The 72089-nt window shown below is 33.6% G+C and overlaps 4 protein-coding genes and 1 non-coding gene across 8 annotated transcripts; 3 read left to right on the forward strand and 2 right to left on the reverse strand.

The window, feature by feature from the left end:
• Window positions 1-12932: 12932 nt before the first annotated feature.
• LOC112749758 (uncharacterized) lies at window positions 12933-15665 on the forward strand. Of its 2 annotated transcripts, none has more exons than XM_025798124.3 (3): window positions 12933-13205; window positions 14600-14822; window positions 14962-15665. In XM_025798124.3, exons 1-3 carry the CDS (start codon window positions 13035-13037, stop codon window positions 15342-15344), a joined length of 777 nt encoding a protein of 258 aa, XP_025653909.1. In that variant the 5' UTR covers window positions 12933-13034; the 3' UTR covers window positions 15345-15665. The 2 variants fall into 2 exon arrangements, with proteins under 2 accessions (XP_025653909.1, XP_025653910.1); XM_025798125.3 differs by lacking the exon at window positions 12933-13205 and adding an exon at window positions 14327-14485.
• LOC112749757 (light-mediated development protein DET1) lies at window positions 15510-20859 on the reverse strand. Of its 2 annotated transcripts, none has more exons than XM_025798123.3 (12): window positions 20556-20859; window positions 19704-19812; window positions 18890-19317; window positions 18523-18751; window positions 18127-18300; window positions 17445-17513; window positions 17270-17326; window positions 16850-16930; window positions 16600-16764; window positions 16375-16470; window positions 16132-16231; window positions 15510-15987 (listed from the first exon to the last, which is right to left on the reverse strand). In XM_025798123.3, the coding sequence occupies exons 2-12, from the start codon at window positions 19776-19778 to the stop codon at window positions 15833-15835; spliced, it is 1629 nt and encodes a 542-aa protein (XP_025653908.1). In that variant the 5' UTR covers window positions 19779-19812; window positions 20556-20859; the 3' UTR covers window positions 15510-15832. The 2 variants fall into 2 exon arrangements, with proteins under 2 accessions (XP_025653908.1, XP_025653907.1); XM_025798122.3 differs by having other exon boundaries at window positions 16850-16936.
• A 707-nt stretch (window positions 20860-21566) lies between these two features.
• Window positions 21567-27426, reverse strand: LOC112749759 (uncharacterized). Its single transcript, XM_025798127.3, has 13 exons — window positions 27003-27426; window positions 26564-26698; window positions 26219-26245; window positions 25619-25709; window positions 25214-25257; window positions 24794-24892; window positions 24329-24386; window positions 24148-24200; window positions 23771-23872; window positions 23462-23527; window positions 23164-23285; window positions 22693-22864; window positions 21567-22012 (listed from the first exon to the last, which is right to left on the reverse strand). Exons 1-13 carry the CDS (start codon window positions 27144-27146, stop codon window positions 21956-21958), a joined length of 1170 nt encoding a protein of 389 aa, XP_025653912.1. The 5' UTR covers window positions 27147-27426; the 3' UTR covers window positions 21567-21955.
• A 2092-nt stretch (window positions 27427-29518) lies between these two features.
• LOC112749760 (pentatricopeptide repeat-containing protein At1g71490) lies at window positions 29519-33401 on the forward strand. 2 transcript variants are annotated; one of them, XM_025798128.3, is made up of 2 exons: window positions 29519-30306; window positions 30865-33401. In XM_025798128.3, exon 2 carries the CDS (start codon window positions 31034-31036, stop codon window positions 33221-33223), a length of 2190 nt encoding a protein of 729 aa, XP_025653913.1. In that variant the 5' UTR covers window positions 29519-30306; window positions 30865-31033; the 3' UTR covers window positions 33224-33401. The 2 variants fall into 2 exon arrangements, with proteins under 2 accessions (XP_025653913.1, XP_025653914.1); XM_025798129.3 differs by having other exon boundaries at window positions 30097-30291.
• Window positions 33402-61915: 28514 nt separating this feature from the next.
• LOC112753557 (small nucleolar RNA R71) lies at window positions 61916-62021 on the forward strand. Its single transcript, XR_003177940.1, has one exon. It is a non-coding gene; the product is annotated as a small nucleolar RNA R71 (small nucleolar RNA).
• The last annotated feature ends 10068 nt before the right edge of the window (window positions 62022-72089 follow it).

Here is a 72089-nt window from a genome sequence, read left to right on the forward strand (position 1 = left end):
TCACACTAAGTTTAGTGTTGCCATTTATTTTTCATGCTATGTACCATGCACACACCACTTATTAATGCAATCACATTGTCTTTGTTTTTCCTTCTTGTGCCTTTATTGTTATTCTTAATTTTGCTTGCTTAAACACATGCATTACTCACATCTCTTCTTTAAGACATTCATGATCCATCATAAACTCCATCACCACTCTTCTTACTTGTTATTTGAGGACAATCACTCATTCTAAGTTGGTGTGGGAGGGAGAAGATATGAGAAAAATGACAACAAGAATGAAGATGAACTACAAGGTGGTAAATTTCATTTTTCTCTTATTTGCTCCCAGTACATTCAATTGCAATCATGATTGTCTCTTGTTTTGTTGTTTTGATTGGAAGATCAGGCTATACCCCTGTTGTGTTTAGTTTCCTCTAGCCTAATAATAAGCATGATTTACTCCCTCTCATTGCACCTTACTCTTAAAATTGCTTGCACCTAATATACTTAAAAATATAACAAAGAAATCATTCTTTTGAAAGAAAAATGTTGAAGAATTTTATAAATTTTGGGGCAAGCAAAAGATTAAGAGAAGTGGAAGTTCTGATTGTATGATTGTGTATTGAGATTTCATGTTTGTGAAAACTTGCATGGGAACTCATAGACAGGAAATGAAGTTTAGAGAAGTATTATGGAATTTCTCAAAAATCTATTGATCCAAGAAGCAGCAACAAAAGAAAACAAAAGAAAAAGAAAAAAAAAACAAAGAACAAGCCCAAGGCTCTGAGCATCAATTACTAGGAAGAAAAAGAAAGAAACAAGAACTCAAAGAGTTATTATCCTAGTTAAATGCTTGTGGTAGATTTGTGTCAAAGAGAGAGGCTTGAGCAAGTAAGTACTAAAGGGTGCTTCAACACCTAATATCTTAGACCAACTGGTTTGGGAGTATTGATTGAAAGCTTATCTTAAGAGCCGCTTTAGACATGACACTTAGAGTCGAGGCCAAAATACAAAAAGAAGAAAAATGCAAGAAAATAAGTGCTACTTCAAGGTGACAATCTATAAAGAAACTTCCATAATATCATTTGAATGACATTCCTAAGATCTAAGACTTCCAAAATATAAGGACTAATGAGTACTGAAATCATTGCATAAGCATACAAATTGGAGTCCACCCCACTTTCACTTAGTCATTTCACTCACTAAGGCATCTTAAGCAATTCTTCAACCCATTCCAATTAAGAGAATTCTTTGTGCATAATTCTTTTCTTACTTAGGGACAAGCAAGGTTTAATGTATTAAATTAACAAATTCATTAACGCAAACTTCTTGAAGCGTTCCTCAAGACGAAATCAAATGTATTTAAAACATTCAGATAAAATCCAAAATTGTTTGTGCAGACCATTCTTTCCATACAGAGGAAGTCAGTAAAGACGGTGCACATGATTATGAGACCAACTCCAGCGCCGGTTCCACTTTCAGCCAACATCAAAATCCAAGAGAAGCTCCTTCGGTAACAAAGTTGCACAATGTTTCGATATATCATTATCTAGCGCAGCAACATATGGGTTGATAGGCACATGATTCATAGAATCTTTTAAATTTAGTAGAATTACAACTGACAACTGAGCATACAGAGTCAGCCATAACACCGATTTAAGCATCGAACAAGATTTTCATCAACGATGTCAATCCAGGTTTGTGCTTTACTTATCAATTTTGCCACCGCCATCCTTTTGATTCTTACAGTGTCTACCCTAAGATCTTTCATAATCTAATTTTTAATGGGAGAGGCTTATGAATATATCTTTTCGTCAATGTATATTTGAATGGATATACTGTATATACTCCTTATGGTTATAGTATAAATAAGAATAATTGATCCTAACCATAGTTATTATCCGGTTGAATTCACAAATTAATGATTTAGATATGTGCAGTACGGTTCATGATCAGTTATTTGTACTGTATACTGTATCTTAATAACTGTTATAATATCCTTTGGAGATCAAATTTATTAACTAATGTCTTAACTCATTTTAAACTGAACTCTTTTGTACTTAAAAAGGCTTAGAAAACGTTGCTTTCAATTTGTTTGGTTCCATTACATATACTTATTATTTGAATTTGTAATATACCTTGAAATTCACTTTTGTCATATATATATTAGGAGATATATCTGATGAGAATGAGATTTTTATATGAGAATATAAAAATACATTTATAGTCATTAGATTAATTTAATTGGCTAAAATTAAATTTAACTAATTAATGGTATAAAAGTAATGTATTTATTATAATCATTAAATTTATGTGTGAATGCATTTATAGCCATTACATGTATAGCTTTCTATTAAACTATATCTAATAAATAAATTAAAATAATTAGATTTTTTTATCCAAATAAAATTAAAAGTATTTTTGATAACTGAATCTATATTTTAAAAATTTATACAAATATGAAATAGAACTTTTAAAAAATATATTTTTTTTAAAATAATAAAAACATAATTCACCCGCACTTACAAATAATTCAATCTTTAGATAAAAGTACGTTTTAGATAAAAGTACGCTTTGAATTTATTAACGATAAAATATTTTTTAAATGTTTTAAAATATAATAAAAATAACAATAATAAATATATTTTTTACAAATAGTAAATGACTTATATAACTAACAAATATAGTAAATGCACAACATAATTTTGGTCTCTAACGTTGAGGGTTAGAATCGAAACCGTCTCCAACGTAATTTTTGATTTAGAATCATCCTTAACATTTTTTTTGTATGAAAATCGTCCTTTTAATTTTTTCGGACAAAAATACCCTCACCACTACCAACAGATTTACCTCCTCTACCAGCACCACCACCAACACCAACACCAATACTAATACCAACACCAACAGAAGCAGAAAAAATCAAAGAAACAGAAAGTAGAAAAAATCAAAGAAACAGAAAGCTGAAACAGAAAGAAGCCAAAGCAAAAACCAAGAAGCAAAAGCAGAAACAGATGCAAAAGTTCAAACACAAAACCAAGAAGTAGAAGCAGAAGAGGCCAAAGCAGAAGCAGAATCGAAAATCCGGAAGCAAGAAGCAAGAAGTAGAAGCAGCAGAAGCAAAAAGCAAGAAGCAAGATGCAGAAGCAGAAAGCGAGGTGCAGATGAAGCGGCAAGGTGGCGAGGGGGCGAGGCGGCGGCAGTGGCCCACGTCTCCTCTCTTCCTCACGATTCCCAACGGCGACGGCAGCTCCAAGCTTTGCCGCCGCCGTCCCCCTCCCCTCTTTCCCCTTTCCCCTTCCCCCACCCCCACCCCCACGCCCGCGTCCTTTCCCCCCACCCCCACCCCCGCGTTCTTTCCCCTTTCTCCCCCCCCCACCCACACGCGTTCTTTTATTTTATTTTTTAAAAATTTTATAATTTTTTATTAAAGTAGGGGTAGTTTAGGAATAAAGATAAAAATTTTATTAAAAGGGACGATTTTAATACGAAAAAAAACGTTAAGGATGATTCTAAATCAAAAATTACGTTGGGGACGATTTTGATTTTGACCCTCAACGTTAGGAATCAAAACAATACTTACCCCTAATTTGTTAGTTCCATAATTCATTTACTATTTGTAAACAATATATTTATTTTTGTTATTTATATTATTAATAAATTCAAAAAATATTTTTATCAAAAGATTAAACACCTCAAAATATTTTTTATGCTTTTTTAAATTAATTTTGATATATTAATAATATAAAAAATTTTATATAATTATTCAATTGGATTTATATATTTAAATAATTTTTAATAATAAATCTAAAGATAAGTTATTTGGTACAATTCTTGTTTATTTACAATTCATAAAAAAGTAATTCTTTTTAATAATTATTAATAAGTTATTTAATACGGAAACAAAACAAAAGGGGATCGAAAATATGGTGTTGTAAGCGTGGTTGAATTATTTTTTTATTTTTTTAAAAAATATATATTTTAAGAAGTTCTATTTTATGTTTGTATAAATTTTTATAAATTCACTTATCAAAAATACTTTTAATTTTATTTGGATAAAGAAATCTAATCATTTTAATTTATTTATTAGGTAATAATAGAAATTAAAAATAATGGCTATAGATGTAATGTTTATAAATGCATTCACACATTAATTTAATGGCTATAATAAAAGCATTTTTACTATACCATTAATTAAGTAGATTTAATTTTAGCCATTTAAATTAATCTAATGGCTATAAATATATTCTCATATAAAAATTAATCTAGATACATCCCCTATATATATGAGACAAGTTGTTTAAGTTACAGTTATTCAATCCCTATCTTCATTTTCCTTTGCATCTCCACATTTTCTAATTTTAAACCTATGCGAAGTTTAAAATTACTTACAAACATTTTGTACCACAATATGATACTTAGTGGTATACCGTAAGATTTTAATAGTAATTACAGTCTTATGCAACCTAAATTCGTATGACAAAAACTTATTTATCAAAAGCCTTAACATGTATATATTGTATAATTTGAATATCTACCAATGATACATTAAATGAACATATTCTCAACAATTACCAGTAAATTTGGTATGTTGAACTTTACTATATTTAATTTCACTGTGGTCTTTTTTTCGAGCGTAACACACATTGTCCAATATTTATTTCCTTTCCATAGATTATTGGGATATTAGAAATCCGATCTTTATATGCCAACACTGCAAAACTATATTCTAGTATGAAGAGAGCATAAAAAAGCACTACAAGCCTAAATGTCCAAAGTTTAGCCTATGCTGCTGACAAGGTCAAGTCTAACTTTCTATGCTGCAAGAACCTCCTGATTCATTAAGGAAGCTTTACTTCAACAACACTAAAAAAGCGGAACACTTTTGATCGAACATTAAGAGCTATAATAGTATGTTTGCTTTCACATCATTCGGAGATAAGATACAAAGGACGATTAACCAAAGCCATGGATCCCGAACCTTTATTCTGCATGGCCAAAATTACCATTTAATGGGGAGCTTGCTTCCACCAAAAGGTGGAGTAGCAAAATTTACACAATTATACATATACAACACTGAAAATGAGATTCGAAATAGAATCACTGCTATCAGGTCATTTTCTATACAATTTTATTAAAGGTTCGAACATAGCAATCTCATTTGATTCATAAGGATTGTAGACATCATATTTACATGCTTTCTGCCATTTTTTGTAGCTTTAATGATAAGTTGAACAAGCTTCATGTAGATATTGTCTCTACCATTAAAACTACACTGGACGATCACAACGTCCTTGCAAAGTCTTTCCGACTTGCTCGCGATGCACCCGTAGCAAACGCCAATAATTCTGTTTGCCTTCGACTCATAGGAAAAAAAAGAAAAGATGGAAGGAGTATAATTTTCCTTCAGTGTCTGAGGTTGCTGCTTTAATTGTCGGTGATTTCGATGGATCCATGAAAGAACAAGATATTAATGTTGAGACCAAATCACGGTCACTTCAAAGAATAACAAAGCTCTACCCGTCTTATCTAGGCTTGCAATATCCCTTTTTATTCCATTATGGTGAAGATGGATAGATAAAAGATATTGTGTTGAACAAAGTTAAGAAAAAACCAATAAATGAAGACAAGCATGTCACAATGCGTGACTTTTTCGCATTTCGAATCCAAGACCGACCTTCACACAACGGTGTCCTTTTATATTCCCACTGCTTATTCCAACAATTCTTAGTTGATGCATTCTCAATGGTTGAAAGTGTTAGATTGAAATTTATTTACACCCACCAAACCGACTTTAGAGCTGAGATCTACAATGGGCTTTGGGATGCGATTTTCAATGGCGAGAACAATGCTGCCTCAAAAGGTAAGAGAATTATATTGTCAGTAACGTTTACTGGTGGGCCAAGATACATGATTCAAAATTATCAAGATGCCATGGCAATAGATGCGTTGGTTATCCATATTTATTCATCACTTTTACTTGCAATCCGCAATGGGATGAAATACAACGGTACTGTAGAATGCATAATGTAAAATTCGGTTAATTAATAAATAATTAACTCATAAATTAATATTTATTCTAAAAAATTAGAAAACTTAATTTTATAGTTTAATGTGATAGAGCTAATTAAAACGAGAATTTTGACACTAATTTAAAAAAATTTGGCCAAAAATTGAGTTGAATGAGCCGAACCGGACGAACTGGGTCCGTATTGAGCCCAAGGCCCAACCCACTCACCTAAATGTCAACTCATTTCTCCCTCCTTCTTCATGCATGCTGCGCTGAAACACTCAAGGGGAGAGAAGGGAAAAACAAACCCTTGGTTTAATTCAATTCAACATAACTTTTGATCCGGAGCTTCGATCGCTGCACCATTTGCAGCCACGCGATCGCAGCAGAAAGCTCTATAAATTCCAGTCAATGATTAGGTAAGAAAACCATTTTTGTGTTCCAGTTTTTTCTTTCCTAAATTTCAATTTTAATGAACAATTATGTTAAAAATTGTTTAATTTCGGTGTTTAGGTTCGAATTAGCTTGAGAAAAATGCTTAATCTTGTCTCTTTGATGCTTGGGTAAGGTGAGAATCCTTAAACTCTAGTGGAATTATTGATTTATTATATTTGGTTATTAAGTTGTTATATTTTAATGTGGTAATGTGGTTTAGGTAGTGTATATATGTAACTTGGAGCTGGATAGTGAACATTGGAGACTTGGTGGAACTTTGGGTGGCATTGCTTTAGAGATTTTGGATCCTCGGGACTGAGTTTTGTGCCTTTCGGTGGTGTCTTTGGGTTATACATGGAAATCGGCCAAAGTATAGTTTCGGTTTCTCGTATCTAAGATATAATGTATTGTGAAGACTTAGGCTAGTGACCCTAAGATAGGAATTGAATTGTTGATGTGGTTGAATAGTTGAGAGGGATCGTATTATTATGTATGTGATTAGTGATTTTGGAGATTTTGACATAAGCTTGTATGTTTGATGTGATTAACTTGGTTTGTGTATAATGGTTATTGAGATTGAATTTGATGTTGGTACCATGTTGGAGGTTAAGTTGATGTTGCAATTGACATAAGTAATTGATACTGTATATTGTGTATTGTTGAACTTGAATTATTGACTTAAGAATGATAAAAATAGAGAATTGATATGTTTTGGATTATATGAGGAAGTTGGAATGTGGTTGATACTGAATTGGTGAGGTTTTGGTTGGTTTTAAAAGGTTGAGAATTGGTAGGTTTTGAAAATAGGGGTTTGAGGATTTTTGTGTAAACTTGATTTTTGGCCGAACTTCGACGAGCCATAACTCGGCTTCCGGACCCTCAAATTCTTTCAAACTTATTTCATATGAAAATTGGGTCTGTGAAGTTTACGCCATTCAAAGAATGGATGAAAAATATTTTAAAAAGAAAAAGTTATGCGCGTCGGAAGTTTGGAGTGTAAAACTGAAAATTTTGCAGCATTAAGCATTTTTGCCATTCTGGAAAGCTTGCGTACGCGACTACTACACGTGACGCGACCAACCCTTGCGGGTTTGGCATCTTGCGTACGCGAGCAGTGGTTTTTGAGGAGTTGCATACATGACCACCTGCACGTGACGTGACCAACCATTCCGGGTTGGGCATCTCGCGTACGCGAGCAAGGTCCTTGCGTACGCGAGCATGGAAAAATGCACGCCCACGCGTACGCGTGTCTCCTGTTTTCAGCAAAAATCAATTTTGTGTTTTAAAACCTAATTTCAAACCTCTAAACCTCTATTTTTATTCTTTTGACCCTAGATCTTAATAGTATGTCTAGTAATGAGATGAAGTTAGGAAAGGAGGTAACTTGTTGATGAAGAAATAGCTGAATTGATGATAAATCATGGCTGGTAACGATTATATGAGTTTACTGATGAATGATGGCGGAAGTGCTGTTTATATTCTGAGCCGGATGACTGTATTGTGATAATGAATTATGACTGATTATAATTGTATGATTATTGATTGATAATGTGGTTGTGCACTTCAAAAATATCTGAGATACGAGTTTTCTTGGGTGACAGCATTGGCTAGCCGCCACGTGCTCCAGGTTCGTTGAGACTCGATACTCTGCTGACCCTATGTCGTAAGTGTGGCCAGACATTATGAAATTTTTGAATGAGCTTGCTCCCATGGATAAACACCGGTGTTGGTGTTATATGATTATGATTGAGAATTACTCGAGTTGGGGATGCACGATAGAGAGACAGTCCAATGGTTAGCTATCAGGACTTGTCGGGTTAGCTTTATAACCGACAAATGAGACTCATCAGCCAATAGAACAAGCATACATCATATGTTGCCAACTTTATGTTGCCATCTTAAGAGTCACAAACAAAAAAAAGTTGAAAATTGTAATTGCTAATGATGAAAATACAAACAAGACAAAGAATGTTGTTTATTATTTCATAATTCCTCTATGCATTCATTTTCGTTTATCCAATCCTAACTATTTATCTATAATTTTATTACTACAATCTTATATCCTTTTCATATTTTTACCATTTTCAATTTTTCTTTGCAATTGTTAGCGACTATAACTTATTAGCTCACAACTATTTATCCTACGCTCAAACCATTATTTCTTTCATTACAGTACTTTTTGAATATTCATATTTAATACAAATCGGATCTTACTCAATCAATTTGATAGAATTATATTTTAAATGCTTTAAGCTATTATTTATATTATTACTACATCTACAAACAACACTAGAATAGTCTAATCTTCTTTATGTCTCCCTTTTTTTTAATTGAAATGCTTACAATTTATTGTAAACAAATACTTTGAAAATAATAAAGATGATCGCTTTTTTTTTTACACCAGATAAAATAATTAACAATTTTTTACATTTACGTTATTTTAATCTGCGTATGTGTTGTCCGTACATCGCGCGAATATCTTACTAGTAAAAATTATAATATTTATTAATTATTTTTGTTACATTTTAAAATTATTTAAGACTTATTTGTTAATAATATTTTTTAAAGACTTTTTTTATCAACACTTAAATCTTTTTAATATTAAATTGATAATTAATTCTTTAAAAATTATATAAATATATGAATTTAATTAGAGCACCATACAAAATTATTCGTATGGTGTGCATAAACTTAAAGTCTAATTAATATGATAAAAAATGATTTTCTATTTAAGATTTTGTGCATGACACGGAGAATTAAATAAAAAATTGTCCACCGAAGTAAAAAGTAGCCTGCAATTAGGGGTGTGCATGGCTTGGCCCGACCCGAAGATCCGGTCCGGTCCCGAGCACTTTAGGGATTAATTTGATGTGATTTCATCGGGTCTAGGGCCGGGTATGGGTCTCAAAAGTAGACCCGGTCATTATTTCGGGTCGGGTCCGGGCTATAGCTCGGGTCACCCGAAATCGGCCCGGTGGCCCGGTCATCATACACAATTAATATTTTGTGTTATTAGTGATGGATGATGGATATTATTATGTGAAATTTAAGTATTGTAAACCTTAATATTTTGTGTTATTAGTCATTATATATAAGACTATAAGTTAATGTTTTATGTTTAAAATGCATAAGACTTTAGACTAATGCATAATTTTGTGTTATTTGTATTGATTTAAATATTTGGTGTTATTAGGCAATATTAGTATTGATTATGGTTATACTTTAATTTTAGAGAAGAGTTACTTCTTATTATATTTTTCTAAGTGAATTTTACCATGTCAAATAATGGTTGGAGTCTTGAAAATTTGGATATTTTTACATGCTAACTTACAAGAAGGTATCAAGGTAATATAATGTTAACGGCCCGGTTTTCACCCGGTTTTTACCCGGTATAATCGTGGCCCGAAAGTGTATAGGTTTCATCGGATCTAGGGTCGGGTTCGGGTCTAACAAATAGGTCCGGTATATATTTCGGGCCGGATCTGGGTCACATCAAACCCGGTTTCACCCGGCCCATGCACACCCCTACCTGCAATAATAAAAGAATCTGTTTCTAACTTTTTATGCAAAACATTGTGTACTCCGTTTAGCCTTACGAGTTCAGAAATATTTGAAGGGATAAAATATATTTTTTGTCTTTTGACAAAAATTTTAAAAATATTTTTAAGTTTTATTTTGTTTTAATTTTGTTTCAAAAGTTTTTTATTTGTATCAAATATATTCCATCAAATATATTTCTGATGGCTAATTTTTCAAAAAATTTAAAATCGACTCAATAATAATTTTATAAGAACAACCCCTCAACACAAGTAAATCAAGCATAATTTTTATGCATTATTGTTATATTGGTCTTAAATTTTTTAAAAATTTAGTCTCCGAAAATATATTTGATGCAAATTAAAAACTTTTGGGACAAAATTAAAACAAAATAAAACTTAAAAATATTTTTAAAATTTTTATCAAATTTTAAAAAAAAAATATATACTTTACCCTATTTGATATTGAAGAGTGGCCTTTATTTAATTGGTTCTTAATTCGCCTCTGCTGATTCTTTTTCTTGTCCCTGCGATCAAAGAGTTTGTTCCCCTCAACTCAATTAATTAATTAATTATTCATTAATTGCATGACTGGTTGATGACAACTTCTTATATCAGCACCACCACACGTAAATAATTGTGGTCATATAATATTTTGACAAATTAAAATGGAAATCGCCAGATATTTTTCTTCAGTATCATGAGGTTTTAGCCAAAATACAAAAGTGGAATGATTTGTAGTTGAAGAATTAAACACCTCAAAAACAGTTTAAATTGCGCGTAAGGGGGGTAATAATATTCCTGGATAATAATAGGAACTTAGTAAAGTATTGTTTTCTGAGAGAAAAAAAATTATCAAAATGATATCTGAAAATTCACGTCACTAACAAAATAAATTTTAAAATATATTAATAATAAATAAATTCACAAAAAATTTAAAATATAATAAAAAAATAGATATTGAGTATATATTTTTAAAAAATAATTTTAAAAATTAAATTTTGATATAAATTTTTTAAATTATTATTAAAAAAATAAATTTTTTTATCTTTAAAATTTGATACTTTTTTATCAAGCAAATTATTTTTGTTATGAATAACTATATTTGTTTCGAATTTTTTTGTGCACCTTTTAAATATTTATTCAAACATTGTCACAAAAATTTAGATTTATCCGTTTATTAAATATAAAAAAAATTTTATTACTTATAAAAATATAATATTTATTATTTTTTCTCGTATTTTTAAATTATTAAAAAATTATTTTATTGATAATATATGTTAAAAAAAATTTTATCAGCTACTGAATTCTTCAAATATTGAATTGGTAATTAATCCAAAAAAGAGTGTACAATAGTGACATCAGGGACGGATGTATGTGTATGAGTGTGGGGCAATCGCTCCCATTACGATTTGAAATTTTTTTTAGTAGTATATGATAATAATATTTATTTGCCCCCACTAAATTATTAAATTTGACTCCATAATAATTTTTTATTCAACTTTTGGTATTTCATAGTCAATTTAAAAATTTCATATTAAATGTCATTAGATTGATCAATTTTCAATTTAAATGAGATTTGTATTTTTTCTTAGAAATCAACTCGAAAGAGTATTATTTATCTTTTTTATATTAGTTTTAATTTTTTTTTCTATAACTACATTAATTGAAAGAACTTTTTCAATTATGAATTTCAATAAGAATTGACTTCTAATTGTATAAGAAGTAAATTTTTAAATAAGTATTTACTTATATATATGTAAAAGAAATACTACATATCCAAGTCTTTTTATGAACTAAGTCTAACCAAGTTAAACAATAAAACTTAAAATAATATTAGTCATAACTGATTTTTGTTGTCTTAGACAAATTTGATTGGACTTGGTTAATAAAAAAATATGAATATGTAGCATTATCCTATATAAAAAGACAGATATTTATAAGGTAAATGATTATTTTAGTGTTTTAATTTGTAAAATTAGATATTATAAAAACTAATCATGTTATATTTATATCGAAAATAACTACCTGTGTATATATATTGAAATAAAAAATACACATTAAAAATAAATTAAACAATACATATATTTATATACGAATATATAATAATTAATAAATAATTTGATAACTAATTTTTATGTACACATAATATTTTTATTATAAAAATTATTATTATTATATATATATATATATATATATATATATATATATATATATATATTTTATCCTCACTATCAAAATTTTCTGGATCCGTCACTGGTGGCACCTATAATGATAGTTCCTATTGTTCATGAATTTAACTGTTATTATTTTAAATGGATCCTTTATATCCTAAAAGTTGATACACACTTCGTGAATGATATATTTGTCTAGTATTTTTTAAGGTTAAAGACTTAAAGTAAGGTATTAATTTGAAAAAGAATAATTTATACACATTGAATCGAGTTCCTCTGCAATGAAAAAATTAGTAAAAAAGTAAATGTGTAATAATCCTCAAATTAAAATTATAAAACTTATGTTTGATAAAAAAAAAAGTTATAAATTTAATAATAATTAATTTTTTATTTTATTATTTTATAAATCTTCTCATTTTAAAATTTTTTTTGGATTAAATTCTTTTAAAAAGATAGAATTAGTAAAGTAATAAAATAAAAAATAATTACTCTTAAATTAAGATAATAAAACTTACATATAATAAATATTACAAATTCAATAATAAATAATCTCTCACTTTATTATTTTACTAATCTCTTACTTTAGATATTTTTTTTTCTATGTTCATTACATTAACTACGAAATGCGATAATTTTTATTCGAGTTGGAGAACTAAATAAGGGTACTCTTGAAATTACAAATTGTGAAACGGTGAAGACATTTATTTATTTAAAAATTTTACCTTTAACTAATTAATTAACTAACTAACCTGACGTCCATTATTTACAAATTGTAAGCCTATAAATAGGTCCATTTGTTGTTGCTCATTTTCTTGTAAGAAGAGCGCATTTTGTTGTGTTTCTCTTCTTCCACCCTTTTTTGTTTTTATTATTTCAATTCCTTTGCAAATTCTTTCTTGCATGGAGAGCTTGGAAGAGAAAGTGTCCATGTTCATGGATGATGATGAAGAAGAAGAACAATACGAATGTGACTCTTCTATGGAGGATCTCTTGTATTCCGAAAGCCTCCGTGGCGGCGATTCGCTGGCGGAAACAACCTTGTATTGGGAATCTCAGGTGGCACTGCTTCAGGTATACATAGATTCTTCATCATCATTCATTTTGGAACTCGTTTCTTTTTTTTTTTTTTTTTTTTCTGGTTTTGTTTGTAATTAACTAAAAGCAAAATGAAAACAATTTTATTAGTATTGTTATTTTGATTAACACAGTAAATTAAGCATATCAAAATTTTATTTCAATTTGCATATACTAGCTGGTATCTTAATCAGCTATAGCCTATAGAATATAGATTATCTTCTATCTATATTTAATTATTTGATTTTAGTTGTTTTGTTTCTGAAAAAGAAAGGGGTTAAATGAGATATCGGATTCGTTAATTGATGTAAGATAAATTACCAACCCTCAGGAGGCAACAATGGTTAGATATGAATTAACAAATGTGAGAGCATAGGAAGAAATTGGTTTCCTATTCTCATATACATGCCAACAAAAATAGAAAAAGGCTATATAATTACCTATTCTAAATATTTTTTAAATGTCATAGAATATGTTCTAAATTTTAACCTTAACAATATTTTTAAAAACAAAAAATGTTATGTATGTAAAGAATAAGCCATTATGTATTTATATATATTTTTTATATATATTATTTATAATCTAATATATATTTTATACAAATAATTAATTAATAACCAATGTTTAGTGCACATGTAATATAATTTTCTTAAAATTTGATTTTATACTTATACATATTGACAATTTTGAAAAGTAATGACCAGAATCAATTTTCTTTTTAAAAAACTACACTTGAAATTTTACTAAATAAAACCAAGAGACAACTTAGTTAGTATATATATAAAAGTAAAAACTAAAATAAAATTATTTGAAATAAATATAAAATAAGAATGTTAAGAGACCATTATTTTTAGTTAAAAAAAACATAGAGAATTAACTCAAATATAAAATAAATAGATTATCTAACATTTATGATATAAAAATAATTTTTTCACTCTTTCACATGAAACTATTCGATATTTAAATATGGGAATATACCTCGTGGATATTCCGGAATATTTTTATTCCAAATGGAAGGTTGTAAGTAAAAAGCCAATCTATGAAAATGGAATCAGCATATGAACAACGTGGCTCTGTATGAATTAATCTAAAATTACACCGCAGATAGCAAAAGGACAAAGATAGTTAAAACCACAAACAACGATACACAATTCTGATTTGTCCACTAACATCTAATATCTAATTATCTATGCACTTGAATACGAAATGGATGTTTTCTTAACCACACTCCACTGTGCATGTTTGCATGTTCCATGGTCATCTTAGAGTTGACTCGGGTCAAGTCTTCGACTTCGTCTCACTTTTATTGGAGAAATCAAATTTTTGTAACACTCACTTTATTATTTTGAGTTGGATTCAATTAAGACAAGTAATTTTATTATTAATTTCAGGAAATTATGGAGAGGTATCAGCCAGCAGGGTCGAAATTGAGGCAAGAGGTAGGTCAAATAATAAAGGAGGTTAAGACTTCAGATTTTTGTAGCTGCTTCAAGCCAAACTCTTCACATTGCACCACCTGCTTCAGAAGACAAGTAGTTGCTATGCTCTGCCACAAAGGGTTCAATACAAGACTTCGCATATCCAAATGGGGAACCACAAAAAAGTTTCCTGGAGGTATATGAGTTTGATTTTGGAATAAAACCTTTTACATAATCATCTAACATAACCGTTTAACATAATTACCTTAAAAGTAATTAAAAAAGATATGTTTAATACGAAGGTTTAATTGGGTCTGTTGCTTTTGTAATTATAGGGTCTCACGAGTTTATTGAAGTGATAGCAAACACTGTAACAAGGAAGAAGCAGATCACGTTTCTAGTTGAACTTGAGTTCAGGGACCAGTTTAAGATAGCAACAGCTGGTAAAGCATACCAGAAACTTGTATCCTGTTTGCCGGAACTTTATGTCGGGAAGCCAGAATGCTTAACTGCCATCGTTCGAGTCATGTGTGAAGCTGCCAAAAAGTCATTGAAAGAGAAGAAAATGCACATTGGTCCATGGAGGAAGAGTGGATTCATGCAAATGAAGTGGTCAGGCTTCAATCAAACATTGGCTTTAGAAAATTCCGCAGGTGATATTCCAGCTAATGAACCTTACCTGAGAATTTCTGGTGCTCCTTCTGTGCTAGTCACATGAAAGTAATTGAGTTAGGTGAAGGTTGAATCCCAATGGTGGCTTTTGCAGAAGGATTTTGAATTGAGACCTTGTAGTAGTAGTAGGATTTGATCCCCCAGCGGAGCTACTTATACAACCCTAGTAGTAGCATAATTTAATGTACCAAGTTATGTAGTAGATATTCAGTTTTGTGTTGTAAATGGTTTGGTCTAATTTGACCAAGGTCAATTTACGTGTATGAGGCATAAGCTTTGCACTATTATCATGAGTGCCAACAGATACCAGAAAAAAAATTACATAAGAGAAGCCTTTGCAAAAGGGGCTTCAACATGTTTTACTTGATACATGTGTCAATGACTCATTCAAATTTTCAAAACTTAATAGTCGACCAAAATTACAAAAAAAAAATGCCACTCGTCACAGCAATCACTACAATATGAGCGAATAAACATACTCTTGATTCAGTTGAAGTCACAGGTAACTGTCAGATTAAAGCAAATGCAGTAGGCTCATCTTCGAAAGTGAATATTTACAACTGAAATATTTACAAGTGGGGGCTGCATGATCAAAGTCTGTTGAACAGAGAGAGCAAGAGGCAAAACCGGGTGAAAAAGAAACCAAGAGATCTTCTTGGCGCGACCATCCATACTACCAGCTTCAGGGCCTAAATAATAAATTTCAAACGTGAAATGAAGTTTTCAAGTTCAGGTTTAGCAGGTAGATCACAGTGGAACGGATTACATATACACATTACAGGCCAGCACACAACCAGGAGGCAATGAAGTTTTGAGCATGGGAAAATGCATACCTGGTTTGATCTTAAACCTGAGGGAATATGGATGCCTTCTTAAAATGAACTTGATTGGATGGTCAGTTGATTGCTTATGCCGATCAGTTGCAGAAATCAGCTGCAATGCAATGACGAGAAGAGTTTAAGAAGATAAACCGTAATAAGCGAAAATTGAAACTTCATCATAAAGGAGAACATTTTGCATGAGATTTGTGCATGTATGTCCATGTGTATGTTTAAATGCATGCAACAAAAGCAGACCTTATCGTCAAACCGGAAAAGAGATTGGTCAAAGTAAGGAGAAGGACTCAGTGACTGGCAGCTGAAAGGCAAAGAGGATAGCATCTTCTTCATAAACTGCATAACAGGAAACAGAATTTACAGAGAATAAGTCAGCACACCATGTACGCCTTTTGTTTTCTTTTATGTAAGGGGCAAGGAAGGGAGTAGGCTATCACAAGGTTACAACCAACAACAAAAATGTACCTGTGAAGAGCTGCTTGCCTTATCTTTTATGCTCCTTAGCTGTTCGAGGGCATGAATATTATTTGAATGAGATGATATGAAGTTCATATGCATTGAATTTCTTGATGTTGCATAGAAATGGTCACAGAACTGCTCAAACAGCATATAAAGTTCGTCTGCTGAATTCTGATAGTATATGTATAAACAAGTCAGGAATTTGAAGGAGAAACAAAGACACAACAATGAGAAAGCACATGAAAAACAAATTTACCTGATAAAAAGATACGATTTCAGTTGTATCCATGTTATACACAGCAACAAAAGCAGGGTGCGTATCAGCATGTCGGGACACCTGGCGCTTCAAACATGAAAGATCAACACATTTGTCATATTATTTCAGCAAAGGGTACATACCCCTCCACTCTACGCATTGAAAATTTCTGCAAGACTTATCAGCTACAGCCAAAACATGAGTTTGCCTCATTTTAATAGCAAGATCAAACTGTCACTTGTCAGCGATATAAGCAGTCGCACAAAAAGACTTAGGGTATTAAAAATTTAGAGTCAGTCCCTCACATTGTATGAGATACTATGATCTAGGGTTAAAGAGTTAAGTCACTGTTGCTAAAATTCTGACACTCAGCGTGAAATATGCTTTTAGTATATATATTAAAAAGAGGAGCAAACTCACCCCTCCATCTACACTGCCAAACTTGATTAGCAAGTGGTGTCGGTCCAAGAACTGCACCTGTTCAGGAGTTGAATACATAAAATTTGTTACATGCGTAACTCACTGTATGTCATTGTCTGATGATAAAGCTCTGATAAAAGAGTCATTCGAAGTGAATAAATCCCAAAGTTCATACCTTCCAGATAATCAAATCACAATAATCTTGAAAGTGGAAGTAAAATTTCTGCCTGATTTTTTGGACCCTCTGTGAATAGGGGGAAAAAATTTAAAAACAATGAATTTATACATATTGGAAAAAAAAAAAAATAGACCCAAGAAGATAGCAATATAGATAAAGATGGTAACCAAACATGTTGCGATAACAATTATTGCTGATAGAAATTAGAAGAAATGGAAATGATAAAAATTTGAGAAAGTATCAAGCTGCAGTCCTTTATACACTTATACCACCAATATCCATTTTATATAGTCTATAAAGAATGTAATACAGTATAATACGGTCCTGGTTTCAGATTTTAGAATGTTTCCATGTATATATTCATCTTAACAGTTTCTGGTAATTATAGATGAGTTAAGAGAGCAACCTAGTGAAAAGTAAAAAGGACTTCTTTGTAAAAGTGTTTTTTAGTTTACAATTATTAATTGCACAAATGGTAAAGTCAATAAGTGGTTGCTCAGCAAGCAGTTTCAGCATCAAGAAGAAAAGAAAGGGAAAAGAAACTCAGGTTTTAAAACTGGCTGTGTGTCAAGTCATCTTAAGATAGTGAAGTGCCTGAAACACAAGCAAAAGAGAAGTGCAAGAGAATACATGAAAGGAGCAGGAAGAGCAAACCAAAGTTTAACTTTAGAAAACCAACCAAGGTATCATCGGTTTCTTCATTCCATAGTCCCCGGAACATGAATGAAAGTAATCGCTGCTTTATACCACTTAGAAAAGAATTCCCTGGATTAGGCTGTGCTTGGTGTATGTTATTATCAATGTGGTTCCCAAGAAGCTGCTGCTGTTTGTTTTTGTCAGAAAGTGCCATGCCCTGTCAAAAAATGACACATGAAAGAGCTACAGCAAATAAAAATGTGCTGGCAGAATATAAAAGTTATAAAAATATTGAGCTCATATGGATTAACAATTGAGGAAGGATGTAATGACTATCAAAGATAAACATTCTTTAATCCAGTCATCAAGTTCCAAAAAGGAAGAAAACATGTAGATTTATCTAATGGCACTGCGAACAGCATAGAATGAAAGGACTGACCTGAGCATTAGAATTGAGAAAAAGTTCATCATCTTCACGGCAGAATTCCCCAATAGCACGTACATGAACAAGGTTTCCAGAGTCCCTTATTTGGAGAATGTGTATTATTTGATAGCGAAGTGATACAATTGCCAATAGGTCATCATACAAGAACACACCCATGTTATGGGCCAAATTAACAAAGTCGTTACAGAAGACTTTCTCATCGAGGACAAATCCATCTTCCAACCTATATATAATAGGAAACCAAAAAAAGAAATGAATAGAGATGTAATTAGAAAGTAACCTAAATGTGGTTTTTTATTTTATTTGAAATGTGCATGCATGTGCGTGTGTTCGTGGATACAAGAGAAAGATGAATAAACACCTCAAGAGGTGGAAAGTTATCTTTTCTATTGAAGGGACACCCTGGACAGCTCCTCCAACAGCAAGTGCATCATGAACTTGGGCCGTAGAAGTGGCAAACAGTCCAAATTTATTACTCTCCATATAAAGAAAGAAGTCTTTACATATGAGTTCATTGCAAGAAGCAAGTGGTACACAATATAATTGAGTGAAAAAACTCTCAAATCTCTTTGCTTTCAACGGCAAATCATGGTTGTCACAGTCTTCATCTTTGCATGAAAATGAAAGCCATCTAGGCCTATAAACAATCAGCTCTTGCAGATTTCTGCTAAAACTTATAAGGTATTGACCATCATCAGTGAATTTACGAAATGAATGGTCTGGGCATTCAACCTCGTATACCGTGTAACTTGGTACCAAGTTTTCATAGAACTTCCTGGCATAATGAACCTGCAAGAATTAAATGACACCTGCAAAAATTAAATTCAATTCAGGTTCCTTCAACAGAGGAACAAGAGCAATTCCAAAATTTCCCACCAAGCTAGTTGAAAAATTTCTAAGATGTAGTTCGGCATTTACCCACCCAACTCCTATCAAAACAACAAAAACAAACACAAACAATAACAAACACTAAGATCAATTCCTTCCCTGAAATGCCTACTACCTCGTGTAGCTAAGAATAAATATTGGTAATCATCCTTAATAATTGTGTTCACATTATTGATTATACTTCACCAAATAACACAGTAAACTAGAAGGAGGCGAAGAAAGATCAAAGTTGTAAGAATTCACAGAAGAAACCATCTTAAATATAATACGTAGAAAGAAGAAATTACACTGGTGCCAGGAGCAGGAGTGCAAATCTGACGATCGAAAATCCTAGCTGTAATATTACTGCTTTTGAAGAACATTAAAGCTTCTCACAAACTCGAAAACTTATTCGTACTGAAAGCAAAGCAAAGAAAATGAAATTATCATGTCAGGCAAGTCATTTATACGGAACCATTAGTTCTAATATAAATAAGTTTTCTGTAAATCGATGGCTCCAGTCAAGGAATAAGAACCCTATGTCAAGAGAGCAATGCTATTTTTACATCAAAAGTAAACATTTAGGGAGGCCACCGTGAAAAGAAAGAGAAAGATAATAACAACACCCTTGAAAGTCAAAAATCAAAACTTGAGACATATTTGTTCAGAACTTGACAGTTACTATAAAATGATCCATCAATGGTCCATACACTTCACAGTTCACATCAATAACCCTCGGCATATCACATTAATCTACATAATATGTAAAATTATATGAATAAATAAGTAAACTCAAATCCTGAGCAAAATAGTAATTTCCTCGTAGAAAAAAAAAAGAAATTGGGAAGACAAGGAAAAAAAAGGGCAGCATAATCTTCATCGTAGAAATTTGGTAAACTATACTAATTGTTACGGAAGGAAAGAGAAGAGGAAGCATTAGGAAATAGCAAGAGCATTGGGTATCAGATGACGGATGCAATTGTTAAAGGAAGACGTTGAGAATTAGTATTGAGATTCTCGGAAATGAGAGCTAAAAAATGAATATATTCAGAATAAAAGTAGGAGTATTCAGCATTAATTTAAAGGAGATACAATAAGTCACCAAAAAAAAAAAAGGAGATACAATTAGAACAAGAAAGAAGGAAGGGTTGAGAAGTTACGAGTGAAGAATGAGCAGAGAAGAAGAAGAAGAAACCACCCACTGTGCACACTGCCACTGGCGTCGCGAGAAGAGAAATGAAATTAGGGGATTGGAGAGAGAGAGAGAGTAATGATAATATAATGAGAAGGAAGAAGAGAAGGGAGTATTTGGCGTATGACATCACCACGTCCACGCGTCTTGTGAGTGAGAGAGAGCATCCAAACACCACAAACAATTTCCCTCCTTTTCTTTCCGTTCTCCATTTCCCCTCCAACCTCCTCTGGATAAGATCACACCCATTTGTTATTTAATTAAACTTATGTATGAATATATTTTTTTAGCTATATATTTAAAAACAAGTTATTTTTTATATTATTACAAATATATGCTTAGATATTCTTGTGCACTCTTTTATTCTTATATTATATATTTTGTGATGGTTTTAATGTAAATTCTTTTAATATTATTTTTTAATTATATATAAAATACTTTTATTATTTTTAAATTGAATTATTTGAGAATATGTATAAATAAAATAAAATAATCATTATTTTAATTAATCTGATATTTGAAACTTGAAAGAATCAATGCAGTGTTATGCTAGCACCCAAAAAATAATAGTTATGCTTATTAATCTGGTAATCCTTTTAAATAAATACATGCTTATACTTCTATGTACCCTCTAAATAGTTTCGCATAATTTGTTTGTGGATATACTTTTATAAAATGTTTTTTGAAAAATCCAATTTTTTTGTGTGAATCTAAATCTACTGTCTTACCCTTATGCCACTATTCCAGAAAATTTATGGATTCCCGGCTTTACAAGACCTAAAACAACCCCTCATTAACAACAATGCCCCTCTGTTGATGAAATTTTTTAACATCACTTGTATGGTCAGGAATCAATTTTCACACATAACTTAGCGAATAAATTAATTTTTAGACGAATTTAGACAGCAAAAAGAGGTTTGAATTCTCAAAAGTTCTCTTAAATAAATAAGGATAAAAAGGAATGGAAGATATTACGGAATTTAAAAAAGTCATCGAGAGCTTAATATTATCTCAAACATTACATATATAACGTTTCGTACATCAGAAACACAGATTGAAATTCTGTGTCTCTAAGACAGTTATGACCCAAAAATCATGTTCAGGTCAAACACACAACTCATTAAACAACTAAACCTTAAGTCGACACTCTACCCGTATATTTCATTATCAGAAGGAGAAATCACAATTAAAAAAATAAGGAGGAGGAGACGGAGGAGGAGGAAAAAGTATATATACAAGAGGTATTGGTGGTAAAAAAGAAAAAGGACAATAGAACATTTGATGAAATCATACTTTGAAGGCAAGTTCACCCAAGATATAAAATAAATTACTCAAGCAGTGTGCACATTTGGATATTCAAATCTTCCTTCACCAGAATGAGGATGATAGTATCCTGAAGAGCCCATCTGGGTTATCAGCATGTACCTGTTGATAAACAAAGTTAAATCCTTGAACCCAAAAAAAAATCAGATGGTCATGCAAAAGCTCCGCAAGACACAGCACATCCTCATTCATCATTAATATATACCCTAATAAACGATTACCAGTCTTGATAAAGTAATTATCTCTGTTCGCATCTTGGTAAAATAATTACCAGGTAAGAATAACTTTTTCTTCAAGTTTATTTTCACCATTATATATACCAAGCAATGACAAACTTGTAGACATGAGCACGTACTTATGATGCACAGAATTAAAGACCGAAAATAGGTCAAGGACTTTGAAGGATGATTAAAGGAAAGTGTATTAGTTTGCTAAGAATATATCCCGACCTTCAAGTTCATATTATCCAAAGTTTCACTAATATCAAACAGGTTGACAAATTGGCACTTGGCAATAAGAATATAATACATAAAGAAATAAGCATTTTCTCTCTAGCTGGGGCTGCTCATGAAGATTCATCTGTTATAATTTCACTATTGACTGTGGAACTCAACCTTTTATCTGGATTTGGGATCAATTACAATAAGCCTAAAATCACAGCGCCAACTTAGGACTAAAATCAACAATGCTATTATGTTATTCATTATTTGAGTATACACATGTAAGGTGAAAAATATGCATATAAAGAGATACACTTGAAATTATAACACCATATAACATACCCAGTGGCCAGCATCTTCAAGAACATGCATTTCAACTCCACCTCCTTCCTCAGAAGCGAGCTCCTCTGCAGCATGAATTCGTTGAAGATCCTCAAGAGCCCACCTATGTAAGCTTCTTTCTGCTTTCAAAAAGTTCATGTGAACACCTCGAGGAATATCTTCAACAATTTTCCTAGAAACAGAAGCATAAAATAGCATTGGCTCTGTATGTAATCTAGTTCAGAAAAACTAAATTTAAAATTTCCATGTGATTGAAGAAGTCACTAATCCTGGCATCTGTAAACTACACCAACCATGGAATTATAGTTTCAGTGGGACAAACTATATATTAAATGAACCGGAAGAAATACAGGAACTTTCAGTATTATACTTCATATCAAGGCAGGATGAACCCCATCCCAAATCTAGATAAGTCAGAGGCATTACAATATCTACTCAGCTATTATTGCTATGAGAAATCACAGTAAATACCACAAATTTGTTTCTTCATAGGATTGATACATTTCTGCAATTCCCCTCAGGTCAAACACCCATGAAAACCCTGATGATCGTGATCCAAAAGAGTTGGTAGGTCGTAAGTTAGTCACAACCCACTACATGCAAAACAATAAAAGTTATAAAATTAGAGGGACATAAAGTACCTGTTGAATGAACATGTATATGGTACTAAACACATTGATAAACATGAAATAATAAACTACATAAGCAAGAAATAATACATCCACAAATTGAACAGTGGTTAGTATTAAAAGTACGCATAGTACTATACCTGTGCCACGTCATTGGAAAATCCTTGCTGAGTTAGCGCTTTGACAATATCCCGCTTTGAAGAGACCTTCCTTAAAGAAAGGATCACATAACAAATAAAAACTCACTCACAATATAGAACCAAGAAATATAAATTCTGTCAAATTATTAACATTAAATAAACTAAAAAGAAGAGAAAGGAAAAGTCATTATAGGTGACTGAGAAGACAACCGAAGAACATAACATATTGGTTTATATATATAGAAAGCACCTATATAATGTAATATATAAAATTATCAATACTTCTGAAAAAATATACTGAAGATCTACCTCCCTTGGCAGTGTACTAAGTAAGGATATCAGTTCTGCTGGGTGGTCCTCTCCATCTCCACCTGCTCGTACTTTTCCAGGGGTAGCATCTAGAACCCAGACCTAAAAATAGCATAAAAACAAGTAAGAACCAACTCAGAGGCACTCACATAAGTACAAGCAAGAAGCTCAAATATAACTATAATAATTATTGCAAGATTATTCAATTTATTTTTTACCAAAACATTTTATGCATTCAATTTCTACATCTTTGACACAACCAATCTGATAATACACTGATGAACCAATATGCTGTTTTGATAACCACATAACACAATTATGAAAATATTGCCATATAATTAACACAGATTATGCGTCAAAAAAGGCTTTGAGCTTACTCTCACTGGTCGGGCAAGAGGTTTTGCAGCTTGGTCCACCATGCTCAAAACAACTAAAAATGGAAATGAAAAGCAGAATAAACGAAAGTTAAAAGGACATATAAAGGAGCTAAAGGAAAAAATTTTTATAAAATATGTACACAAAAATGATAAAAATTTGGTCAAACATCAAATAACTAACCTTTTCCACCAAAACTATGGCCAACTAACACACGAGGAGTAATTCTTAGCTTACGTACCTATCCAGAAGAACAAAAAGGAAGTCATTCCAAGACAACAAAACCAGATTACACTTATAAAAGCAATATAAACCAAAAAAATCTTAAATAAGATCTATTAAATACAACAGCAAAGCTTCAATACACATTCCAAGAAGGTTTTGCATTATTTATACAATGATCCATAAAGGCATAAAACATATTGAGGTTTAGTTTTAGATGTAAAGCATTTTAATCCCATAATTTGTGTCATTGGACATTTTAATGTAAAAAAGTACAATCTAGTTCAAATAAGAATCCAAGGAGCCAAAGATGTAAAGCCAATATTGGACAGAGAAACTGAACTGTAAAGGAGTGGGAAATGAGGGACTGATATATACATTCTATAGCAAAATCACTATATCAATTATATAAGCTAGAGAAGGCACCAGTTTCAAAACATCAAGAGCAGCAGAGGCAACAGTATGGGGGCCTCTCTTATTGATTGATGCTGAATCCCCATGACATCGAAGATCTACTAAAAGAAACTGCCAATAGAAACAACAAAAACAAATAGGATTCAGATTGTGTAACTCTATAATGCAATATCTGTAACCTAAAAATTAGGATACCCATGATACAAAATAATCCATAATAAAGGAGGTTAAAAACTTGATCTAATTTAATTGAATCACCAATAAACAAGAGCATTTCATTTTAGTAACTTCAATTTTCAGTTTAAGTAGATCCTTTATAATTTTTTAAATTGGTTGATATAGATGGTAAATTGATTAATTATTGCCTGGTCTTGGATATTTATATGTCAAGCAATACAATAAAGCTTAGCGAAAAAAAGTGCAGCAAAATACCTGCCATGTTGGAAACTCTCTGGCCATTCTCTTAGCAAAAGTACCTGCAATATCATTCTTTCATCAGTGAATTATTAAACTAACAGAACATGCTTTCCGTTCTTTTATTTTTTCTTTTTTGAGAACCATATATGCATCCATGTATTTTAAATAGAAAGGGATTTAATGCAAATATCCACTACATCTAGATTCTCGAATTACAAAATAATAAAAAAAATCCAGACACAAATTTAATAATTTGTTGTCATTTAGTATGGATGCCAAGGGTAAGATTGTCACTTGTCTTATTTACACACATAATACAAATTATTTGCTTGAAATAAACATACATGGAAAATGTACGCAAATGATGAACAATATCATAGATAACATAAGTTAAAGTGCAATTGAAGAAGCAGCACTTACCCCAGTTTTTTCTGCAACCAAGGATCCCATGTAGAAAAACAGCTGTCGGTGGATCAGGTATAGACTTGTCCAGAACAGAATTCCATCTAACCTGTACACCACAATTATGCTGTATATTAGTATTTTCAAAAGAAGTTGCTACTTTATCCACTTTGTAGCAATACATAAAAATCATGTTGATGAGGAAAGTGGACCATCCTCTTTTAAGGACCAGGAAAATGAAATGCTAACTTCGGTTCCTTTTTTAGAGATTAAGTTTTTTTTAGGGTTTTTTTTCTTCTCCAAAAGTCCTTTCTATTACAAAAGAGAGCATAATCTACTTCTGACATTCTTATGCAGTAAGTCATGCCAACTTCAACAACCAAACCTGATTAGGCTAAAATAAGAAGATATATGTGTGTAAATGGAGGTCAATGAGGGCGGGTCCTTTGCATTGAATGGGAAAAAATAGCTAAACAAGATACAAATTAAACGAATACAGCACTCCCTCACAGAGAGCTATGCCCTAATGAACCGAATAGAACACAACAGGACCAGATGAATTAGATACAAGCAGTTTCTATAATATGAAATGGTTAAACAAGAAACTAAAATACTTACATTTGCACCTTGAATCAACTCATATGCCTGCCAAAAAAGAAAATGTCAATACAAGTATACGACGACTTTCTATGCTGGATGGAATTAGATATATATATATATTCTCATCAGTAAAGCAGAAGTCCAAATTGTCTAATCAGCCTGTTGAGCATATATATATACTGAAGATAATTTCATTATATGAAAAAGAGATTACAAAAACAGGCCGTGAAGTGATAATTATAATAAACATATTTTCTTCTGTTGTTATGCCTTCTTATTTATTACTGTGAAGTGTTTACACAGTATAGCAAAGTAACACACGAATTAACCGTGAAAAATGCATGAAACTAAGTGGAGGATTACCAAAATACTAGAAGAGCTGGTTACATCTTCCCTTTGTCCTAAAGTGTCGCTCACTAACGCCATTGATATGGTCCGGTCTTTAACTCGCCAGCTAGTGTGGCTAACAGCTAAACGAGAGACATTGAACTTCTCATTCTGCACCAAATAAAACAGAGATAACTAGTGAGGAACCAAGTATCATCGTAAATATTAGACAACTTGCAACTGAATCTGAAGCTCAAATGTCAAAATTAGCAGCCTGATATTAGCTTCAGCTGGAATCGTTCAAGCGATGTGAAATTATGTATAGCAATAGCGTCTCTACTGGTTAAAAGTTCCAATATATTAAAAGCGAAGCTAAAATTGCAAAATCGAGTATGATATACTGCAAGATCAAAATACGCATAGATATTATCGAAGTAAGAAAAAGCTTAATCACGAAAGATCGCGAGAAATGCACCTCCGACAATCGCAGAAATGGATAGGTAGCATTGGAATTGCTCCATGCATTAGGCAGAAGCCGTGGCCTCCTCTCCGATACGGTAGCTGCGGCGGCTCTAGGAGCCGCGGCGCAGCAGGGCGAACAATTGGAGGCGAGCGGCATCTGGAAGGGAATGGAGAATGTAGATCGGAAATAGAGAATCAAAATCTAAGAAGAAAAGAGAAGGAAAAAAAGAAAGGGAAGGTAGAGACAGAGACGCCGAAAGATGCGGTGGCGTCCCCTACCTTCCCTTGGCGGAGAAATAGCAGAGACAAAAAAGGAGGGCGCGAATTTAGCGCGCTCTCTCTCTCTTCCTTTTACACTGTCCAGCTGGAGAGTAGCAACGCTTGCCTCGTGTGATGTTGGACGGGAATTTTTAGTGTGTGAAATTGTTTTTCTCTTCAAATTTATTTTTTTTGGTGACTAAACAAGGAAAGAAACAAAGCAAAAACTATTCTAAATCCGAGCGGATGATTCGTTGGAGATCAACACTAGGATCAGACCAAATAACATGATTAGAGTTACTCTTGGCACCATATTTAGCCATCCAATCCGCAGCTCTATTTGCTTCTCGGGACACCCATTCAACGTGAACAAGCCAAGGACGAGATAAAAGCTCCTGAATCTTGTGAACCAAATCTGTTACTTCAGATGGATACCCACTTGTAAGCTCATGCATGATGGGCAGAATGTCAAGGCAATCTGTTTCACATATAATATCCCTCAAACCGCAATCCCAAGCTAAAACCAGCCCCCTCCAAGCAGCAAATAATTCACATCTGATAATAGACCAAGGAGGAATGCTTCCAGAGCAGCCCGAGATCCAATCTCCCTTAGAATCTCTAATAATACACCCAAATCCCGCTAACTTTGAATCCATATACAAGCTTGCATCACAATTAACTTTAAAACTATTGCCTACCGGTGGTTCCCAACACAGGCAATTTCGGAGAGACCTAAAGGCATTGCTTCGATTCCTGTAAACCTGTAAGTCCTTGGCGGTAATTCTAGCCAAGGCAACAACCTTATGGTCTGTCCAAGGGTTGTCAGTGTTGAATATGTCATTGCACCTATGTCTCCATACCCACCAAAGCCCTGCACCAAAGGACGCCTCATTGTTAGCCAAGGCCTTCCGAAACCACTCTTCAAGAGCAGTACCAGCCGTCGAGTCCAGGATACTAGGATCCAACATATACACCAGACCGTCGAGTCCACTCTTCAAATTTATTTAAAAACAAATGTGGTTACGTAAATTAATTAATTATTTTTAATTTTAAAAATGTTTATTTTCAGTAATCTCATGCATTGTTAGCAAAATTGGACCGGACCGATCAACTCGACCGAAAAACGATGAATTGGATTCTAAACCGATTTGATCTGATGATTTAATCGGATGAAGCAACAAACTAGTGCGAACCGGTCAAATTCAAAATGAACCGATCAAAATCGGTCAAACTCAATAAGACTGGTTCGATCGGAGTTCGAACCCCTCATCAAGGAAAAACATGATATTCATAACCACCAAGCTGTTAAGCTTATTATTAGTATATATGCAAATTTATATATAAATATCTTTCAGCAAATAATTTATTTCTATTTAATCTATTTTAATTTTAGTTATAAACTCATTTATTTTTAAATTAATTATATTTTTATTTAACAATAATTATAAACTCACTTATTTTTTTATAATTATATAATATCTATTAATATTATTTTTCAATAAATACTTGTAGTATATAATAGTATAATAGATATAAATTAATTAATAAATTATTAAAATTCGAAAATAATAGTTATTTTAATATAAAAACAAAATAAAAATATTTATGATAGAGTAAAATTAACAAAATACTTATTGTTCCTGTTTCATATTGTTTTAGAATAGCTAGATATTTTTAAAATGTTAGTGAAAATATGTATTTTAAATTTTAATTTTAAATTTTTACTATATTTTATTTTTTATTTATATAAGACCGGGTCAATCGGTTCAATCAGTGATCCATTAGTTGAATCAATGATTCAGTAATTTGACCGGTTCGATCACCGATTCGGTTTTGACAACTATAATCTCATGTGTTGACCAAATTTATTGTCCGGTTCGTTTTGATTACTTTGCGGCCTTGCGGGGGAGGTGTCCGGTCCAGTCCGGTATAATAAATAATGGAAAAAATAGAATAAAGAAGAACCGTCCAGATTGGGAAAGGGTTGAAGTTGTGCAGGCCTGTAGGGCATGCAGAATTGCAGATGCAGTGCCACGAGCATTATAACACCACAAACAGAAACACGTGCTGGGGGACGAATCACCCCCTACTGAGGCCACATAGTGTGCAAGTGTGCAACTTGAGAAGCCTTATAAGGTATAGGGTTCTTCTTGTGGACAACAAAGGCTGCTCAACAAATTGCAGCTATATGCCAACGAATTCAGCTAGGTTGACTCAGCATGCATGCATGTCCACCGACCCTATATATGTGGTATGGGTGGAGACTAAAGTATAGTTAATTTTATGTAAAATTGATAATTAAAATATAAGTTTTTATTAAGACTCTTTTGCTTTCAAAATTTATAAACTCTGCAAAGTCTTTTTTTTTTCTCACAATAATTCAGCAAAGTTAAAATTCTTAAATTTGCATTAGACTTTTTTCTTTTATTTTTATTTTATTATTTTTTTAGATTTAATTATTTTATTCGTTCTTATAATTTTATTAAAGTTGTAATTAGATTTGTGTATTTTTTTATTTTAATCTTTATACTACTTTTAATTTTATATTTAAGTCTTTAATAGTGTAAAAAAATATTAGATTTAACTGAATATTTTTCACAAATTGAAGATATTCATAATTAAAAACTTAATTGAATCTTTGAGAGTATGTATTTTAGAAAAAATATTCTGTTAATTTTAATATTTTTTATATAAAAAAAATATAATTATAAAATTAAAAGTAATATAAAAACTCAATTAAATAAAAAAATATAGATATATAATTAAAAATTTAGTAAAACTATAAAAATTATTAGAGTAATTAATTTTTTTTTTTATCTTAATTGGGCCTTAGAACAAGACCAGACACTATCAAAAAGTGAGACTAGTCCAGCAACCCCTTTCCGACCAAAAACGTAAACATAAAAACAAAGACCAACAACCCTGGTCCTCACTCCTTTGTCTCGCCTTGCCGTCGCCGGAGTCTCGCCCTTCACCGTGAGCTGCTGACGGAGTCAGGGTCATGATGCCGCTGCCGCCACATATTTCCCTCGCCGTTGCTTAAGGTCTGCATTCTACAGGTACCCATTAACTCTGGTTCTGTGTTTGCTTGTTCATTCCATTAATGGTGGGCACGTTAACATCATGCCGCCATTTAAACTTTGTCACGATGGTTATCTCCTGTTAACTCATTCAAATCTACTATGCATGATAATGCTCCAAGGAGTGACTTATACAACTCCTTGGTGTTTCGGATTTAAGATGTTTGTCACCTTTTTGCTTATGTGCAGGATAAAAGGTTGAGAAGATTCATGTATTGTTGTTTTGAATTTGGGTTGGAATTAGATGTGTTTGTGGGGAGTGTTTTTGTTAGTACTTACTTGAAATTTGCGTTGGTGGTGGACGCACATGAGGTGTTTGAGGAATTGCCTGTTAGTGATTTTGTTCTTTTGAACTCAATGCTTTAGGGTGGTTGTAATTTAGATTGTCGTCCCAAAAACTATGAAGTCTCTTTCTAATAGTTTGGTTGCATTTTAGTTTTGAATTATGAAAGATTACTATTTACCATTTAGGAGTCACTATTTACTATCCCTTTACGATTCTGTGACTTGCAATTTTCCATTTGTCTTCCATTTCAGGTAAAATCTACGACATCTCACTTCTCCAACAGCACTGCATCTTCCACACTTGGGTACTCCCTCCATATTCGCAACTTAAAATTATTGAGCTCCACGACCCTATTACAGAATCAAATCCATCAAATGTTGTTCAAGACATGTGCTTGCTCCTTATTGGCCATGACAGTTTATGCCATCTTCTACAACTATACCCACAAAACTCTTACTCTCACGAGTTCAGAGGTTCCTACCCAAATCATGGAAACAACCCACCAAACAGTTTGACAAACACTATGCCTTCACTAATGCATCTATGGTTGGTGTTCTTGTTGCAGCTCTCAAGGACTTCGTCAACCAAGCCAACTTGTCTAACGCATTCAAAACCTTCTTTCAAATACAGCAACATGCAGCACCATCACCTTCTACTGCTTCTTCTTCCTATATCTTGTTACACCCCATTAGTTCTCTTCTCTTGGGTTGCACTAACCTTAAATCATTGCCACAGGGTAAGCAGCTTCATACCCAAGTCATTTCATTGGGTCTTGATCAACACCCTGTTTTGGTTTCAAGGCTCACTAATTTTTACACTAGTTTCACTCTCCTTGCTGATGCTAATGTTGTTGTTGAGAGCTCCACTAGGTTGGATCCATTGCCTTGGAATATGGTTATATCTTCCTATGTTAGAAATGGGCTCTTTATGGAGAGTCTTTCTGCGTATAAGAAAATGGTGAATAAGAGGATTGAACCTGACGATTTCACTTACCCTTCTGTTCTAAAGGCTTGTGGGGAATTGTTAGATTTTGCTATTGGTGTGGAGGTTCATAAGTCTATTGAGGCTAGCTCAATTGGGTGGAGCTTGTTTGTGCACAATGCATTGGTCTCTATGTATGGTAGGTTTGGGGAATTGAAGGTTGCTCGCCAAATATTCGATAAAATGCACCATAGGGATGATGTTTCTTGGAACACTATGATCAATTGTTATGCTTCAAGGGGGATGTGGGAGGAAGCATTTTGGCTATTTGGATGCATGCAAGAGGAGGGTGTTGAAATGAATGTGATCATTTGGAATACCATTGCTGGAGGGTGCTTGCATTCAGGAAATTTTAGTGGGGCACTTCAGATGCTTTCTCAGATGAGAACTAAAATTCATTTGGACAATGTTGCGGTGGTTGTTGGATTGAATGCATGTTCCCACATTGGAGCCCTTAAATTGGGAAAGGAGATTCATGGTCATGCTGTAAGGACATGCTTAGATGCATTTGAAAACGTAAGAAATGCATTAATCACAATGTATTCCAGGTGTAGTGACCTCAGGCATGCATATATAATGTTCCACAGAATGGAAGACAAGGGTTTAGTTACTTGGAATGCGATGCTTTCTGGATATGCACACATGGATCGATCTGAGGAAGTCTCACTCCTTTTCCGAGAAATGTTACACAAGGGTGTTGAACCAAATTTTGTAACCATTGCAAGTGTTCTTCCCCTTTGTGCTCGCATAGCTAATCTGCAACATGGCAGGGAGTTTCATGGCTACATCATGAAGCGTGAAGAGTTTGATAAGTATTTATTATTGTGGAACGCTCTGGTGGACATGTATGCGAGGTCTGGCAAAGTCTTAGAAGCCAGAAGAGTGTTTGATTTGCTGAGTACAAGAGATGAAGTCACATATACTTCCATGATCTTGGGGTACGGTATGAAGGGAGAAGGACAAACTGCTCTAAAACTATTTGAAGAGATGTGCAAGTTGAATATTAAACCAGACCATGTAACAATGGTTGCAGTTTTAACAGCTTGCAGCCATTCTGGTCTTGTATCTCAGGGTCAGTTACTCTTTAAACAGATGATAGATGTTAATGGGATGATGCCGCGCATCGAGCACTTTGCTTGCATGGTTGATCTCTATGGAAGGGCTGGCCATCTGAACAAAGCAAGGGATGTTATTATTGGGATGCCATGCAAGCCAACTTCCGCAATGTGGGCAACACTCATTGGAGCTTGTCGAACCCATGGAAACACAATGATGGGGGAATGGGCTGCAGGAAAATTGATGGAAATGAAATCTGATCACTCAGGTTATTATGTGTTGATTGCGAATATGTATGCGGACGCTGGTTGTTGGAGCAAGCTTGCAGAAGTGAGGAGTTACATGAAGAACATGGGTGTGAGAAAGGCACCAGGCTGTGCTTGGGTTGATGTTGGCAATGAGTTTTCTCCATTTGTGGTGGGAGACACTTCCAACCCTCATGCTTATGAGATCTACCCCTTAATAGATGGACTCAATGAAGTGATGAAAGATGCTGATTATGTAAGTAATGAGGAGATTGTTTCATCCGAGGAAGATTTTGAAGAGTTGAATGTTGTAGGAAGTGTATACTAAATTATATAGATTGATATTCTTGTATTTTTAACCCAAGCAATGTTTTAATGCATCGCTTAAAGTTTCTGAAAATTTGTTTAACAAGTTGTATATTCCAAGAAGATTAGAAAAAAAAAAATGAAGAATGATTAAACTCTTTCATGGATGGAAGCTTTATTGAGAGTTCTTATTTTTAGAATTGTCATTCTTATATTATGAATTATACATTTTTTTTAGTTTTCTTCTGAGAATTTGCAGCGTCAGATAATATAAAAACTGAATTTTGCGACCCAATAAAAAGTAGTTGATTAATTAAATGTAATAATACATATGGTTTGCCAAAATTTTCATAATCCTTTTCTTTTATTATATTTGGTCTTGAATCTTCTTAGGTGAGTATTGGGAGACTATGTCATTTGAACTATATAATTCATTGATAAGTTGGTCATAACTCATAATAAAAAAGAGCATAAATAAAATAAAAATCATTGGAAAAAAAAAAGTCTATTTGATGTTCTGTCAAAACTATATAGTATGTACTCCACCAAAACAAACTATATAGCTTGTTAATTAAATGTTTTGATTCTGTTTTGTTAGGTAAATTAGTTATAGTTTTGTTATAACAATCTTTATGTATGGATGTGAATAATTACTAGGTTTTACTTATAATTTGTAAGATGATATAGAAATGCATTGGTTTTTTTTTTTTTTTAAGTTTTAACCAAAATATTTCAAATTTTAACTCAACAATCTATTAAAAAAATTGGCTCAAAGTTGATATTTTAGCCCAAAAATAATTTTTTTTTAGTTTTTTGGTAAAAAATTGCCTATTTAAATACAACATAAAAAAATAAAAAATAAATATAGCTGGTTTACATCATTTAGCTTTAACATTTTTTTTTTCTTAAATAAGTCAGACTTTTAAGAAAAAAAATGTTAAAAAAAAGGGGAGGGGGGGAGCTCGCTCTTGACTAAGTCATTGCTATCAAAACTAAAGTCATTCATTTTGCACTATTAAGAACATTAATAACTATTAAATTGTTTTGCACTATTAAGTATAAGAGGAGTGCTAGGTAGCCAAAGAATAATTATAATATAGAAATATCATGTAAAAATTTTCATTCTCTTGATAAGCATGTGATATATATTTCTTTATCATTTAAGGGTCTGTTTGGGAAACTTCAAAAGCTATTTTTTTTAGCTTTTAACTTATAAAAAGTTACATTAATAGTGTTTGGTACAATTTTTTAGATAAACTTTTAACTTTTCAAAAAGTTACTTAAGAACTTTTGAAGAAGTTAAAAAATGTGACTTTTTCTATTTTCAAAAGCTATTTTATCACTCTTATTTAATGCACAACTTTAAAACAAGAACTTCTACAATAACTTTCCAAACACAAAATAATTTATTTAAAAATTATTATTAATAAAAGTCCTTATATTTTAAGCTCATTTTTCAAAAGAACTTATTTAAAAAGTTTAGCCAAACTGGCCCTTGTTCTCCTTATCACCTATCATTTTGCTGCATATTTAGAGTTATTAATATTCTTTCCAAAATTAATGTCAGTTCCTCCCAAATCAAATTCCTAACATCTCTCAATCACATTATTATCCATTAAAATACAATAATTCTTTGCAAAAATTATGGAAGTTAAATTAAAAATTTTTAACAACTTCTACTATATAATTTATATTTTAAATATAGACTATTAAAAAATAAAAAATAAAATATAAACAAAAATTAAAAAATAAATTTTTTTAAATAATTATGAACTCGTCATATTAAAATCAATAAATAAGCATACATATGAATATTAAATAAAAATATTAAAATAACTAAAATCATGACCTATTAGTACACATATGAGATCATTTGAAAAATACAATAAGATATATAGTTTAAAATTTGATAACATTGATTATAAAAATTTATTAATTATAGACATCATATGTATGAAATTATGAATATTATGAGTACAGAATTATGGATGTTATTAATATGAAGTTATGGATGTTATGTGTATGAATTTATGGATGTTATGAGTAAATTTATCAATTGAATAAATTAATTTAAGAATTTGACGTTTTTTAAACTCAATTATGATAAAAATTTAAAAACATTTGTGTTAATTTTATAGTTACTTAAGCAATAACTAAAAAATGATATGTGTATGGATGTAATATCTAATAAACATGAATTTAATTTTTAGATGTTAGTTGTATGTAAGTATGGATGTTAAGTATATAAACGTATGAATGTTATGTGTATGAACTTAGTTAATACAATATAATTATAAACGAACATAAAAACACAAAAAAAAAAATTAATCAGTTTATTACCATACCTCATCAAAGCTAGTGGAGTTTTTCATATTCTTGAATATTGATTGACAACAACCTCGTCGAGTGAGTCCATCTGTTGTTCACATTCTTCAGCATTTTCTACCATAGGTACTGTATTAAGGTAGAATTCAAATGACATACTATTTGTAATGTAATGATAAAGATAATTTCTTGTAAAATTCTTTAACCTATTCTAATTGTGCTTGTAATGGTATTAGAGTTGTGAATTTTGAATGAAAATAATTGAATTAACGGAAATAAAATTATATTAGGGTAGTTTTTAGATTTTGTATTTCTCCATTGAATGATGATAAATGACTTAACAAAAATAGAAAATTAATTACAATAAAGAACAAAAATGATAATAATAATAATAATAATAATAATAATAATAATAATAATAATAATAATAATAATAATAATAAAACAAAAAAACATTTATGATAATAATCAATTACAATTATTGAATTTATGTGATATTATCATATTTCCATTAGGCGAAGGAGCAGAACAAGAATCAATTACAATGATAAATCATAATTGTTATTAATTATTATTATTAATCTTTATTATATTCTTAAATATAAAAATTAAATTATAAAAGAGAATATTAAGTATTTATTATAAAAATGCCTAATAGTAAGGAATATAATATTATAATTAATATCATTAATAAATAGAGTTGATAAGAATATGATAAGTGAAATAATAAGAGAGTGTGCTAAAAAATAAAACTATTATTAAATAAAATAATGTAAATGAAGTATATTATAAAAAGTTTTAGCTAATTATAGCTGAAACTTTTTTATTACCAAATTTTTTTATAAGCATAAATGCCTCTAATTAAGAACATTAATTTTTTCATATTCTTTTATTAGTATTTCATGAAACTAAAAATCTTTGCTTGAGAATGTCAACTTAAAATTATCAAATGATGTTACTTTAATTCAGAAAAGTTAATTACGTATCTGTATAAAAAATCTAAGAATAAAAATATTATTTTAGCTTATTCAGTTACATAACTGCAAGAGAGTATATAGGAATTCCAATATGATTGATGGCAAATCCATCACTTCCTTCTCTTAGAGTGTGTTTGTTTGAGGTGAAAATGGGAGGAAGAAAAAAGGAGAGAAAAAATAAGAAGAAAAATAGTTATTTTCTTTTGTTTGGTTGAGGAAAGAAATAGGAGAGGAAAAAAATAGATGGAAAAATATTGGCGAGATCTACCAATTTTTTTCCCTCCAACAATAAAAAGAAAATAAAGAGAAAACTAAATCTATCTCTCTATTTCCAATATTACCCCTTTACTTTTTTCTACATAATTTATAATATAAGAATAAAATTGTCTTTTTATAATATTTCTTTCCTTCTTATTTTTCTTTCATCCAAATACATCTAAAAAAATAAAAATTCACTCAATTTCTTTTCTTTTCTTTCTTTCCTCTCTATTTCTACCAAACATAGCCTTAATGAATATATGTTGTCACTTGTAAGTCGTAATGAAATGTTTGAACTGCTTTCATTTGTTTCCTTTTACAAATTCAAGGTTTCTTGTAGGACTTTAGAACTCTAAAAATCGCTGAAAAATAGTTCTTAACCTAGTGCTTTTTTGTTTGTTTCACTTCCACTCTTGTCATTTCTATTGTTGGTGGTAGATTTTTTTCTATTGAAGAACCTGCTGTCACGTCCTCTTGATCGCCGGATTATGTGGAGATGGTACAATTTATGCATATATGGCTGTAAGACAAATAACTATGATAATTTTGTCTGTGGTAGGGGAACGATTGAGAGAGTGAGAGAAAGAAAGAAAGCAAAACAGAATTTCGATTAAAATGGTTAATATCAAATTGCTCAATGCACCAAATTAGCATATATTAATACAGCTGAAACATTACTTTTTCTAATATAAATAATAAAAAAAATCCTATATATATATGGCCAGGTCTCTGGTGACTATACTGGTGGCTAATATTTGACTTGCCAATAAAAAAGTACTATGTAGTAGTCTCTGTTAATATTGGAAGGAATCAATGGAGCGCTAATAAGAATTAGCAATAAAGTAAGTGCAGTGTTGTGATAAGGTGATGATGTGGATGCCCATTCATTGTGAGCGGTTCACATTCTCTAAAGTAAATGACATTAAAGAAGTTTTGAAAAAGTAAGCATGTAACCTCTATAAATAAATAGTGAAATATAGTTTCACTTTCGTACAAGCAATAACAATCAATAATACAAACAAATATTTTCTCTATGTCTTATATACACAACAATATAAAGCACTTCGTTATTTTCTCTTTTCGTATACTACTTGTTCCGTTCTGAGTGAGCCGAAGAGTATGGTTGTCCCGAGTGATTGCTCGCCCTTAGCTGAGCTATACGTCAGCCAGGGGTAACTCGGTGGGTAGTCCTCGGCCTTCTGAAACACAGCGGCGGGAGCACCTACAAAAAGCACTCCGACGCTCAAGTAAGTGTGGGAATAATAAGAGAATAAAGTAATGAATCAGAGTGAGTTATGAGACCTGACCCTTCGTGGTTTATTAGGTTTGGTTTTATAGATGAGTAGTGTGTTAGTTTCGAAATGTTAGGTGAGTACCGTTATTGATATCTTTGACCTGTGTAGAGTCGTGATCGGATTTTAGGGAGTGAGTTCCGTGGTTGTGGGTGATGGTTGAGAGATAATGTTGACCTGTCCACGATTTAGTTGGGAGTTTCTACGTTTGTTCAGTTTCTCCGAGTTCTTAGGTCGGTCATCAGTTGTGGGCTTATCTCCGAGGTTGGTGGGGTACACATCATAGCTCCCAAGTTCGGCTAGTGTTGTACGGAAGAACGGTAGGCGAACTTTAGTTGACTTGTTATTGACTCCCCTCTTTTGTGGCTTTATAGCTTTTTGTTGTTGCTGGGCCTCTGTGGCCCATTGAAGGAAAAAAGAATTTGAGAAGACTTCTTTGGTTACTCTTGCGGGGCGTGCCTCATTTAATGTGCCATTATGTTTTTTGGTTTTCCACGTTAATGGTAGTTATTGACTAAGGTTCTCACTAATTTAGTGGGCTTGCAATAATAGCTGCACCTTGCTTCGGAAGCGTAATCCCGTTAGCCAATGAAAGGACTACTTTTCTTGGCCCAGGGCATGCCTTTACTCCAACAGCGGCGAGGACACAGAGCTAAGCGAGAGACCGTGGAACCTCCCCGACGGCCGGCGAATCTGGACGGCGCTGAAGCAGGGTGTTCTGGCGGCGTCGGGGTCGGCGGGAGAGGAGAGGATGTTGCTGATGAGGAACCTGACGGTGCCGATGAGGCGGAAGGTGCCGACGGCGTAGATGGCGACGGAGATTCCGGAGGTGTCGCTGGCGAGGAACTTGTCGTTCCAGGTAGGGTTGTGGCCGCCAACCTTGTCGACTCGGGTTCGGAGCTTGGTGGAGGGTCACCCAATGACTTCCTAAAAGAAAGGAAAGACCGCAAAGACCGATAGGGAGAAAGGGGGTACTGTCCTCTATTTAGGAAGAAATGCACGCCGACGAGGCAAGTAGACCGAGACGCCCTAGGAGACCGAAAAGAGAGCTTGGACAGTCAATGAGATCCTTTGGCACGATCGTAGACGACCGATTCGAACGAAGCCGATAGAGGGGATAGATGAGGACCGAGACGAGTACGCATCTAAGAAAGTAGAAAGCAGCTCAAACGGTTCTTGCTTGAGAAGAAAACAATTTTTTACGGTTTAACCTTCCTCATGTCTTCACAAGGTTAGTGTTTCTTTTCGTCGCTTGTTACTATTACTGCTATGGCGAGAGAGAAGGGGAAAGAAAAGTTGAAAGCGGTTGAGGAGAGGGAAGATGATCCGTATCACTAGGTCCATGACGACGTTAGGACTCGTTCTTCCTCGTTTACTACTGCCGAGTCCATATCTGATTTGGGTAGTCTGAATGTTGTTAGGGGCGGTTCTGTTGCTTCTGTTGAACTCCTTCCCTGTTCTGATACTGATAGGGTTTGTGAGAGGAGGGGCGATTGGGGGTATTTCTACATGTATACCCCCTGTATCGTTGAACTTGGTGTGAGATTTTCCTTTACTTTTTTTGAGTGTGACGTTCTTACGCAGCTCAACTGCGCACCTTCACAACTTCACCCAAATTCCTGGGCATTTCTTCATGCCTTTGAGTGCTTGATGGATTTCCTCTCTTTTCCTTGTTCGTTGCCCCTGTTTTTCTCTTTGTTTTAGTCAAAAGGCGTTCGAAAGCGTTTGTGGGTTTGTCTTAGTAGTTTTCCGGGTCGTTCCTTGTTTCTCTTGTACAAATCTTCGTTCAAGAATTTTAAATCCTTGTTTGTTAAAGTTAGGACAGCTGAGACTGAGTACCTGTTCTATTTGGATAATGAGCTTATTGAGAGGTTTTCTCTTTACTGGTGTTCCGAGCCGAGTCAGATTCTTGAAGCCTTTGAGCGGAGTGAGGAGGAAGATTCCCTTTTAGATTTCTTGGTTGAGAGCTTCGCTGCCGGAGAGTGTTTATCGATTTCTAAACTTCTGCATTTGTATGACTCCGGTGATAATGAGAGTTTGAAAGCGTATATAGGTATCGTTGTTTGTCTGTTATTAGGTTTGTTGACGTTATTATGCTTTCTAACTTTTGGTGCTTTCAGGTGGCCGAGCTCCTCTTCTTGATTCGACGAAGTTTCAGTCCTTCTTGAAGAAGAAGAAAGAGAAAGGTACTGGTGGTGCGGGGGTGCAGAAGGATGGTGGTGGTCAAGTTGCTTATTCTGCTGCCCAGCCGACGTCTTCATATAAGAGGAGGAGGGACGGTAATGACAGGTCGTTGGAGATCATCTCGGAGGACGAGCAGGAGGCTCATGGGGGTGGTGGGGTAGCTTTTGACCGTCAGAAGAAACTTCATGGCTTCGTTCCTGGGTCTAGTTCTCAGTCTTTGTGGAGTGAACAATTCAATTTCGTCGAGCTTTTAGATAGGGCGTCCCAGTACTCGGGGGACATGCTAATGACTCGACGGGTTGGCATGGAGGCCCTTGGGAAGTTTGTTCAGGTCGGTTTTCTTTATGGGCTCTTTTATTTTCTTTTGGGATTTTTGATCCTTATGTTTTGTGGTTTTTGTAGATCGTTGCCTCTCGTCTACTGTGTATTGGCCGTACTACCGAGCTCATAGGCGCTGAACAACAGGAGGTTGTAGATAAGGCTTCTCAGCTTGAGAAATCTTATAAGGAAAGAGTTGCTGAGTTGGAGAGGTCTTTGAAGGAGAAAGATGATGCCGTGGTTAGTGCTGTAACCAGGGCAAAGGATTCGGAGGAGGAGGTTGTTCGTTTAAGGGATCAGGTTCGGTTGTTGCAAGCTGACATCAAAGAGAGTGATGTTTCCAAAGGGAAGTTAACTGCTCGGGTTCATGAATTGGAGGAGGTATGAATGGAGATGTTTTCCTCTGACTTTGATCGTGCTGTTAGCCAGATCTCCTTCTTGGCTCCTGACTTTGACTGTGACCGTTTGGACGTGACTAAGATCGTGGTTGGTGGGAAAATGATCGTGGATGGTACTGCCGAGGAGCATGATGAGAATGCTCCTTCTTGATTTGTATATTTTGTAATTTATTTTCTGTTTGGCCAAGTTTAGCTTTGTAGACTGATGTTTTGGTCTGTTTGACTTTGTTTTGGAACTTGAATGATGTTTTTTTTTTTGTTTCGGCCATGTTTTGGACAAGTTTGGAAATATCGTTTACTATGAATGTGTTAGCATATGCTTTATTGTTTCCGGATTTGTTGGTTAGAATTGGATTTGTCTAAAAATAGTCATTCGCATTTCTTTGAACGTATTGTGCGTCCGGCATCGTTAAAACCCTCCTTAGGCAAAATCCTTTTTGGGAAAAAACTCTAAGGGAAAAAAGAGTGCCTTCATTCGCTGATTGTACAAGTCATGATCTGTATATTTTTAGGGAGGAAACATTCCAGTTCCCTGACATTGTGTTGCCTTGTAGTGTCTGAAGTTGGTAATCCCCCATTCTGAGTACTTTTGATATTCGGAACGGGCCTTCCCAATTTGCGGCTAGCTTGCCGTGTGAATGAGGTCGTTTGGCTTATTCTGTTCGTCTGAGGACTAGATCGCCTTCCACGAACGTCCTCGGCACAACTTTTTTGTTGTGCTTCCTTTCTGCCAGTTGTTTCTGGGCTCTTTCTTTGATGGCGGCGATTTTCCTGTCTTCCTCGGCCAGGTCAAGCTCGGCATTTCTGGCTCTTATATTATGTTGTTCGTCGTATAGCTCGGCTCTTAGCGTGGGGACCCCGATTTCTACAGGGATTAACGCTTCTGAACCGTAGACTAACCTGAAGGGTGTCTCGCTCGTGGTGTTTTGTACTGTGGTGTTGTAGCTCCACAATATTTCCGGGATTAGCTCGGCCAATTCGCCTTTTGCATTATCGAGCTTTCTCTTTATTGCCTGCAATACAACTCGGTTAGCAGCTTCGGCCTGCCCATTGGTTTGTGGGTGTTCGACCGAGCTAAAATGATGCTGTATATTAAAATTTTTTAGAAATGAGCTGAGCTTATTATCTGTAAATTGTCTACCATTGTCTAATATTATTTCCTTTGGTATTCCAAATCGGCATATTATGTTTTTCCATATAAAAGATCGTACATTTTCGGCTGTTATTCTTGATAAGGGTTGTGCTTCTATCCATTTTGAGAAGTAGTCTATTGATACTAAAAGAAATTTTACCTGTCCTAGTGCTATTGGAAATGGGCCGAGGATATCGAGCCCCCATCTGTGGAAAGGCCAGCTTACCTCCATGCTGTGTAATACCTCGGCCGGCTTTGTAGAGATGGCTTCGTGCTTTTGGCATTTGTCACATGTCTTGACTTTTGTTATGCAATCCCTCTTCATGGTCGGCCAATAGTATCCTGTTCGGATTATTTTTGCCGTGAGAGCTCGTCCTCCCATGTGGTTTCCGCATACGCCCTCGTGAACTTCGTCCATCACCTCTTTTGCTTCATCTTTGCTTAAGCATTTTAGCAATGGTTGTGAGAAACCGCGCCTGTACAGCTCTCCTGTTATCTTTGTGTAGTAGCTCGCATTGCGTCTGAAGTGTTGTGGGTTGAGCTCGTCCCTGGGTATGGTGTCTGTATTTATGTACTCAAGAAAAGGTGTTCTCTAGTCATGGAGGCGGTTAATGTTTTCTATGTATAATAGTTCAATGCTCGGTTTTGTGAGTGTAAGTTGTGATAGTGCTGATGTTTGTGTATCTGCCCTAGTGGCGGCGAGTTTGGATAATATGTCTGCTCTAACATTCTTTTCTCTATGCACATGTAGTATAGTAAACGAGCTGAATTTTGAAATGAGATCCTTTGCTATGAGCCAGTATTGCTCTAGCAAGGGATCTTTTACCTGGAACTCTCCTCGGATCTGCTGAACTACCAGAAGGGAGTCACAATGGGCTATCAGGTTTTGTGCTTGGCGGCTTAGGGCTAGTTTGAGTCCTGCTATGAGAGCCTCATACTCGGCCTGGTTGTTGCCTGCCAAAAAATGGAACTGTAGGGCTTGTTCAGCTACCACTTCGTCTCCTTTTTTCAGGATTATCCCGGCCCCACTTCCTTCCCGACTTGATGCTCTGTCCACATGTAACTCCCATGTTTTGTTGTGCTCATCAGTAGTCAGTTCCGCGATGAAGTCGGCAAGGATCTGTGCTTTGAGGGCCGATCTTGGTTGAAATTGGATGTCGAATTCTGAGAGTTCGATTGACCATTTGGTCAAACGTCCGGCCAGTTCTAGTTTTGTCAGTATTTGCCTTAATGGGTGGTTTGTCCTTACTATTATTGTGTGGCTTTGGAAATAGTGCCTTAGTCTTCTTGCTGTGACCACGAGTGCTAAGGCTAGCTGCTCTATCCTCGGATACCTTTGTTCCGTTGGTTGCATGACTCTGCTGACGAAGTATATCGGCTGTTGTGTCTTCCCTGTCTCAATGACAAGAGCCGAGCTTATAGAGCAATTGGAAATAGACAAATATAAATATAGAGGTTTACCGATTTTAGGTCTTTGCAGCACGGGTGGTGATGATAGGATAGTTTTAAGCTCGGCAAACGCCTTCTCGCATTCTTTGTCCATTGGAATTTTTTATTCTTTAAGATCGTCTGGAAGAACAGGTATGATCGGCTTGATACTGCTGGCAAGAATCGAGATAGGGCGGCTACCCTTCCCGCTAATTATTGTACCTCTTTCATCGTTTTAGGGCTTGCCATGTTGAGTATTGCTTCGCATTTTTCAGGGTTCACTTCGATTCCTCGTGAGGTTAGCATAAATCCGAGGAATTTGCCTCCTTGAACTCCAAAGGCGCATTTTTCCGGGTTGAGTCTCATATTGTATGATCGAATCTGTTCGAATATTTCCTTGAGGTCGTTGCATTGTGATCGCCCTTGTGTGGTCTTGGCGACCATATCGTCCACATAAATTTCTATGTTCTGACCTATTTGGTGCCAGAATACTTTGTCCATCAGTCGTTGGTAGGTTGCACCTGCATTCTTTAGACTAAATGGCATGACTCTATAGCAGAAATTACCATGTTCTGTTATAAATGCTGTCTTGCTTTGGTCTTCTGGATGCATAAGGATCTGGTTGTAGCCAGAGTATGCATCCATGAAGCTCAAGCTTTTGAAACTTGATGCATTGTCTACGAGTTTATCGATGCATGGCAAAGGGTAAGCATCTTTAGGGCATGTTTTGTTTAAATCTGTAAAGTCGACGCACATGCGCCATTTACCTGAGTTTTTTCTTACCATTACCACATTTGAGAGCCATGTGGTGAAGCGGATTTCTTTGATGAAGTTGGCTTTAAGGAGTTTCTCTATTTCTTCAAGGGCTGCCCTTGATTTTTCCTCCCCGAGGTTCCTCTTCTTCTGAGCTATAGGTCGACTTGTTCTGTCAGTGGCTAGCTTGTGGCAGATTATGTCTGGGCTTATGCCGGGCATGTCTGCTGGGGTCTAGGCGAATAGATCAACATTAGCTTGCAATACTCTTATCAGCTCCGATCTCTCTTGTCCCTGTAGTGCTTGACCGATGTATGTTACCTGTTCCGGTGTGCGGGTTAGTTGAATCTTCTGAAGCTCATCTGCTGGTTGAGGTCTTTCTTGAGTGTCTCCTCGAGGATCAAGCTCGGCTAGGGACAAAACTTTCGTGCCATGTATCGATTGGACTTTATGTTGTTTCTGGCTTGTGTCCGACCTCTTCAGGCTCGCATTATAGTATTGCCGAGCTTGTTGGTGGTCAGAATGTATTGTCGCTATCTCGCCGCCTTGTGCCTGAAATTTAACACATAGATGAAAAGTGGATATGACTACTCTGAACATGTTCAGAGCAGGTCTTCTGAGAATAATATTGTAAGGATTGGGGCAGTCAACTATTAGGTATTGTATGTCTATGGTTCTTGATAACGAGTCATCTCCCATTGTTGTCCTTAGCCATATATAACCCTTGATCGGCACCCTTTCTCCAGAGAATCCTACTAATTCTCCGGATGAGGGTTGCATTAGTTTTTCAGATAGATTCATTTTTGAAAAAGTAGAGTAAAAAAGGACATCTGCACTACTACCTGGGTCCAAAAGGACTTTTCTTACCAAAAGGTCGCCTGTTTGGATAGAGATTACCACTGGATCCTCTGAGTGAGGGGCAGCCGAGCATATGTCAGTTTGGTTGAAAGTGATTTCTAGGTCGGGCGTATTTTTGTTATTTGGTGGCGTTGTTCCTTCGATTGCTAGCATTGCACGGTAGCTTCGCTTCCGTGCCGAGGTTGTTTCGCCTCCCCCTGCGAATCCCCCTGATATGCAGTTTATAACCCCTTTAGGTGGGTTGTTGTTTGACCATCTATTGGTGTCCTTGCTTGCTGGCGTTCTTCTTTGTTCTTGTCACTTTCCTTACACTTCCTTCCTTCAACGTACTTATCTAGGAGGCCCTGCCGAGCTAATCTTTCCAGGAGATCTTTGGCTATCACGCACTCGTCGGTTGTGTGACCATACTTCTGGTGGAAGGCACAGTGTTTACTTTTGTCGACGAATCGCTGATCTTGGTAGCTCCCAGCTCTCGCTAGTGGTTTTATAATTTTGGCGTTGAGTATTTCTTTGATTATATTTTCCCTCTTCGTGTTAAATCTGGTGTAGTTGTCGAATTTTGGGGTGAGCTTGAATGGTTTGCCGAGGTCTTTAGTGTTCACCGACCTTGGTGTTCTGTCTTCTTTCCTTCTTGGTCGTATTTCAGTTTTGTCGGCCTCACGGAGTTCTTTAATCTCCATTTGTCCAGCTGCTCTTTCCCGGAACTCTTCTAGTGTCTTCGGCTTTGTAACCGCGATTATTTCTCTGAACTTTCCAGGTCGGAGACCGGCTTTGAGGGCATGTAGGTAGACGGCAGGATTTAGATAAGGTATTTCCATGGTGGCTTCTGTAAACCTGGTCATATAATCCTTCAAGCTTTCTTGTGGACCCTGGCGGATGGTGCTGAGGTAGTCCGATCCGTGTACGTAGATTCATGCTGCTGCAAAGTAGTCGATGAAAGACCTTGCTAGTTCCTCGAAGGAAGCGATTGATCCTGCAGGTAATTTCGAAAACCAAAGCAGAGCAGCTCCGTCAAGGTAAGTAGGGAAAGCTCTGCAAAGTACAGGATCGTTATTAGGTCCATTGAAAAACATCATAGACTGAAATTTTTTAATGTGAGTCCGGGGGTCACCAATCCCTTTATATGGCTCAAGGGAGGAAGGAAGTGTGAAATGCTTCGGCATTTGATAATTCGTGATTTCTTCAGAAAATGGGTTGTCCAAGGTCAGTTTCTCCTTGGGGGGGTTGACGCCTATTAGATCGGTGCCGCCTTGGGTTGAGCCTTTGAAATTACCCTCCTCTCGTTTGCTGTTCTGGGTTGATAGCTCTGCTAATCTCTTGACTTCCGCTTGCAGCTCGGCCATCTGGGCCATAAGTTCGGTCTGACTGAGTTGATGAACTCCATTATCAGCCATGTTGAAAGATTGGGAATCCTGCAAAAGAAAAGAACACAGAACTAGGTAGAGAAGATAGTGGGGTTATGTTAAATGCGGGCCCCATGGTGGGCGCCAAATGTTCCGTTCTGAGTGAGCCGAAGAGTATGGTTGTCCCGAGTGATTGCTCGCCCTCAGCTGAGCTATACGTCAGCCAGGGGTAACTCGGTGGGTAGTTCTCGGCCTTCTGAAATACGGCGGCGGGAGCACCTGCAAAAAGCACTCCGACGCTCAAGTAAGTGTGGGAATAATAAGAGAATAAAGTAATGAATCAGAGTAAGTTATGAGACCTAACCCTTCGTGGTTTATTAGGTTTGGTTTTATAGATGAGTAGTGTGTTAGTTTCGAAATGTTAGGTGAGTACCGTTATTGATATCTTTGACCTGTGTAGAGTCGTGATCGGATTTTAGGGAGTGAGTTCCATGGTTGTGGGTGATGGTTGAGAGATAATGTTAACCTGTCCACGATTTAGTTGGGAGTTTCTGCGTTTGTTCAGTTTTTCCGAGTTCTTAGGTCGGTCATCGGTTATGGGCTTATCTCCGAGGTTGGTGGGGTACACGTCACTACTAATATAATATTAATATATTATTATTATAGTAGTATAATAGTATTGGTAAATACTGATAGTAGTGTTTTTTTATTACCTCTTCCTTATTTATTTTATAACATGCAGTAACTTGTGTTTGTTTATTTTGGTGGTAACTTTGTCATTTTGTAATCCAACAACTTGTTTGGGGTTCACGTTGGGTAATAGAAAAGCCCGTTTGAGCGTCTTGAATGTCCCATTGTCATGTTTGGCAACTTTTTAGAATTCCTAACCCAGAAGTGTTTTCACCTTTGAACGTACGTTTCACGTGAAGCTAAAATTTCAAGCTTCTACGTTCACGTTGGGAAGATTAATTACCGTTGGAGGAATTAGGTAAGAAATTTATTCCATATCTACCTCCTGTACCCTTTATTTCTTCTATAAAAAGAATGCACATAACTACATAATTTCACAGTAGTTCTCTGTATATTCTTTTCTATATGTTCTAGGTTACAATTTTTTTTAGATATTAATTTTTTTTTATTATTTTTAGTTCTTTTCTTCATATTTTTATTTTATTATTTTTTATTTTTTTATTTGATTTTATTTATATGAATTTTATTTACTTCTTATTATAATTTTTTTGTTCATATAATATATATTGTTGGTTGTGATTATTATATATTATGTTTGTATGAATTTTTTTTTGTTTTTATTTTTTATTTTTATTGTACTTCTTATTGTACTTTATTTTTGTTTTTATTATATACTAATTATAAGTAACAAAATAGTCATAAATAATAAAAATTTATAATCCAAAATAATACTAAATTAAAGAGTACTAACGACATTAAAATAAATTATAAAATATTTTTTGTTTAATATTATCAAATGTATAGTACTCCCTTTTATATTTTTATTTCTTACTGTTTTTTAGTTCATATGAATTTTTTTATTATTTACTATTCTTTAGGTTTAATATGTAAAGTGTCTTTTTAATTTTTATTTGACTTTGTTCTTTTTTATTTTTTACTTATTTTTATTATTGACTTTTTTTTTTATATTTTTTTCAGTGTTCTAATCTCTCAAGTATGTTATTAATTTTTTTATGGTATTCTTATTATTTCTTGTTCATATGAATTCTATTTTTTTTTCTCTTTTATGTACTGTATTTATATCTTATACGAAGTTTATTTTATTTTTTTATTTGATATAGTTCATATAATTTTTTTTATTTTTTATTATATTTCTGTTATTTATATGACATATATTGTTGGTTTTATAAAATTTTGATCAGTTTTTTATTTACGTGAGTTCTCGTTTTATATTTTATTATACTTTATATTTTATTATACCTTATCTTCTATAGAAATGGACCGTGTTCGAGATTCAATTAAGGATCAAATTATTAATCATATGCAGTAAAAATAATAGTGTTCTTATGTACTAATTTTGTATAAGATATTATTTTTTATGTATTTCATTAGTGTTTTATCTTTTAACATAATATTTATTAGTGTTTTTATGTATTAAAATATATTTTGTCAATTTTTATATGTTATTTAATTTAGTAAGTAAATATTAACTTTATTATAAAATAAATTAATAAGATTTATTCAAATATCTAAAGTAAAATAATAGAATAATATTCAAAATTATTTTAATTGATGTCTCTTTTAGTAATTTTTTATCTAAAAGTGATTTTGAGTAGTATAATCCAAACAATATTTATTTTACTATAATCCATTTTGACATAAAGATTGCCAAACATAAATCACGTTAACACAAACTTACTTTTCATCAAAATCAAGTTTGCAAAATCAATTCTATGCAAACTCCCGTTTGCAAACTGTAATCCAAACTTACTTAGTGTGTGTTTGGATTACAGTTTGCAAACGGGAGTTTGCATAGAATTGATTTTGCAAACTTGATTTTGATGAAAAGTAAGTTTGTGTTAATGTGATTTATGTTTGGCAATCTTTATGTCAAAATGGATTATAGTAAAATAAATGTTTGGATTATACTACTCAAAATCATTTTTAGATAAAAAATTACTAAAATAGACATCCACTTAAATAATTTTTTTATATTATCCTATCATTTTAATTTAGATATTTGAATAATCTTATTAATTAATTTTTTAATAAAATTAATATATATTATTTTAAATAAAAATAACAGATAAATTAGATATTGATTCGTTAGGAAAAAAATAATTAAGTTCCAAAATTAAATGTTAGATTAAGGAGTTATTTTTAAATTTTTTTATTAAATAAAAAGTGTCGTACTCTTTATCAATTAAATAAAGTTTAGTTTTTTATTTATTATAAGTTATATCAATTACTCATATTTAGAATTTATAATTTAGAAGAAAATAAAATCAACTTAAATAATTTAAAATTATCTTATTTAATATTTATTAATTATGACTAGTCATATAATTATAAATATTACATATATAAAATTATAATGACTATATTATATAAAATAATTTTAAATATCTATTATATATTACTAATTTTACAACTAAAATGTACCACATGTCACTTTCTCATTGCAATTAAATCAAATATTTTCTACCAAAATTAAATAGTTATCTCCTCCTCTCTTTCTCTTTTTCTATTTCTCACCTTCTTTCACCCACTCTATTTCTCTTATATATCATTATCAATAACTAATTACGAATTTAACAATCAAAATATGCAACATAACATTCTATAATTATAATTAAATTTAAATTAAAATTAAAATATTAAAATTAAAATTGTAATATAACAATATTATATTACTAATTTAACAACCAAAATGTGCCACATGACACTCTATCATTGAAATTGAGATGAAATATTTTCTTCAAAAATTAATAAACTCCCTTCCTCCAACATCTTATCTACCTCTCTCTTCTTTCCTATTTCTCTCTATCCTTCCTATTTTATGTATAACTTATAGTTTATATTTTATATTACTAATTTGATAAAATAAAATATGTGATGAGATATTTTTTATTATAATTAAAATAAAAAATTTTCCTTTAAAAATTAACAAATTCTATCCCTCTTTCTTCTTTATTTTTCTCCTTTTTTTTTCTCATTCTTTATCTCTCTCTACCTTTCTGTTCTATAAAAAATAAAATAAATGTGTTTCAAATAAATTCAAAAAAGTATAAAGAATACATTAAAGTTATAACTAAATATTATTAAAAAATAAATCCGTACTATTATTCACAGAAACAATATATTATTATTATATGCATACTTTTTTAGCTTTGTTATTTAGTTTTAAATTTTTATTGATTATCTTTTTGATCTATATTTTTACCTTTTTCTCTCAATTTTTATTACATATAATTTGAGGAGAATACTAATATTGTGATTAATAATTAGAATTAAGATTCAATTATTTTGAAAAAATAATTTTGACTTAATTTTATTACTATTAATATAAATTCTTTTATATTAAAAAAATAATTGTGAATTAAACTAAGTTTTATTTTTTTTCTTTAATAAATATATTATAAAATTTAAAAATTGAAACTCAGTCCCAGTTGTGTTGTCCAATTCATCGTCCGATCCGGTGCTCCATCCCCCTATCCGCTGATCCGAATAGTCAGACAAACCTTTTGAACAAAATCATATCACCAAGAACCAATTAGCTTGGATTCTTCGGTTCATGCGTGAATTGATAATTTTACTCATTTTATTATTTATTTTTTGAAATAATTTATTAAAAATAAGAAGTATAATCACCGACGGTTAGCTCTCTGCCATCTTCTTGCAATCTCCACCACAGTTTTTCATTGGTTTCCTACTTTTTTTTTTCTCTTTTCGCGGCAGATCACAAACAACGCAATGTGAATGCCCAATGTCTGCTGTAATGAGCCATCTTCCCAAACCCAAAAAACTCTAACTCATGTAATACATCATTAGCTATAAATGATGCACTTGTTCTAAAATAAATAAATAAATAGGGAAGAGGTAACAAATATAAAATATAGAAATATAATTATATAATTTTACTAGTAATATTCACTAGAATTACTATATCAATATAATGGATATAATTAATATATTTAATTATATTATAATAAAGTATATAAGAAAGAGAATAATATGAAAGAGAGAATGAAGAATATTTGCTATTCTTATTATTGTTGTAGTGTAATTTGCTTCATATCATATTCTTATTTATAGGCACATAAAAGTTGTGCTTTCAAATGTAATTAAATATGGTCTTCCTTTGATAAAACCAAATTCTGTATCGAAAAGGTTGGCCGCCCAAGATTGTGAAGGAAGTCACAATTCATTAAATGGGCATCCACTCATGCTTATCACAACACTCCTCCTTGGATGACCATTTAGGATTATTGCCTCGTTAAAACCTTACTAAAGAAAAATCCAGTGGAAAAAAATCTTAGTGAAGGAAAAAGAGTACAATATCCTTTGTGATAGGGATTGCCTCATTAAAAACCTTGTCAAGAACCCAATGGCGAAAAAAACTGACAAAAAAAAAAGAGTACAGTCTCCCTCTCTTGCCAACATTATTTTATATCTCGAAATCGGCGCATCCCAATCTGATGTACCAATCTTTCAAAAGAAGATTTTGGGAGTGACTTTATAAATAAATCTGCCAGATTATCACTTGAGCGGATCTGTTGGACATCAATTGTCCCTTGATTTTGAAGATCATGAGTGAAGAAGAATTTGGGAGAAATATGCTTTGTTCTATCACCTTTGATATATCCGCCTTTAAGTTGAGCAATACATGCTGTATTATCTTCAAATAGGACAGTTGGAGCTATCTTTTGATCAATCAGTCCACATGATGACAGAATATATTGGATCAAACTCCTGAGCCAAAAACACTCGCGACTTGCTTCATGAATCACTAGTATTTCAGCATGATTAGAAGATGTTGCTGCAATCGTCTATTTCATGGACCACCATAATATAACTGTACCACCATATGTGAATAGATATCCTGTTTGAGATCTTCCTTTGTGTGGATCAGACAAATATCCAGCATCTGCATAGCCAACTAATTGTGACTTGGATCCATACGGATAAAACAATCCCATATCAACCGTTCTATGAAGATATTGAAAGATTTGCTTGATTCAACTCCAATGTCTTCTGGTTGGAGAGGAACTATACCTTGCTAGTAAATTCACCGCGAATGATATGTCAGGTCGCGTATTATTAGCAAGATACATTAGCGCTCCAATGGCACTAAGATATGGTACTTCAGGAACAAGGATATCTTCATTTTCTTCTTTAGGACGGAATTGATCTTTTTCCACATCCAAAGACCTTACGATCATTGGGGTACTCAACGGATGTGACTTATCCATATAAAATCTTTTCAAGATCTTATCTGTGTATGTTGTTTGATGAATAAAGATCCCATTTTTTATATGCTCGATCTGCAGGCCGAGACAAAACTTAGTCTTTCCAAGATCTTTCATCTCAAACTCTTTTTTTAGAGTTTTTATAATTGTTGGAATCTCTTCAGGAGTCCCAATGATATTTAAATCATCAACGTACACAGCAATTATAATGAATTCAGATGCAGATTTCTTTATGAAAACACATGGACAGATATCATCATTCTTGAATCTATTTTTGGTCAGATGCTCAGTAAGACGATTATACCACATTCGCCCAGATTGCTTCAGACCATATAAAGATCTTTGCAATTTGACTGAGTATAACCCTTGCAAATATTCATTGGATGGTTTAGATATCTTTAGTCCTTTAGGGACTTTCATATAGATATCCCGATCTAATGAGCCGTATAAATAGGTTGTTACCACATCCATTAAATGCATATGTAGTTTATGATATGCAGATAAACTGACCAAATAACGCAATGTTATCGCATCCACTACAGGGGAATATGTTTCTTCATAATCTATACCAGGCCTTTGTGAAAAACCTTGTGCCACAAGTCGGGCTTTGTAGCGCACAACTTCATTTTTCTCATTTCGTTTTCTCACAAATACCCATCGGTATCCAACAGGTTTTACATCTTCTGGTGTACGGACTACAGGTCCAAAGACTTCACGTTTTGCAAGTGAGTCTAATTCAGCCTTCATGACTTCTTTCCATTTTGGCCAATCATTCTTTTGTCGACATTCTTGGACTGATCTTGGCTCAAGATCCTTACTTTCATGCATGATATTTAATGCCACATTATATGCAAATATTTTATTGACAATTGTCTTATTTCGGTCCCATTTCTTTCCTGTAAAGACATAATTTATCGAGATTTCGTCATTTTCACAATTTTCAGGTACCTGAACGTCTTCTGGCGTTATATCAAAATTTTGGACAACTGCAGGTGTCTTTACAATGTCTTTTTCAACAGGAATCGTATTTACCTCTTTTCTCTTTCGAAGATTTTTATCTTTGGAACCGACAGGCCTGCCACGCTTCTGGCGTGTATTTGCTTTAGTGGCTATTTGTCCTACTGGGACATCAATTTGAATTGGGGCATTTTCTGCCCTGCCATGCTTCTGGCGTGAATTTGCTTCAGTGACTACTTGTCCTACTGGGACATCAATTCGAATTGGAGCATTTTTCTCTAATATATAATATTTGGTTATCCTCTTTGTATCGGAAAATACATCAGGCAATTCATTTGCTATTCTTTGCAAATGTATAATCTTTTGAACTTCTAGTTCACATTGCCCTGATCGAGGATCTAAATGGATCAACGATGATGCATTCCAATTAAGTTCATTTTCAGGAAGCTTATTCTCTCTCCCTAATGTTGGAAATTTTGATTCATCAAAATGACAATCCGCAAACCGGGCTTTAAATACATCTCCAATTTGTATCTCAAGATACCTCACTATAGAAGGAGAATCATATCCAACATATATTTCCAATTTTCTTTAGGGTCCTGTTTTGATGCGATTAGGTGGTGCAATGGGAACATATATCGCACACCCAAAGATTCTTAAATGGAAAACATTTGGCTGCTGGCCAAATGCTAATTGCATAGGAGAGAACTGATGGTAACTCGTTGGCCTCAAACGAATAAGTGCTGCGACATGTAAAATAGCATGCCCAAACCGAGGTTGGGAGATTTGTTCTCATAAGTAAGGGTCTAGCAATTAATTGGAGGCACTTAATAAGTGATTCTGCTAACCCATTTTGTGTGTGAACATAAGCTACTGGATGTTCAACACTTATTCCATTAGCTATACAATAAGCATCAAAAGCTTGGGAAGTAAATTCACCAGCATTATCAAGACGAATTGCTTTGATTGGATTTTCTGAAAATTGTGCTTTTAATCGAATAATTTGAGCCAATAATCTCGCAAATGCCAGGTTGCGAAAAGATAATAAGCACACATGTGACCATCTCGAAGATGCGTCTATCAGGACCATAAAATATCTAAAAGATCCACATATATCACCTTGAATCCTTTCTAGGAATTCAGGGGACTCAAATCCAATCTTTATTGGTGATGGCCTTAAAATTAACTTTCCTTGAGAACATGCAGTACAACAAAATTCACTAGTTTTAAGAATCTTCTGGTTCTTTAGTGAATGTCCATGAGAGTTTTCAATAATTCTCCTCATCATGGTTGTTCCCGAATGACCTAATCTATCATGCCAAGTTATGTATTCATTTGGGCTAGTAAACTTCTGGTTTACAATGGCATGTAATTCAATTGCACTAATCTTGGTATAATACAACCCAGATGAAAGTGAGGGTAACTTTTCTAATATAACATTTTTATTTAAATCATGAGTTGTGATACATAAATACTCATGATTTTCCTCATTCATTGTTTCAATATGATATCCATTTCGGTGAATATCTTTAAAACTCAACAAGTTCCTCAGAGACTTGGTAGATAATAGTGCATTATTTATTATAAATTTTGTTCCTCCAGAAAACAAAATTATAGCTCTTCCGGAGCCTTCAATCGCATTGCCTGAGCCAATAATAGTATTAACATATTCTTCTTTTGGCACAAGATGGGTAAAATATATATCAATTTTGAGAATAGTGTGCGAACTTGCACTATCCGCAAGGCAAATATCTTCAGGATATGTCCTTACCATTTTTCTTCAAAGACAAATAATAATAATAATAAAATGAGTAGAAGTACATGCACAGTAAAATTATTCATATGAATACTTAACAAATACATATATTAAACTATTTCATCATTGATCAAATAGCCAACATTTCCTTCAGGATCCTCAAAGAAATTAGATACATCATAATGAGTGGTAGAATTTTCATCATTTGAAACAAAATTTGTTTCCTTTACTTTGTCATCCTTTTTCAAGGATGCTTGATAAAGATCAACTAGGTGCCTTGGGGTACAACAGGTACGTGACCAATGGCCCTTTCCACCACAACGGAAGCATTTATCCTCAATTGATTTACTTTGCCCATTGTTTCATTCTTTATATTTCTGGTGGGATATTTTCTTGTGAATATAATTTCTTTTCCTTCCATAAATTTTTTTGTTATCAAAACTTTGTTATTTACCTCTTCTGGGGTTATAATTTGCCGCATTTGTTTCAGAAAATGGGACGGCGCCAGCTGGGCGCGCTCCATGATTTATTAAGAGCAACTCATTGTTGCGTTCAGCAACAAGAAAGCAAGAAATTAGCTCAGAATATTTTTTAAATCCTTTTTCTCGATTGCTACTGCAGGAGCACGTTCGAGGCATGGAAGGTCGAGAAAGTTTTCTCTAACATATCGAGTTTGAGGAAGTATCACATGATTGTACCTTTCTTCAAGGTCTTTCCACAGATCTACAGGATCTTTTAATGTGAGATATTCATTTTTCGATCATACATCAAGATGACAACGAAGGAAATCATGGCTTTGGCTTTATCCTTTTGGGATGTATTATTTTCAGCCTTAATGGTATCTTCAAGATCCATTGAATCAAGAAAGATTTTAGCATCTAGTATTTATGATAAATATTTGTTTCTAGATATATCAAAAGTATTATATTCAAGATGAAAGAGTTTTGACATAATAAAATTTGTTACCTGAAGTCTTCCTAAAACTTCGTTAGAGCTTCGTGCTGATAACGTGTTGTAAAATAACTAAATAAATAAATAGGGAAGAGGTAACAAATATAAAATATGGAAATATAATTACATAACTCTACTAGTAATATTCACTAGAATTACTATATCAATATAATAGATATAATTAATATATTTAATTATATTATAATAAAGTATATAAGAGAGAGAATAATATGAAAGAGAGAATAAAAAATATTTGCTATTCTTATTATTATTGTAGTGTAATTTACTTCATATCATATTCCTATTTATAGGCACATAAAATTGTGCTTTCAAATGTAATTAAATATGGTCTTCCTTTGATAAAACTAAATTCTGTATCAAAAAAGTTGGCCGCAAGTTAGCCGCCCAAGATTGTAAAAAAAATCACAATTCATTAAATAGGCATCACCCATACTTATCACAACAGCACTAACATCTTCTTTTTCCTTATTTTTCTAACACAAAAAGATTCATATTTTCCAAGTCACCGTTTAAAATGTTTACTCTTACCATTAGCCTTTTATCATGTTTAATATAAAGTAACTCAAAGTCAAAGTTCCTTTAAAAACACTAGGTGTCCACAATTAATTGACAAGTTCTTTGTAGTCACTATAGCGACAGTAAAACAATGGCCACCACAAAACGCACCTATATATATAAAAGTACTTTTGTTTTTATTTTTTTATTTTTTAAAAAATCAATCCAAAAGACGAATAAATACTCTCTTATTTAAATTAACTATTTAAAAAAAGAAATATATACGTATTAAAAAAATAATAAAGACGAATATCTTTAAAACTATATCATTAAAAAAATTACTCTTTTATTAATATGTTTTTTTCAAAGATAGTGATTTATCTAATTTAAAAAAAAATGAAGTACAATCAAAATGTTGCGTCAGTTACTAAAGATGGTGATTTATTTAATTAGTACTTATTTATAATTTATAATTAATAATTATTTAGTCATTAAATTTGGGATGTTATTAAAAAATAATTCATATAAGTTTAATTTTTAGAAAGATACGATTATTTGCGTCCGAAGATAAGATATTATATTACTCATAATAAATTGATTATAATTGATAACAAAAAGAGCATAAATAAAATAAAAACCATTGAAAAAAAAATCTATTTGATGTTCTGTCAAAACTATATAGCATGTACTCCACCAAAGAAACATATATAGTTTTTTAATTAGATGTTCTTATTTTGTTTTATTAAGTAAATTAATTGTCATTGAGTTATAACTCAAATAACATAATCTCCTCATATTTATAGAAGAAATTGTGGGTTCTAGTCTTCTTATTTTTTATAAAAAAAATTAGTTATATTTTTGTTATAACAAATTTTGTGTATGAATGTGAATAATTACTAAGTTTTACTTCTAATTTATAAGATGATATAGAAATATATTAAATTTTTTTTATTATGACTATCTTACATTCTTATAAAATGAATCTTAGAGAAATTCTAACAAAATACTTTCTTATATCGATTTTATTGTCTAATGTGGTATTTGATTTTTTTTTTTGCATAAAACCAATCCTTTATATTATCTATAAGGATTTACTTGTTTCGCTGAACTTTTCAATATCTTCAACGTCTTTTCGCACATAATTAATTAAGCAAAATGACCAAAATTTATCCTTTTGCTATCTCTATTTGTAATAATTTAGGAATTTAGTTTTGATAAAATAATTTTATACGTGTATTTAATAATATAATATTATATCAATAAAAATAATTATTTTTTATTTTAATCATAAATAGTCATTTAAAAAAACAAATGTGATTAAATGATTTTATAAAATATTTTATACAAAAAATATTAAAATTAAACTCATAATTTAGTTTTCTAATTTTTTAAGATTTTTAATTTTATCAATTTTACCCTCTTTTATTTTGAATTATTTGCCAACTCAGTGTTTATTTTGCCCTCACCGTACCCTTTTACATTATCAAGATTCAAGATATATGCACTTTCTAAAATATTTTTAGCGCAAAATATGGTGTGAAATTAAATCTAGGGATAAGTACTTTTTTCGTCCCCAAGCTGGGGTCAAAATCAATTTCGTCCTTAATCTTTTTTTGTTATTAAAATCATTCTCCATCACCCCCTCACCCCCTTACCGTAACCCCCCCATCCCCTCATGCTGTCGTTTGGGCTGCCTCGGAGGTGCACCTGCCGCCGCCCCTGCGTCCAACCCGCCGCCGCCGGCCATCGCAAGCTTGCATGGAGGCACTGTCGCTGCCGTCCTAACCTTAACAATGGAGAATTAGTTGCTCATAATTGAGAGGGAAAATAAAGATTCAGGTAAAATGTACTCCCTTAGAATAAAATTCATGGCCTTATAATTTGCAATGTCTGCAAACCATGGAGCCTGCTGAATGAGGAACAATTGCTCATCTGGAAACGTCTCAGTCACAGCTGTGGGTGGTTGCACTCCTGCTTCAGGCTCAATTCTGGAGAGATGGTCAGCTACTTGATTTTTTGACCCTTTCCTGTCTTTTATCTCAATATCAAACTCCTGAAGGAGCAACACCCATCTGATTAATCTTGGTTTAGAATCCTGCTTGGTTAGAAGGTACTTCAAAGCAGCATGATCAGTATAAACAATAACTTTAGAACCAAGTAAATAGGACCTAAACTTATCAACCGCATATACAACAGCTAATAATTCCTTTTCTATAGTTGTGTAATTCTTTTGAGCATCATTTAACACACGACTGGCATAATAAATGACATGTACAAGCTTATCATGCCTCTGTCCTAAAACAGCTCCTATAGCAAAATCACTAGCATAACACATTAATTCAAATGGTAAATCCCAGTCAGGGGGAGCTATAATGGGAGCAGAGGTAAGGTTTGCTTTCAGAGTTTTAAAAGCATGCAGACAATCAGAATCAAAGATAAAAGGAACATCAACAACCAACAGGTTGCTCAATGGTTTAGCAATTTTAGAAAAATTCTTTATAAATCTTCTATAAAATCCTGCATGACCCAAGAAACTCCTAATTGCCTTAACATTAGTTGGTGGTGGTAATTTTTCAATTACCTTCACCTTTGCTCTGTCAACCTCAATTCCCTTACTTGAAATCCGGTGTCTAAGAACAATGCCTTCTGTAACCATAAAATGGTATTTTTCCCAATTTAAAACAAGGTTTGATTCTTGACACCGTTTCAAGACAAGAGATAAATGTTTAAGGCAGGATTCAAAAGAATTACCAAAAACAGAAAAGTTATCCATAAATATCTCAATAAAATTTTCAACCATATCAGAAAAAATTGAAAGCATACACCTCTGAAAAGTTGCTGGAGCATTGCAAAGTCCAAATGGCATTCTCCTGTAGGCAAATAATCCAAAGGGGCATGTGAATGTTGTCTTCTCTTGATCTTGATGGTCCACTGCAATTTGATTATATCCAGAATATCCATCTAGAAAACAATAAAAAGCATGACCAGCTAACCTCTCAAGCATCTGATCAATGAAAGGGAGGGAGAAATGATCCTTCCTTGTGGCAGTGTTGAGCCTCCTGTAATCTATGCACATTCTCCATTCTGTGACTGTTCTTGTAGGAATAAGCTCATTCTTTTCATTCTTGATCACTGTCATCCCTCCTTTCTTGGGAACTACCTGCACAGGACTTACCCAAGGACTGTCAGAAATAGGGTAAATAATACCTGCTTCCCATAACTTCATTACATCTTTTTGGACCACCTCTTTCATAGTTGGATTGAGTCTCCTTTGTAGTTGCACAACTGGTTTAGCATCATCTTCAAGAAGGATCTTGTGCATACACTTGGTTGGACTAATCCCCTTCAAGTCACTAATGGTCCACCCAAGAGCTGTTTTATGGCTCTTGAGCACTGAAACAAGCGTCTCTTCCTCTTCAGGCTTCAGGGAAGAGCTAATAATTACTGGATATGAATTATTTCCACCCAAGAACACATATTTCAGAGAAGGGGTAAGGGTTTGAGCTCAAGCTTTGGGGCTTTCTCCTTCTTGATTGGCGTGTTCATCAGCTCCTTTTGGGGTGGTGAATCGTCAACTTCAACTAATTCACACTCAGAAATGGGATCCAGAACATCATTAAGTACCTCAGTTTCCAGTATTTCTTGAACAAGTGGCTCAATAACATATATTTTCATACACCCCTCAGAATCATTGGGGTGTTTGAGGGCTTCAAAAACATTTAGGACCACCTGTTCTTCATTGACCCTCAGGGTTAATTCACCCTTTTGCACATCAATCAGAGCTCTACCTATAGCTAAAAATGGTCTACCAAGTATAATAGAGGGTTTTACCTCCTCTTCCATGTCTAATATAACAAAATCAACAGGAAAAATAAATGGTCCTACTTTAACAAGTAAATCTTCAACCACTCCCACAGGTAATTTAATAGAAATATCAGCAAGTTGAAGAGAAATACGAGTAGGTTTTACCTCCTCAATTTGAAGCTTTTTCATCACTGAAAGTAGCATGAGGTTGATGCCAGCTATAAGATCACATAAAGCTCTCTGAATGCCAACTTCTCCAATGGTGCAAGGAATGACAAAGCTCCCTGGGTCTGGCATCTTCTCAGGAAGGGTGTGTTGAATAATAGCACTGCATTCCTTGGTTAACACCACGGTTTCTTGCTCCTTCCAATTCCTCTTGTGGGTCAACAACTCTTTCATAAATTTAGCATAGAGAGGCATTTGCTCCAGAGCCTCTGCAAAAGGGATGTTGATCTGTAGCTTCTTGAATACATCTAAAAATTTAGAGAATTACTTTTCTTTGGACGCCTTCTGAAACCTCTGAGGATATGGCATTTTTGGCTTGTATTCTGGGGCCTTTGGTAAGGTGGGATAAGTGTCAAGAGAGTCAGAAAATGGGTTGTCTGCACGCTTAGGAGGGGCGTGCTCTACTTCTTCCTTCTTCTCCTCTGGAGTTTCCTTTTCAACTAGATCTTCATTGACCTTGGTCTCAGAACCAACTACCTTACCACTTCTCAATTGAATAGCCTTGCAATCTTCTCTTGGGTTCACCACTGTATCACCAGGGAATGTATTTGAAGACCTTTCAGGTAATTGCTTGCTCATTTGACCCATTTGCACCTCCAAGTTTCTAATGGAGGCTCTGGTTTCTTGTATGAAACTCATCATTATCTCCCATTTAGAATCTTCTTGGGATTTAGAATTTGCCTGCTGAGGTGGTTGTTGTTGCTGTGACTGAAATTGGCGGTTATTATAGTTGTTCTGTTGAAAATCGCCCTGAGAACTATTGTTGAAGTTCTGAGGTCTCTGAGGTTGATCTCTCCACCCAAAATTTGGGTGATTCCTCCATCCCTGATTGTATGTCTTAGAATATGGATCATTGTTGGGATTTCTAGGACCACTCCCCATGTAATTCACCTGTTCAGAAGAGGGTTGAGCATAATCATAATTATCATTTTGCATAAAGTTACCTGTCATGTCATAGGAGGTATCTTGGGGTGGATTTTGAGTGTTGATAGCTGAGACTTGTATGCCACCCATCTGTTGAGTAAGTAGATTTATCTGCTGAGACATAAGCTTGTTATGAGCAAGAAGAGCATTAACAGCTTCTACTTCCAACACACCTCTCTTTTGAGAGGTCTCAGAGTTCACCGGATTCCTGTTAGATGAGTAGAGATATTGGTTGCTTGCAACTAATTCAATCAGCTCAATAGTCTCCTCTGGTGTCTTCTTCTTGTGCAATGAACCACCTGCAGAAGTATCTAAGCTCATCTTGGACATCTCACCCAAGCCTTCATAAAAGATATTCAGTTGGGTCCATTTGGAGAACATGTCTGGAGGGCATTGCCTAGTCAGTAGCTTGTATCTCTCCCAAGCTTCATAAAGAGTTTCACCCTCCTTCTGTCTGAAAGTCTGAACCTCCAACCTAAGCTTAGTCAGCTTCTTTGGTGGGAAAAATTTAGTGAGAAATTCAGTAACGACCTTTTCCCAAGTATTCAGACTCTCCTTTGGTTGGGAATCTAGCCATAGCTTTGCTTTATCCCTCAGAGTAAACAGAAAAAGCATAAGTCTGTACACCTCTGAATTCACTCCATTTGTCTTCACAGTATCACATATCTGCAAAAAATCAGATATGAACTGATTTGGATCTTCATGAGGAAGTCCATGATACTGGCAATTTTGTTGCGCCAAGGTGACCAATTGTGGCTTCAACTCAAAGTTGTTTGCATTTATAGGAGGCACCACAATACTTTTTCCATAAAGATCCGCAGTAGGGGCAGAATAAGAGCCAAGCACTCTCCTCTGTTGATCATCCCCATTCGGATTTACCACATTGGCATTAGCATTATTATTTGCCATAGTGGATTCTGCAGCCTTGCAAAGTCTTGCTTGTTGTAAACGTCGCTTGAAAGTTCTTTCAGGTTCAGGATCAAAGTCTAAGAGATGTTCTTTGTCTCTGTTCCTGCGCATAAACAACCAGAAGACAAGAAAATATGAGACTCTCTACATCAGAGTGTAGAGAAGTCCCTGTGAGGTAACCTGTATAAAATAATAAAATAAAAATAAACAGAAAAAATTAAAAATAAAAATAAAAATAAATAGAGGACACCAAACTTAATTTCAGAAAAAAAAAATATTAGTACTATTTTTTTATTTAAATACATTTTTTTAAAATTTTTTTTTTTAATTTTTAATTTTTTTATTATTTTAAAAAAAAGTACAGTATAAAGGGGAGGGGGGAATGTAAGTGAAAAGGAAAAGAAAAAAAATTAACGTAAAGAAAAGAAAAAAGAAAAAAATAATCGTAAGAAAAAAAATGCAAAATAAAAAAATAAAAATTAATAATAATAGAAAAAATATATAAAAAAATTATCTAATTTAAGCAATCAAACAATGAGTAGTTGTTAATCACAATCAATCCCTGGCAACGGCGTCAAGAACTTGGTGCGGAATTTATAACACACAAACTTACCGGCAAGTGCACCGGGTCGTACCAAGTAATACCTTACGTGAGTAAGGGTCGATCCCACGAGGATTGATGGATTAAACAATAATAGCGTTTGATAGGATTAGTTAGACAAACAGAAAATAGTGTTGGAAGTTTAAAAGCATTGAAAAGTAAATTCAAGAATTTCAGAAAACAAGCAGCAAATGAGTTGTGAAATATATGGGAAAACAGTTAAGACTTCAGAGTTATCTATTTTCTGGATTGACTTTTCTTATTATTTTATTTTAATCATGTAAGATCTAATTTATGGCAACTATATGTGACTAGGCCCTAATTCCTTAGACCTTTCTAGTATCCTCTAAAATTCATCAACAGCCAATTCCTTAGTCAATTAATTCCAATTAGGGGATGAAGTTCAATTCTAGTTATATGCCACCAAAATCCTAATTACCCAAACATAAAAGGATTATATGTCACATATCCTATTAAATCCAGATAAATTAGAAATTTAGGAGAATATGTTTTCAAGCTGGTATTCAAGTAAAGAGCTTTTCCAAGTTATACAAGAACGCATTTAGAAAGAAGGTCATACTTCCGTTCCACCCAAATTCATAAAATAAGGAACGAAAACAATTCTTAAATATAAATCAAGACATGAATTAAAATAGAAAAACAATAAAATCAATCCATACAATAGATATAGCTCCTTACCTTAACAATGGAGGATTAGTTACTCATAATTGAGAGGAAAAATAAAGATTTAGGTAAAATGTACTCCGTTCCAATCTGATGGCATCAGATCCCCTTTTATTATTAATCCTAATAAATTTAAAATATAATTATCTAAAATTAAAAATAATATCTTTTCCTAAAAATAAGATTTGAATTTAAATTCGAATTAATTAACAAGTCTTTAACTGATGGGTGGAGACCACTTGATTTGTCCATTCTGCAGCTTCTAATCTGTATTTTCTGGGCTAGAAACTGGGTCAAACAACCCAGAAATCGCCCCCAGCGTTTTCTGTCAATTCTGCAGATCGCTCATGTGACGCGTTCGCGTCGTCCACGCGTTCGTGTCATTTGTGCAGACTCCAGTCCACGCGTTCACGATCGCGTCATTGCGATTTCCTCTATTCCGCGCGGTCACGTGAGCCATGCGTCCGCGTCGGTATTCGCTGGTCATCTCCTTCGCTTCTTCTCTTTCTCTGCAGAAACTTCATCAAATCCATCCAAATGCTACCTAAATTAAATAAAATTGCACAAAACTCAAAATAACATCCATAGTGGCTAAAATATAATTATTTCTTAATTAAACTCAACAAATTAGATGCAAATTCACTAGGAAAAGATAGGAAAGATGCTCACGCATCACCGTCCAACTCCCGACCCTCCGCCGCTGCCTCTGCTTTTCTGCTTTTGCTTTCTGCCTTCTGCTTCTACTTCTGTTTCTATTTTTGTTTTTGTTGTTGCTTCACCATTGTTGATTCACTCTTCACAATTGTTGTTGTTAATTTATTATTGGTGATACTGATTCTGATTATAGTAAATTAGTAATTGCTTCTAATTATAGTAATTGCATGATGATGATTTGGCTATGGTGGCAGTGGTGATGGTGGTGAGGAAAGGGAGAGTGAGGAGGTGCGAAAGGGGAAGAAGTGATGGTGAAGAGTAGAAGAAGATTGACTAAGGCTTCCTTCTCTTTCTCTGTTCTTCGTTCTTCCTATTTTTCTTTTTTCTTTTTTTAATTTTTGAAGAATATATACATGATTGATGATGGATTGTTGCTAATTTTGTGATTATTTTGTGATTAATGTTGTTGCTGAATTTTTTATTTATTTTGTGGTTAAGGGTAAATGATGAGGGAGAGTGAGAGTCTTGGGAAGGGAGGGAGAGAGAAAGATGCTTGGTGATAAAGAAGGAGGTAAGAGGTTTGGTGATGAAGAAGGGAATTGGGGGTTACTGGATTAGTGGTGATGAAAAAGGGGGTGAGGGGGTGAGAGGGGTGGGAGTTTTGGGGGGATAGGTTTTGTTTTAATTTTTTAATTATTTTTATTATTTAATAAAGATAATTTGGTAAAAAAAAATTAGAGTAGAAAAGGACGATTTTATAACGTTTTGTAACGTTGAGAATGATTTTAATAAAAAAAATGTCGGGAACGATTTTGATTTTGACCCAAATTTTGGGGACGAAAAAAGTACTTATCCCTTAAATCTATAAATAAATGTGTCTCTACTACATATCAAAACAGTTTAAAATTTAATAAAAATATTTTATTTTTTATAAAAAATAATTTTTTTTTAAATCAATCCAAACCAACATTTAATTCAAATATAAAATAGCGAATTCTTTTTTTCCATTTTTTTACAATATTTTTAACAATGTAACCCAAATTTTTTAAATTTTAACCAAAATATTTCAAATTTTAACTCAATAATTATTAAAAAAATCGGCTCAAAGTTGATATTTTAGCCCAAAAATTGATTTTCTTTAATTTTTTAGTAAAAAATTGACTATTTAAATGGGCGTATATATATATATATATATATATATATATATATATATATATATATATATTAAGCTATCAAAACTCAAGCCATTTTTTTTTTTGTAAAAAAAAACAAAAAACTAAAGCCATTTTTCTTTAATTCTTTTACAAAAATATAAAAAAGTAAGATTAATTAACATTAATACAAGAAATATGGAATAAGTAGAATAGATGATTTATATCTCCAAAATCTATTATTATAATAGGAGAAATTATATGATAAAGAGGTATTTTGATAAAGAGATAAAGATATTCTCTTTAGGTGAATATCAGCTTGACACGTTTTAAGAATGTCCTTGACTCCTTCAGAATTGTGTCAGGTGCAACAGGGCTGCTACAGGGTTTTGTTGTACGCGACTTATTCATTCACATTGAGATGGCTGAGCTGGACGGAACGGCTGCTACACGGGATATGGTGTTTGGGCCTTTTGCATTGTGGGCCTTAAATTTGTTGGACATTGGGCCAACATCGTGTTTTGTGGAGAAGACAAGAAGGCCTTGAATTTGGCATGTGGAATCATTGCATGATCGGGAAGCATTTAAGTTTAACATGTGGAGTAGGCCATCAGATGGACCTTTCTTTTGGATGATAGAATGTCCAAAAAGTATAGATTTTATTCTAACAAAATATATTTTTTTAGAAAATTTTATAGTGTAAAAGTTTAATTTTACAAGGGTGACGAGTAGGACTAGATGTGAGTCAAGCTAGCTCATAAGTCAGCTTGAGTTCGACTTGTTAATAGTTCGATAAGTTGGAGAGGCGAGCTTGAGCTTGGAATTGAGTTCATAAATTAAATGAGACGAGTTTGAGTTTGGATAAGCTCAGTTCATTAGCTCGTGAGCTGGCTCGATTATATATATATATACATTCTATATGTATTTAAGCTATATTTTTAATATTATATATATACATATGAAATAATATATATATATATATATATATGTATATATATATATATATATGTATATATGTATGTATATATATATATATATATGTATATATGTATATATATATATATATATATATATATATATATATATTAATGCTTTTAATTATTTAAAATTTTATATTTATTTTTTATATATAATTTTGATGTAGGGATATAAACAAAAATTTTATAATTTATTGATAGATAGAGAATATATAAAATTAATTTTTAAAATATTTTTTAAAATATATAAGTTATAATTTTGTTGATATAGAATTATAAATTATGTTCCTATTATTTGAGCTAGTTCGTAAGCTTGAGCTAGCTCGTGAGCTTTCGGTGAGTTGAGCTTAAACTTAAGAAATAGACTTGATTGTTAATGAGACGAGTTGTGAGCCAAACTCAATTTTTGTGAGCTAAACTTGAGTTTAGTCTAATTCCGCTCAGCTTGTCTCACTTCCAGCTCTAATGACGAGTACATATACTTTAGGTATGTATACAATCTTTACTTGGAAAAAAAATTTAATTTAACAATGCAAGTGATAAAAATAAGTTTATGCACTAAAATATTCTTAACCGTATTTGACGCAGAGTCTAAATTTTATTTTAAGATATTCAAATTTTTTGGGTAAAACATAGAATAAATGACCATTTGTACCCATGAGAGATGAAAACACTGACATTTGTACCCATGAAAGCTCGAAACTAATCTTGTACCCATGATAGATGCTGTCCGTGTGACAAAAATGCCCTGGCTTGGATCTGAACTTGGTTCGTGGGTTTCCGAACCTACGTGGCACTCCCAACCCCCCCCCCAAAATCTGAGCCAACCATTCACCATCATCATCTTCATCTTCTTCACCATCACCATCACCTCAGCACCGCCACAGCCACCTCCCTTCACCACAACCTCCGGCGACAACCCACACCGTCGCGCCCCTTTCTCTTCTTCTGCCCCTCTTCTCACCTCTGCTGAGCCCAGAAACCACAGCGCCAGCTCCTTCTCTCCACCAAACAACCGCGACACCCAACCTTCTCTGCAGCGTCTTTACGGCGTTCCAACCCGTCACCACTCCCTGTCCGAACCCTACCTCCCCCAAAGCTCCCAGCAGCATCAGACAAGCCAAAATTTTCAAACAGCAGCATGAATCAAAACAGCAAAATTTTCAAACACCAGCATGAATCAAAACAAACCTAAATCCACTATCCAGCTCAGATTATCTAACAACCTAAGGAACTAACCTGCATTTCTAACTAACCAAATTAAGCAAAATGAACTAAAAGCAATACAATGAAAGAAACAGAACTCAACAAATGAAAATAGAAACCTGGAAAGCAGAGAATGAACAGGTGAAGGGAAGATGATGGCTGAATTGGTCGGGGCAGAAGCGGCGGCCTGGTGGTTGCACTGCTTCAATTGCAGCAGCGAAGAGTAAATGCAGCCATGAAACAGGGGAAAATGGAGGGGATGGAAGACACAGGGGTTGCACCCTGTTCTGGTCGTTCCATGGGAGAACAGAAAACTGGATTGGAATCGCGACGGTGCTAGGCTGGTTCGCGATGGTGAGATGACAGAGAAGGAAGAAGAAAGGGGGAAAGGGGCTCATCGTCGGTGTCGCTGTGGCTCATTGACGGCGCGGCGGTTCGGCCAGTGAGAGAGAGGGAGGAGAAGGTGGCCGGTTCGTTGGTGTGGCTGAGGAAGACAGAGAACACGCAAAGGGGAGAAAAGAGAAGAGGGTTGCGGTGGCTCGTAGAGGCCGACGGTGATAGTTGGCGGAGCTAGTGTTCGGACAGGGAAGTGGTGACGGGTTGGAACGCCGTAAGGACGCTGCGGAGAAGGTTGGGTGTCGCGGCTGTTTGGTGGCAGACGAGAGGAGACCCAGGAATGAAGAAGGTGGCCGCTGCCGCTCTGGGCTTTGGTGGAGAGGAGGAGCTGGCGCTGTGGTTTCTGGGCTCAGCGGAGGTGAGAAGAGGGGAAGAAGAAGAGAAAGGGGTGCAGCGGTGTGGGTTGTCGCCGGAGGTTGTGAAGAAGATGAAGATGATGATGGTGAATGGTTGGCTCAGATTTGAGGGGGGGAGGGGGAGGGGTTGGGAGTGCCACGTAGGTTCGAAAACCCACGAACCAAGCTCAAATCCAAGCCAGGGCATTTTTGTCACACGGACAGCATCTATCATGGGTACCAGATTAGTTTCGAGCTTTCATGGGTACAAATGTCAGCGTTTTCATTTCTCATGGGTACAAATGGTCATTTATTCGTAAAACATATCAAGAAACCAAATAGTAACTAATATTACATGAAAGTTGAAGGGCGCATTATTTATAGTTTTTTTAGTAGTGTCTTTCGAAAAAAGTGATTTGATTTACGGTATAATTTTTAATTATATTTAAAACACATAAAAAATAATAAATAATAAATAAAATATTTTTAAAATACATCTGAAAATATATCTAATATAAATTTTTTGGTAAAATTAAGTAAATACATCTAAAATAACAAATAACAAACTAAATATTTTGTAAACACATCCAAAATTATCAAAAATCATAAAAAGATGATGTGAAAATAGATGTTACTGTGTTTATTTAGTTATAATAGCTACAAAACCATTCTTACAAGAATGAAACTTTTTCCTTTAAATACAAACAAAAATATAAATTAAAAAGATAGAATCTTTTATTAGAGGAGACAGCGAAAATGAAGAGTGCCTTACACATCTAAATTCCGGCAGAGGAGCGGGCGAAAAAGAAGACCGCTTTAATGAAGCCGCCGGAGGAATGCGACGAAGATGGGAAGAGCATGGAACAGGGAAAGAGCGCGGCGCGACAGAATAGCGCAAGGGGAAGGAGCCCAGGTCGAGAGAGGAGCGTGGCAACAGAGGAGGAGTGTGAGGCACTGCAGATCTAAGTTTTATCTAGGTTTTAGGCCTCAGCCCACCTTATCTATTTTTATCCCTAATTGTTCTTACTCAAATTTGATTTTTTTTTTAATTTTACAGAACCATTATCTTTTGCTATAATTGTTTATAGTGCATCACATTCTTCAAGTTCTATTTCTAATTATATTTATTGATCTATATGTATTTATCAATACTTGTATCTAAATATTTTAATGAATTTTAATATATTTTATAATTTTTTTTTATTTTTTGACATTTTTGTTGCAACCTTTATATGATTTTGCTGTGTTGTTATTTTGTTTCAATTAAGTTTTGATATTTTACTCCTGTAAAGAAAGATCAACCCTTTTTCTATTAAAAAAAAACTATTCTATATAAAATTGTTTGAAATGTTTTATTCAATTTTTTTATACTAATTTCAATTTTTTATTCATTCTACTAAACTATATTTAGTATTTTTATGTTGCAGATTTTTGTAAGTCTTTCATTCATTTTATAAAAAAGTAATCATAATATTTTTTTTATATTTCACATTTTTTTATTTTTTGATATTTTCATTATCCTTAATATTTTGCATGTAATTTATAAAATATTTACTTTTTACTCTATTATATATAAAATGTTCATTTTTTTTGTAAATTAAGTTTAGAGTTAAATTGTAGGTGCTATTATACATGATTAAAACTTATCCATTTTTATTCTTCCTTGTTAATGTTGTTTACTATTGCTTATATGAATAATTTGAAAAAATTTGGTGATATCGAAAAGGAATTTATGTGGTGTAGTAGTCTAAATTTTTAATAAATTGAATTGTATAGTTATATACCTAAATTTTAGATACTTGGATATTTTATTATTCCAATTCATTGTAGGAAATAAAAAATTATATTATTATACTCAACAAAAAAATGAACTTTTATTTTTTTTAAAATAATTCTTTAATAATACTTCAAAAATTATTAAATTATGCAGTCTTAAAATAATGAATTAATATGAATATAACATATTTTTTGTTCTTCTCTATTAAACTTATCTAAATAATTAAATAATTTTTTATATTGTTTTTCAATAATACATCATTATTTTTTACTATTCAAATCAATAATAATACATATTTTTTTATTAATAAAAATAGCTTAATAAATTTTGTAATATCTTCGATTTTAATTAAGAAACCTAGCCTTCTTAATTTCTTGTGTTTCAAGCAACTTTAACAAAACATAAACTCTTCACTTCACTTCATAGTTTTTTCCTTCTCACCTAATCAACAATCCTCTAATAGAGTTGCATTCTATTAACTACCATATTTTCTGTTCCAAAGTCTTTAACATTTGTTCCTCCGAATCCTTATTCTACAATGCCCAACAAATCTTTAGATGCTGCCAACAAAAGTGTAACCGAAAAAAGAGTTTTTTCCTCTTCAACATTATTCAGCCATGTTCATCGATTCAACGACAACAACGGTAACAGCATTGTTCTTGATTCTCGTGCCAACAAGAGAGCTAAGGTGGAGAAGAGTGAAGAAAATTCAAGGATAAAGAAGGGTACTACTACTGATGCCATAAAGGAACGTGAAGAGAAGAATAAACTAAGTTCTTCGGGTATGGATGAATTCAAGAATATGCAGTGTGTTTTACAATAATTTTAACAATTTAACCCAATTTTTTTAAGTTTTAACCAAAATATTTCAAATTTTAACTCAATAATCTATTAAAAAAATTAGCTCAAACTTGATCTTTTAGCCCAAAAATTAATTTTCTTTAGTTTTTTTAGTAAAAAATTGACTACTTAATTAAGAAACCTAGACTTCTCAATTTTCTTGTGTTCCAAGCAACTTTAACAAAAACATAAATCTTCAGTTCACTTCACTTCATAGGGTTTTTTCCTTCTCACCTAGTCAACAATCCTCTACTAGAGTTGCATTCTATTAACTACCATGTTTTCTGTTACAAAGTCTTCAACCTTTGTTCCTGCGAATCCTTATTCTACAGTGCCCAAGAAATCTTCAGATGCTGCCAATAAAAGGGTACCCGAAAAAAGAGTTTTTTCTTCTTCAATATTATTCAGCCATGTTCATCGGTTCAACGACAACAACAACAACAACCGTAACAGCATTGTTCTTGATTCTCGTGCCAACAAGAGAGCTAAGGTAGAAAAGAGTGAAGAAAATTCAAGGATGAAGAAGGGTACTACTGATGCTGATGCCGTAAAGGAACGTGAAGAGAAGAATAAACTAAGTTCTTCGGGTATGGATGGATTCAAGAATATGCAGTGTTCAGTAACACTGAGAGGGTTATTGGTTCATCCAGACGGAGTGTATTTCAAGAAAGGAAAGGCTTTGATGGATTTGGAGAGGGTTCAGCGGAAGCTATGGAACAATTTGTACAACAAAACTGATCAATTTGCCGCTGATATAAGAACGGTGTTTCGTAATGTCATGTCCCAGTACCCTTCGGGGCATGAGGTTCATCAAACTGCCGCGAAGTTAAGCGATCTTTTTGAGACAAAGTGGAGGAATTTGGAGGGAAGATGGCTAGCTGAGAAGGAAAACAAGCTAGAGAAAGAAGAGCCAAAACCAAATTCAAAGCCTTTGAAATCGAATGCAGGGCAGAAAAGGAAACAATTTTCTGGTTCAGATTTGTCAATTGCTATTGCCAAAGCTAAATTGATATTGGAGAA

Source organism: Arachis hypogaea, chromosome 15, assembly GCF_003086295.3.
Source record: "Arachis hypogaea cultivar Tifrunner chromosome 15, arahy.Tifrunner.gnm2.J5K5, whole genome shotgun sequence".
Classification (NCBI taxonomy): domain Eukaryota; kingdom Viridiplantae; phylum Streptophyta; class Magnoliopsida; order Fabales; family Fabaceae; genus Arachis; species Arachis hypogaea.

Bases quoted from the DNA above. Each gene is read 5' to 3' on its own strand.
- LOC112749760 (XM_025798128.3), top strand. From the start codon at position 31,034: ATGCCATCTTCTACAACTATACCCACAAAACTCTTACTCTCACGAGTT.
- LOC112749759 (XM_025798127.3), bottom strand. From the start codon at position 27,146: ATGCCGCTCGCCTCCAATTGTTCGCCCTGCTGCGCCGCGGCTCCTAGA. The intron at 25,258-25,618 runs GTAAGTGCTGCT...ATGATATTGCAG, and splicing joins TGGTTGCAGAAAAAACTGGG to GTACTTTTGCTAAGAGAATG. The intron at 22,865-23,163 runs GTATTTACTGTG...TTCTGTTTCTAG, and splicing joins TATGAAGAAACAAATTTGTG to GAAAATTGTTGAAGATATTC.
- LOC112749757 (XM_025798122.3), bottom strand. From the start codon at position 19,778: ATGTTCTTCAAAAGCAGTAATATTACAGCTAGGATTTTCGATCGTCAG. The intron at 16,232-16,374 runs GTCTGCTTTTGT...ATTGCATTGCAG, and splicing joins TTTTCCGGTTTGACGATAAG to CTGATTTCTGCAACTGATCG. The intron at 15,988-16,131 runs GTATGCATTTTC...TTTATTATTTAG, and splicing joins CAGGTTTAAGATCAAACCAG to GCCCTGAAGCTGGTAGTATG.
- LOC112749758 (XM_025798124.3), top strand. From the start codon at position 13,035: ATGGAGAGCTTGGAAGAGAAAGTGTCCATGTTCATGGATGATGATGAA. The intron at 13,206-14,599 runs GTATACATAGAT...TATTAATTTCAG, and splicing joins CTCAGGTGGCACTGCTTCAG to GAAATTATGGAGAGGTATCA. The intron at 14,823-14,961 runs GTATATGAGTTT...TTGTAATTATAG, and splicing joins CACAAAAAAGTTTCCTGGAG to GGTCTCACGAGTTTATTGAA.